Source organism: Semicossyphus pulcher, unplaced genomic scaffold (genome assembly GCF_022749685.1).
Source record: "Semicossyphus pulcher isolate SPU_LCO1_2020_fin unplaced genomic scaffold, fSemPul1.0.p SCAF_5, whole genome shotgun sequence".
Taxonomy (NCBI): domain Eukaryota; kingdom Metazoa; phylum Chordata; class Actinopteri; order Labriformes; family Labridae; genus Semicossyphus; species Semicossyphus pulcher.
This window is the reverse complement of record NW_027211726.1, coordinates 447,575-517,302: the sequence shown is the minus strand read 5'-3', so window position 1 is coordinate 517,302 and position 69,728 is coordinate 447,575. Positions and strand designations below refer to the sequence as shown.

At 47.4% G+C, this 69,728-nt stretch overlaps 7 protein-coding genes and 1 pseudogene across 7 annotated transcripts in view; 4 read left to right on the top strand and 4 right to left on the bottom strand.

Annotated features, from left to right (window-relative positions):
* The first annotated feature begins 6,224 nt into the window (after nucleotides 1–6,224).
* On the top strand, nucleotides 6,225–8,935 carry cart4 (cocaine- and amphetamine-regulated transcript 4). Its single transcript, XM_069681971.1, has 3 exons — nucleotides 6,225–6,368; nucleotides 8,150–8,233; nucleotides 8,828–8,935. The coding sequence occupies exons 1-3, from the start codon at nucleotides 6,228–6,230 to the stop codon at nucleotides 8,933–8,935; spliced, it is 333 nt and encodes a 110-aa protein (XP_069538072.1). The 5' UTR covers nucleotides 6,225–6,227.
* A 6,599-nt stretch (nucleotides 8,936–15,534) lies between these two features.
* Nucleotides 15,535–45,006, bottom strand: LOC138608562 (zinc finger protein Xfin-like). The gene is made up of 12 exons (XM_069681168.1): nucleotides 44,943–45,006; nucleotides 43,486–44,179; nucleotides 42,591–43,284; nucleotides 37,250–37,336; nucleotides 33,177–33,474; nucleotides 31,675–32,519; nucleotides 29,118–29,188; nucleotides 28,554–28,697; nucleotides 23,726–23,937; nucleotides 22,318–23,365; nucleotides 20,356–20,582; nucleotides 15,535–17,351 (listed from the first exon to the last, which is right to left on the bottom strand). Exons 1-12 carry the CDS (start codon nucleotides 45,004–45,006, stop codon nucleotides 15,535–15,537), a joined length of 6,201 nt encoding a protein of 2,066 aa, XP_069537269.1.
* Nucleotides 28,620–30,060, top strand: LOC138609319 (gastrula zinc finger protein XlCGF8.2DB-like). Its single transcript, XM_069681963.1, has one exon. It carries the CDS (start codon nucleotides 28,620–28,622, stop codon nucleotides 29,244–29,246), a length of 627 nt encoding a protein of 208 aa, XP_069538064.1. The 3' UTR covers nucleotides 29,247–30,060.
* On the top strand, nucleotides 37,191–40,712 carry LOC138609289 (zinc finger protein 420-like). The gene is made up of 2 exons (XM_069681925.1): nucleotides 37,191–37,539; nucleotides 37,594–40,712. The coding sequence occupies exons 1-2, from the start codon at nucleotides 37,265–37,267 to the stop codon at nucleotides 40,214–40,216; spliced, it is 2,898 nt and encodes a 965-aa protein (XP_069538026.1). The 5' UTR covers nucleotides 37,191–37,264; the 3' UTR covers nucleotides 40,217–40,712.
* A 5,603-nt stretch (nucleotides 45,007–50,609) lies between the features above and the next one.
* Nucleotides 50,610–58,286, bottom strand: LOC138609328 (zinc finger protein 721-like). The gene is made up of 2 exons (XM_069681973.1): nucleotides 56,866–58,286; nucleotides 50,610–52,273 (listed from the first exon to the last, which is right to left on the bottom strand). Exons 1-2 carry the CDS (start codon nucleotides 58,192–58,194, stop codon nucleotides 51,536–51,538), a joined length of 2,067 nt encoding a protein of 688 aa, XP_069538074.1. The 5' UTR covers nucleotides 58,195–58,286; the 3' UTR covers nucleotides 50,610–51,535.
* A 6,821-nt stretch (nucleotides 58,287–65,107) lies between these two features.
* LOC138609221 (RNA/RNP complex-1-interacting phosphatase pseudogene) lies at nucleotides 65,108–67,001 on the top strand (annotated as a pseudogene).
* Nucleotides 67,002–67,214: 213 nt separating this feature from the next.
* On the bottom strand, nucleotides 67,215–68,686 carry LOC138608777 (zinc finger protein 70-like). The gene is made up of 2 exons (XM_069681340.1): nucleotides 68,494–68,686; nucleotides 67,215–68,274 (listed from the first exon to the last, which is right to left on the bottom strand). Exons 1-2 carry the CDS (start codon nucleotides 68,684–68,686, stop codon nucleotides 67,595–67,597), a joined length of 873 nt encoding a protein of 290 aa, XP_069537441.1. The 3' UTR covers nucleotides 67,215–67,594.
* A 327-nt stretch (nucleotides 68,687–69,013) lies between these two features.
* Nucleotides 69,014–69,728, bottom strand: part of dnai2b (dynein, axonemal, intermediate chain 2b) — an 11,772-nt gene continuing 11,057 nt past the window's right edge. The window contains exons 11-12 of the mRNA XM_069681341.1: nucleotides 69,635–69,728; nucleotides 69,014–69,270 (exon numbers count right to left, since the gene is read on the bottom strand). The exon at nucleotides 69,635–69,728 is cut by the window's right edge and continues 131 nt beyond it. Of these exons, the coding sequence (XP_069537442.1) occupies nucleotides 69,211–69,270; nucleotides 69,635–69,728 (154 nt within the window). The 3' untranslated portion in view covers nucleotides 69,014–69,210. The remainder of the gene's footprint in view (nucleotides 69,271–69,634) is intronic.

Genomic DNA, 69,728 nt, shown 5'->3' with positions numbered 1-69,728 from the left:
TGTTCGAGGTGTGTTTAAGTGCTGCTGGTTGTGCTCGCGGTGTGTTCAAGTGCTGCTCGTTGTGTTCGAGGTGTGTTCAAGTGCTGCTGGTTGTGCTCGCGGTGTGTTCAAGTGCTGCTGGTTGTGTTCGAGGTGTGTTCAAGCGCTGCTGGTTGTGTTCGAGGTGTGTTCAAGCGCTGCTGGTTGTGCTCGCGGTGTGTTCAAGTGCTGCTGGTTGTGCTAGCGGTGTGTTCAAGTGCTGCTGGTTGTGTTTGAGGTGTGTTCAAGAGCTGCTGGTTATGTTTGAGGTGTGTTCAAGAGCTGCTGGTTGTGCTCGCGGTGTGTTCAAGCCCTGCTGGTTGTGTTTGAGGTGTGTTCAAGAGCTGCTGGTTGTGCTCGCGGTGTGTTCAAGCCCTGCTGGTTGTGTTTGAGGTGTGTTCAAGAGCTGCTGGTTGTGTTTGAGGTGTGTTCAAGAGCTGCTGGTTGTGCTCGCGGTGTGTTCAAGCCCTGCTGGTTGTGTTTGAGGTGTGTTCAAGAGCTGCTGGTTGTGCTCGCGGTGTGTTCAAGAGCTGCTGGTTGTGCTAGCGGTGTGTTCAAGTGCTGCTGGTTGTGTTTGAGGTGTGTTCAAGAGCTGCTGGTTATGTTTGAGGTGTGTTCAAGAGCTGCTGGTTGTGCTCGCGATGTGTTCAAGAGCTGCTGGTTGTGTTCGAGGTGTGTTCAAGAGCTGCTGGTTGTGCTCGCGGTGTGTTCAAGCGCTGCTGGTTGTGCTCGCGGTGTGTTCAAGCGCTGCTGGTTGTGCTCGCGATGTGTTCAAGCGCTGCTGGTTGTGCTCGCGGTGTGTTCAAGCGCTGCTGGTTGTGTTCGAGGTGTGTTCAAGAGCTGCTGGTTGTGCTCGCGGTGTGTTCAAGCGCTGCTGGTTGTGTTTGTGCATAAACTCCGGAGGAATGTGTCTTGTACTGATGATCACATGTGATGTGTGAACACATTTATTGTTTATTTTATGATAAAAACTTCGACATGAAAAGAAAATGTTTGAAATATGAGAAAATAAAAACAAAGAAGAAATAAAGACGAAGCACAGAAACGTTCTCAGCTGTTTGAACATGTAAAAAGTTTGACCCCTGTGTGTCTGCAGGAGGCCTCAGGGCTCTGATTGGTTTGATTTCCGGTGTGTGTGTGTGTGTGTGTGTGTTTGTGTGTGTCAGAGTTTTGATGGTAATTGAAGATGTCAGTTAATAAAGATGAATGCCGTCATTGTCACCGACTCACAGCGAGTGATGACTGGACGCCTCAGGCTCCTCGTTTATTTCAGTCCAGGAGGAAACTGCACGACACCGAGCCTGAGACCGGACAACCAGCAACCTGAACACATTCACCAGATTCAGCTCCTCATGGTGTTTATTTCAGCTGGACAGAGACAGGAGCTTCATCGTGTTGACGGCAATGAGGATAAAAAGCATCAGTCTTTAGTCTGACCCTCTCCTCATGATGCTGAGATCCAACATGGCCGCCCTGCAGAGCCTGAACACCACAACAGATCTCTGGACGGACCTAAACTCAACTGTTGAATCAACGACTGAGTTAGAAAACATCTTTGAAGCCTGCGGATATAAAAACTGTAGGACAGAGATGGTAACTCAAACTCCCAAGATGCATTTCACTGACAAACATCCAATCACAGAGCTTCTCATTTGACCATTTGCAATAATAAGAATCAGCACACTGATGTCAAACATATCAAAGCTGTTCAAATCAGTTGACTTCAAAGTTATGGCGCCAAGGGCTCATGGGAAATGTAGTTGGCCAGTTAGAGACAGAGAAGAGCTCCAGTGCAGCCCACAGGACCACTCACCGAAACAGCACCTGTACAGACATTAGGTAGCACGTCCTCACACAGGTGTGAACTGACAACACACTGAACTGTCAGATTTAAGAACCACAAGAACTAAACTGAGGTTTAAAACCATCGTTAGAAAGGTCGTGTTTTACGTTAGAATAAGTAGGATGTTTACGTTATGTAGTTACAGTCAGACGCAGGAAATGTTATGTATGTTCGTTCACACAGGACTCAAACTGTCCTGAGTGAACGTTGATTCATCACCTCCACCTCCATCACACCTGGCTTTATACCAACTCGCCCGATTCCACCTGCAGTCATAACAATGGCCACTAGAGGTCGCCGGCTTGTCACCAACATACAAACCCCGCTGCTCGTCATCAGCTGTCTCACAGACGACCTGTTCAGGTGTGTTTTTCAGTCTTTAGCTTCAGCGATGCGACACAGTTCTAAAGGTTCAGTTCAGTCAAATCCTTGAAGGTTGTTGGATTACTGGGAAAATGGGTGGAGCTTAAGACTGTTCCACCTACAGCTCACCTGTGATGTCAGGATCAGAGAGTAAGAGTTCGTAAGACATCCCATGAAGATGTTTTAACAAACACTGCTAGCTAACCCTGCTAACACAGCATGCTAACATACATGAGCTAACTACAGTTTAGTTTCAGCTAAATGACCAAACTGGAACAAACAGTTCAGGTAAGTTACACCTCACTGACCCCGACACCAACAACTGTCAGAACAGACGGTGTAATCTGTTCTGGCGCCCCCTGCAGGCTGCCCAGCTGATTACAGGCTACTGTGAAGCTCAGAGGATGAAAGGTGTGTTTGATGTGAGAGTTTAAACCTGTTTGAGTTTCATGACTTCAGTCTGTGACCTTCAGTCCAACTCTCTGTGAGCCGCAGATAACACAGAGACACACAGACCTCATACACACCTACACACACCTCTCACACTCACCTGCACACACTCCTTTGAAGGGTTTTCTTCAATATTCAGCAGAAGGAACAGATGAATAAAGGCAGGAGCAGCAGACGTGTTAAAGGGCGTGATGTCGTCCAGAGGAGGAAACACACGTGTTATCAGATCATGTGGTTAAAGCACCACGACATGGAGGTACGTTAGTCACACCTGACACTGACTCAGGGTGACTATACACATGTATCTCACGTGTTGGTGTGGAACCTGAGGTCAGTGTTCATCTTTAAACATGGCCTCCTGTGACTCCGAGCTGACGGACGTTTCCTGGGATCATTTTTCTCCTGAAGGTCACTGAGACGCTTCTTCTTCTGTGGTGTTTCTGAATAAACAGAGTGTGTGTGATGTCAGCTCCAGCCTCGACTGTCCGCTCTCTCTGACCAGACATTAATCTTCCTGCTGTGCACACAGAGCTGAGCCGCAGATCTGCTGATTCAAACATGAGAATAAAACCAGAGAGTGAGAGACTGTCTAAAAACCATACACTGTATAAAAAGATGGCCGACATGACAGCTCCCTCAGAGGGAAGCCAAACCCTCTCTGTCGCCCCCTGCTGCCTGGCTGCAGTATAGGTCATAAAGCCCGCCTCCTCCATGTTAACAGATGGGACATGAGTCAAACTATAAAATCTAAATACACGTCACATACATTTTTCTCAAACATGGTTTCTGTCATTATAGTTAGTTCTTATCCTGCTGATTTATGTCCACGTGTTCATTTTTCTGACAAGTTAATTTTTAATTAGTTATTTGATGCTGTCAAAATGATGATTGACAGCTCTGTTGACCAATCCGGCTCCTGCAGCCGATCAGTTCCGGGTGAGCAGAGCGGGGGACGATCCGCGAGAGGAGACGTAACTAAAACAATCACTACAGTCATTGAAGTTTCCATACCCGTGAACTTTGACCTCAGACCAACACAAGAAGCTGTTCTGCTGTTAAACACGCCAGCGTGTGGGATCCTTGCTGTTCTTTCAGTAAGTTAAGTGTGTGTTTGGGTTAGCGGAAGTGGCTACGGCCGCTTCACCCGCCGATCTCTACTGCGCAGACTCTGGCTCCGTATGACGTCACCATCGCAAGATGGCAGCGCCTATCACAGGGCTGTTTTGGCATCAATGTCGTAAAATAGGAGCAGATGACTCGTCGTCCATCTATATATACAGTCATTGGTTTAAACGTGCAGAAGAAGAAACACGATCAGCTGAAGGCAGAATGATCACACTGTATTCTCTTGTCTGTCCTCGATGAGGATCAGATGATGCAAATAAAAGACGATGAGAGAAGCAGGTCGATTAAACATGAAAGTGTTTCTACGTCGACCTTTTTAAAGACTCTTCTTTATATCAACACCTGAGAGAACTGTCTTCATGCGTCCTGAGCTCACAGACGTGTCCTCTCTGTCTCAGGGACATGTCGTGCTTTCATTCTACCTGACAGACGTGCAGGTGCTGCTGGTCGCTCTGCAGCCGCTCAGTCTGACATTTAGCCGGTAATGAGAGTTGAGATGAAAGCAGCAGAGACTGAACGAGTCGACGTGTCCGAGTCGCAGGTCGCCTCACGATGCAAATCAGACGAAGGAAAGGGCACAAACAGTTTCCTCCTGCGTCACTATCAAACACCTTCCTGATCTGAGGTCAGAGCTCCGCCCAGGGGGATGATGGGAGATTTCTCAACAAACAACAACAAGTGAATCCCTCAGCTCCTGACCTCTGACCTCTGATAGGAGGCAGCTGTAGTTTAATCAGCAGGTGGAGACAGACGCTGTAATGAACAGGTGAGTAATTAGAGCGAGCTCCATGTCATCCACCTGCTCCTCTGTGCAGGCGAACGACTGAGCGTCCACCTGAGCACGTATCAGGGAGCATTCAAAAGTACCTGTTTGATTGACAGGTCGACTCCAGAGAGAAGAAGAGCTGCAGGAGACACATCAACACGGACGTTACCACCGACACACAAAACAACCACAAAGAGACAAACACACACACACACACACACACACACACACACACAGACACAAACACACAGACACACACACACACACACACACACACACACACACACACACACACACACACACACAGAGACACACACACACACACACACACAGACACAAACACACACACACACACAGACACAAACACAGACACACACACACACACACACACAGACACACACACACACACACACACACACAGAGACACACACACACACACACACACAGACACAAACACACAGACACACACACACACACACACACACACACACACACACACACACACACACACACACACACACAGAGACACACACACACACACACACACACAGACACAGACACACACACACACACACACACACGGACACAGAGACACACACACAGACACACACACACACACACACACACACACACGGACACACAGACACACACACACACACACACACACACACACACACACACACACACACACACACACACACACACAGGCACACACACGGACACAGACACACACACAGACACACACACACACACACACAGACACAGACACACACACACACACACACACAGAGACACACACACACACACACACACACACACACACACACACACACAGAGACACACACACACACACACACACACACACACACAGAGACACACACACACACACACACACACACACACACACACACACAGACACAGACACACACACACACACACACACAGAGACACACACACACACACACACACACACACACACACACACACACAGAGACACACACACACACACACACACACACACACACAGAGACACACACACACACACACACACACACACACACACACACAGAGACACACACACACACACACACACACACACACACACACACACACACACACACACAGAGACACACACACACACACACACACACACACACACACACAGAGACACTAAACGAGTGTCCATCATCAGAGATCATTATAGAGAAGACCTGTCGTTCTCTCTGCTCCTCTGAGGTCTGACCTTAAGCTGTGAGTCACTGTGACCTTTGACCTCCGTACAACAACACACAGGTGTGCAGGGAGGTGTCATGTAAGCACCCAGCATCGACCTGTTTAATATTAACACACAGCGGCATCATCAATCAGCTTATCTGTCGCGCTGAATACATGAATACCGTGTGAGAGTCATCAGGAGGAGGAGGAGGCGCGTATAAATACAGGAGGAGAGGAGGAGGACGACGAAGAGGAACACAGCAGGAGAGAGAAGAAGAAGCTGCTGGAGAGACAGAGACACCAAAGAAGAAGAAGAACCTCACATCTGTGTCCTGTTCGCTCTCATCTAATTGTGAGTTTAACAGAACTTCATTCAAATTTCTGCGCGTTTAGTGATGCTTCCAAAATATATCACTTCCTGTTCTCACATTTTTTAGGTTTTTGGCGATGGAGAGCGTGCGAGCCGTGGTCTACCTGTCTGTCTGTCTGTCTGTGATGACATCACTCTGTCAGGGTCAGAGGTCAGCTGACAACCGCCTGCCGTCTGCGCCTGACGAGCCGTTTATGGGACTCACAACCAAGGACCTGGTGAGTCATCTGTCCTCATACAGGATCTCTGTTTTAAATGAATTCACAGGCTTTGTTCTGGTTTGTTTTATCTTGTTACTGGAAGGTTAGGGGTTAAATCATGAGTCATAAAGAGATCAAAACAAACTCATTGTTAAAGGTGAAATATTAAAACGTTCACATCATTGTTCATGTTGGAAGAGAATTCATTGTTGTCACTGTCTAAAGGATTCATCCAGAACTAAAACATAAATGACGTCACCGATAATTAAAGGGACGATTCTTAAGGGTCGGCTGATTTTCACCCTCCTGTCGTGCTTCTGTCTGCTTCTCATGTGGAGCTCGCTGAGCGACACCTCCTCAGTCCAGGACGCCGCCTCTGAAGTCTGCAGTGTTTAGTTGAAAAAAACAAAAACCCTAAAATGTAATCATGTGTTCTGTGAGGCGCCTTGAAACGCCGCTCGTGTTTTCCCTCTCAGACATTCCACATTCACGCCTGAGTCCTGTCTCGTTCAGAATCCTCAGGTGTGAATGTCGACTGCAGACCACCGGAATATTCTCCTCGTATTTCAGACTCTGTCCCGCTCCGAGCCGTCGCCTGCAGCAGTATTTCACTCCAGCGTCTCTCGCTGGGCCGTTCCTTTCAGAGGGAGGGGCGCAATGCATGCTGGGTGTTGTAGGGACGTAGAATGGACGAAACCACGAGCTGTTTGTACGACTTTCTCCACAGCTCTGGTGCCAATTTCAAATATTATTGCTTCTACTGATTACAGAGAACACCAGCTGTGACTGCTCCTTTAATGTTAAGATTTAGAGTTATAATAAAGTTTAAAGCTGCAGCTAGTGAAGCCGATCAGATGTAGTAAAGATTAAACTGTACCTGATACCAGATTAGTTCAAGTTAAACATTAACTGATGAATGAATTAAAGGGGTTTAACTGATAAATCAAAGCTAATGATTAGCTTATTAACAGCTAATTTAGCGTTAACACTCAGACTGTGAGATGGTCGTGTTAGAATACGTTTTCGACTGAGACGTGAAGCGGATCAAACGATAAGATGTTTCAATCAGCTGCCAAAGGTCATTAAAGGTCATTAAAGGTCATTAAAGGTCGCTGCAGTCTCACTGTCATCGAACTCTGAACCACACTGTTTAAAAAGTTCATCAAACAGCACTGTTGTTGCTCCTGTGTCCTGTGAGCTTAAATCAGTGTTTTTCTGAATGGAGTCTGGTGTGTGTGCAGAGAGCGATGTAACGTCTGTGTGTGGTTAAAACAATCATCTTCCTCTGTAACAAAAAGGTCTATCTCTGTAGGGATCCTTTCTGTCATGTTGTCACACACTTAGAAGAACAATCTGAGCCTGTCAGTGGAAACAACAAGAACTTTTAGTGGACGACCTTTGACCCATCAAGGATTATGTTGCAGCCATTACAGCCTGTTTCACTGCTGCGGGATGAACACATCTACTGGAGACATTCACACCTGTTTGTACCTGTGAGTCGTTTAGTGATCAGATATTGAAGGAATCCACAGACATGCAGCAGTAAAGGTAAATCAGTACATTTTGTTGTTCCTGTATGAAGAACTGGTTCTTCCCACTTTAACTCCACAGTAACAAACAGCTCTGACCTGCTCAGAGAGGGTTTGTATGAAGCTGCGGCTCTAACGGACGACCTCTAAAACTGTCTGGAGCTACGTACGAGTCATGAAGAGCCCAGAACAAAGATCAAGTATCATTTTGTTTTGATGCATTAGAAAAGTTGTGTGTGTGTGTGTGTGTGTGTGTGTGTGTGTGTGCAGGCTGAAGCTCTGCAGGGTTTCCTGGATGAAGCTGACAGCAGCGTCGGTCTCTCTGTGGAGAAGAAAGCCAGCGTCATCCCTCGGGTGAGAACATGACTGACAGCTGTCAATCACACACCTCATCTGATGTTATTTTTACCTTTAAGTTGAGCCTCTTGTTTCCTGTGTGAGCATGTGCCGTAGTCCTCTTAACAAGTGTTAAATAACAGGACCATAATGCACAACAGATAAAAACACTGAAGCTCTGCAGCAGCGCGTGAAAGCAGCCTGATCATCCACCTGCACAGGGACAGGTGTGTGATTGGTTCGTCCTCACACCTTTCATACAAACATGCAGCGCACAGCGATCACACAGGAACAAACAGAATGACACCAGAGGACTGTATGATGACATCGATGAAATCAATAAAATGTTAGAAATCAATAAAAGTGAAATAAGACAAAATAACAGGAAGTGCAGATAAAAACAGACACAGGGGATAAACACCGCCTCGGACGTCCTCTCTTCTTCTCCTGTCACAGTTACTGTGGCCACTAGGGGGCGCTGTCTCACCGTGGTCACACACGGTGGCAGCATTTGTTGCACAGACGTGTTCACAGGATTCAGCATGTTGGTTGTGAAGTGACAAAAACTTTCCTGTCTGTCTGCCTGTCTGTCTGTCTGCCTGTCTGCCTCAGTGTGACGTGGGCGAGCGCTGTGCGATGAAACATGGACCACGGATCGGTCGACTGTGCGACTGTCTGCGAGGAACGGCCTGCAACACCTTCTTCCTGCGCTGCTACTAAACACACACACACACACACACACACCTGGGACTTCTACACTTGTGAGGACAACAGCCCCATATCAGCCTGAGCCGAAGCCCTGAGAGGATCTGCCCTCACAAACACAGAAGTGCACCGGAACACACACACCTGTCTCACCTGGCTGTCTCTGCATGTTTCTGTCTTTGTTTTCAGGTTCAGTGTCCGTCTCTCAGATTCATTTATTTTTGTTAAATAAAGATTCTTCATGAAGCTGCTCGACTCCTGACTCACTCTTTGTCCTGAGTTCAGTCAGGCAGTGCTACGCTACAACCCAGAGCCTGCAGTTCCTCTGGTGTCCACTTGAGGCTGTCTCCAGCAGTGAGTCAGTCCCCATAGAGCCCCATGTTAAACTTTACAGCAGAAATAAACATGTTTACAGCCTGGTACAAAAAACAGTTTGGGTCTCTATAGCTCATTTCTCTCTTCATGACAACTGTACGGGGAGAATCTTTATACAGCTCACCTGTTTACATTATATTAAGGCTTACAGTGACGCAGCATTAGGGGCGTGGCCTCTTTGAGTGACAGGTGTACAGGGAGAATCTTTATACAGCTCACCTGTTTACATTATATTAAGGCTTAAAGTGATGCAGCATTAGGGGCGTGGCCTCTTTGAGTGACAGGTGTACAGGGAGAATCTTTATACAGCTCACCTGTTTATACGTGTCGGCCTGCGATGGCAGTCAGGATGTTGTTACTTTGTTCATCTCGTTTGAGGTCGCCATGTTCCAGCAGCTCTCGGAGCTTCTTTACTTCCAATCATAAAACTGAACAGCTCCAGTCAGCGACCATCACATTCCCATCCTGTTGGAAACTTGGTAGCTAATTAGCTCGTTAGCCAGATAATAAATCAGCAACATACATCAGACAGTTGGCTAAGTGCTCTAAAAAACACGATGACATCAGAATTCATCAGAAGTCAGAATTCATTCAAATATTCAGTTTAAACAACAAACCAATGGCAGGGATGTAAAGTATAAAGCACCGGGCGCTCGTAAAGTTCACTGTCGCCTCGGCCCGTTGTCCTGTTCAGTAACTGTTCAGATCGAACTGAGTTTGTACGATCACTTCCTGTCAGAGTTTTCTGTAACACAGGGTCTAAAAATACCTCGCTGAGGAGAGACGGACATAAACACACAGAAACACAAGATCCCCGTCAATCATCCTGCATCGATCACTCCTCCCTGATTAGACCCCCAGAGAGGCTGATCGGCCCCGAGGCCTCGTCACACTCCTCAGCACTAAAACAGAACCCACAGACAGAGCACGCCACGGCTGCTCATCAACCGCAGCTGCAGATGGACGGCTCACCCAGACACACCCACAGACACACTGAGACGTCACATTCACATGTTCATCATCAGTCACTGTCAGGACAGATACATGCAGCTCAGCACGGTGCTTCACACGGAACTGGGGCGAATAGCTGGTCAGTTGGACGGACGGCCGGACGGACTTTATTGATCCCAAACTGTGAAACTGTGGCGTCACAGCAGCAGGTTATCAAAGCAACGACAGCACGGGAGAAAATAAACACACAGTGAAAAAACCCAAACACTAGAAGAAGGAAAAGAGGAGAAACATCCAGGAGGTCTAACATCTCAAATATAAACGACATAAAGAAATGTAAACAAACATTACAGGGAGGTGGAGGTGTTCATGGACCATACGGTCTTTATGTTAATGTGCAGATACACTGATGAAGTGGTACTAAATGTTCCACATGAATCATGTCCAAGTTTAGCAGGAGCAGAACAAAGAGCAGTTTGAGTGAGACACAGACATCAGGGTGAGTTCCCTGCTCCACAGAGCTGAGCTGCAGAGTTATTCCCTTGGGCAGGAGAGACTTCCTGTATCTGTCCTTGTGACAGCGGAGCTGCACCAGTCTGTTGGAGAAGGTGCTCCTCTGTGTGTCCAGCAGGTGGTGCAGAGGGTGCTCAGAGTTCTCCATGATGGTTGACAGTTTGTTCAGTGTCCTCCTCTCTGCCAGCTCAGTGACAGAGTCCAGTTTGCAGCCGATGACGGAGCCGGCCTTCTTAATCAGCTTGTTGAGTCTGTTCACATCTCCGGCTCCGATGCTGCTTCCCCAGCAGACCACAGCAAAGCACAGTGCACTGCCACAACAGACTGATGATCTCCAACATCTCGCTGCACACGTTGAAGGACCTCGGCTTCCTCAGGAGTCTGCTCATCCCCTTCTTGTACACAGCGTCGGTGTTGGCCTTCCAGTTTAGTCTGTTGTCAATGTTGACGCCCAGGTACATGTACACCTCCACTGTGGTCACATCCTGTCCCAGAATACACAGCGGTGGTGAAGCCGTCCTCTTCCTCCTGAAGTCGATCACCATCTCCCTGGTGTTGGTCACGTTCAGAAGCAGGTGATTTCTTCATGTCCACCAGTGCAGCCGGTCCCCTCCAGATGTGAGTGAGCGCGCTGCAGCAGGTAGATGATGGCATCGTCCACCCCCAGGTGTGGCTGGTCAGCAAACTGCAGAAGCTCCAGAGATGATTTCACCTGCGGTCTGAGCTGAGACGAGACCAGCCTCTCCAGCACCTTCATCACATGTGATGTCAGAGCCACTGGTCGATAGTCTTTGAGGTCAGATGGGGTCGTCTTCCCCAGCACAGGTTTCTCTCCTGGTTCAGACTCAGGTTGAACAGGTGTTGCAGGATCGAGGACAGCTGGCTGGCACACGGTCTTCAGAACCCTTGGGCTGATACTGTCAGCACCTGGAGCCGTGCCTGGATGGAGTCTCTCCAGCCGTCCCTGGGGGGGCTGGGGCGTTCAGAAATGTGGGCTCAGGGTCCAAAGACAGCAGGGGGGGTTGAGGGAGGGAGGGTGATGGTGGTGTCTGTGGTGGAGGAGGCAGCTGCTGGCTGTGAACTAAACCGGTTGAAGATCAGGTGTAGCTCCTTGGCCCTCTCCAGGCGGCCTGTAGTTTGTCTGTCTGTCGCCTTGAACCCTGTGGTTCCTCTCAGCCCACATGTCCCCGACGTTGTTCTGCTGGAGTTTGCTTCCTCTTGTAGGAGTCTTTGCTCTCCCTCGGCTTTTCCCTCAGTTGTTTGGAAAACAACGCACAGTCCGGGCCGGTGAGGTGGTGTGTTCACAGGCTGTATGTATTCAACGGGCTGCCACCGAGCACGGTGACGTTGGTGAGTCAGTCGCTAACAAAGTTATCGTTCTTTTTTAAAACCGTAAAAATGGAAACCTATTTTCTTCAGGGTCGCGGTGGCAGCAGGTTAAGCAAGTTAGCCCAGACATCTCTCTCCCCAGCAACGTTTTCCAGCTCCTCATGGGGGATCTCGAGGCGTGTCCAGGGCAGGTGGGACATATAATCCCTCCTGTGAGCTCCGGGTCTGCCCTGGGGTCTCCTCCCTGTTGGACTGAGCCCAGACACCCTGTTAGATCACTACCCAGAACTCAAGACCACAGGGGATGGTTGTGTAGCCCAGGATTGAATTTATGCTGCTTCAATATATTGAGCCTTTAAAACTATTCATCTAAAAGTCACCATAATCTTTAAAAACAATTTGTTTTATTAAAAAGTAAATAAATAATTCCAATTTCAAGTTGATTAGAAGTAAAAACTGATTTAAAAATGCCTTTGAAATAAATAATGTCCATTCAAGTCATTACATGGATATATAAAATCTATTAGAAGTTGTTCTACAAGCAGTAAGAATGAAACTAGCCAGTTTCTGTTGACAAACTCCAAATCCCATGAGCCTTAGCTGTTCAACTTTTAAGTTTCGTTTCCTGTCATTGTTACTCTTTTCCCGGGGGAAAGACGATTGCAGCAGGTGATGCTGTGTGATACAAGGAGAGATAATTTAGCACGCTCAGCCTTAATACCTCCAAGTTACTGCATAAGCATTCATTTGGTTATATGCACTTTATGTGATTTAATTCATTTCATTGTGACATGATTAAAGGTGCACTTCATGTGGTATTTTTTGGGTTTGTAAAATGATGTTTTAGTGGTTACTAATATAGCTACAGTTATTAAGCACTTGGAAATAGTTATTATTGTAACTTTAGTTCCCTGAATACTTGAAGAGTATAATAAAAGAAAGAGCACTTTAAGGTATTTAGTTTCACAACTGAAATTAACCACTTGAACCTGAAGATATATTTTTGTTGTACAACTTAACTCTTTTGAGAACATGATTTAAGCTAATTAGTATAAACTGCAGTGTTATTAATTGGTGATAATTCATGAGAATTTAGAAACTAAACATGATTTATACAGACAGTGTATGAATGTAACATGAGCTATTTGGATCTTATCTGACTTGCTTGTAGGTCAGGTTTTGGTGATACCATTTAAAAAAAGAGAGGGAGAGTTCCACCTACTCCTGGAGTGCTTGATACAGAAGGAGACCCTATGCCCTTCTGCTTCACTGAGGAGCCCAGACTCATATGAGACTCCAAGGTCTTCAACCCTACAGATCTTCGGACGGTCTTCAGATCCCGAGATTCCCAGTGTGTACTGGGTGGCGAGCCGAGTCGAACTACGGATACTGGACACTGACGGTGTAACAGGTTCCTTGATTCCTCCCTCACGGATTGTGTTGTAGGACAAAACATACTCAACACTGACACAGTCAGGAAAAAGGGCCCCAACGCAAGAAAGGTTAACTTTGGGACAGAAAAGGGTTTTATTTTGCCGGCTTTATTATTTTAGTTTGTTATTTTTCATATACTGTATTTTGCACAAATCATTGTTTCCCATGTTATTTACTCATAATAATAAGTGGTCAAACAAAACTCAATTCATTGTTGTCTGACTCATTATTGATATTCAAACACTGGCTCTTAAAAATCTAGTGCCTTCTGATACTGGTCCATGCATTATCCACCTTGTTGACTATTACTACCTGTATACTCTATTTCTATGCCATAGCAGGGTTACAGTTGGAACGTAGATTGAGAGCTTTGACTTCAGTCCGGTACAGCGCCCGCATTTCTGCTGAAGCTGCACCGATCTGTCTGTCAATCCCACGATCCATTTTACCCTCACTGTGAACGAGACCGCCAGATACTTGTAGTCCTTTGGTCGGGGCAGTACCTCTCTCCCAACCCAAAGAGAGCAATCTACCGTTTTCTAGCAGAGAACCACGGCCTCAGACTCAGAGGTGCTGACTCGATCCCAGTAACTTCACACTCTGCAAACCAACTCAGTGCTTTTATTTATTTATGTATTTATTTTATTTAACCTTTATTTAGCCGGGAAGTCCCTTGAGATAAAATCTCTTTTCCGAGGGAGACCTGGCCAAGACGGCATACCAGTTACAGTTCTAGTAAAGGTAAAACAATAACAGGAAATACAATCATCAAATACACAAGGAAAGGACTCAGACCGGCTCTAATGAAGCCGTTACCTTTTTCAGAAACACAGACTTTTAACTTTGAATTGGTCCAAGGAAGATTTTCAAGATGTCGTTTGCTCTGCGGATTGTTCCAAGTCCAGGCGGCAGAGAAGGAGAAAGCTTTTTTCGGCCCAGCATGACACAAAAATGTATCAATGAAAATGTCAGCGTAGATGAAGGGACAGCCAGTCTGATCAGTCTGGCGGTATGCATGTAAACAACGTCGCCGTAGTCCAGAACATTTAAACTTGTATGTTGTTGGCAGCGAGCCTTAGAGAAGATCATACCTGTAGTCTCCCAAGTGAGACCTGGAGCTGTTTGAATGTTTTCTGGAGCTCATTTATAGCTTGGCTCAGAGAGGAGCCTGCTGCAGGTCCCAGCTAACATCATCTGCATAAAGAAGCCATCCTGTTTGATTTCACGTTGAAGGTGAGTTCATTAATTAAAATGTCCTTCTACTGATGTTTACACAGTGAAAACTTCAGGCTCCACAGACCTCATAAACCAATTCATATCTCTTCCTAGTAACCCCCCCAACCCTTTGTATTCATCCGTCTCTGCAGCCAACCTCCGGCTGTTTGCTTTCATCAGCGTGATGCGCCGTGTCCAATCAGAGACGAGCTGCGTCTGATTCAGAGAACCTTTAATGTGACGGACTTTATCGCAGAGAATCACAGAGACGGGGTGACATTTAACTCCCAGCGTCCAGCAGAGAGAGATAACACATGCTAATTACAGCAGCTAACACACACACACACACACACACACACACACACACACACACACACACACACACACACACACAGTATAACCTGCAGGTGTGTGTTCAGTTTACAACCATCTGCTGATTTTTTCATGAATAAAAACACAACTTTAAACGTGTCATTATCTCTTATAATAGTTACACATTTGTTTCGTGAAGATGAGGGAACAGATCGAACTCATTGATCAGGAACAATTAATACGGACAGGATGTAACTTGTACCCTTCAGTCACTGTGATATTTCTAAACATAAAACCTCATCAAGTTCTTTATTAGCGGATGTATCACACTGACTCCTTCAGTGAAGGTGTCCTAACCTGCTCCGTGTTAGCAGACAGGACGAGTGCTCATGCTCCGTCCTCTGTGGTTGTGTGAAGTAAACATAAAATCATTAAAGTCCAGATGTTTCAAAGATCACACAAACTGAATAGAGAGACGAAATCTTTCATTTGGAGGTTGTGGACACGTCCACAGTTTTATCAGCGCTGAAAGTTTCACCTGAACAGGCAGCTTTACTAACGCTGCTGTCTGAAACACACCTATGACCTTTGACCTGTGCCTTCCTGGAGAATCTTTTGCCACAAATGTTGCAGCTCAAAGGTTTCTCTCTCGTGTGCATGGCCATGTGCTCCTTCAAGTTACACTTCTGTATATAACTTTTCCCACACACAGAGCAGCTGAAGGGTTTCTCTCCCGTGTGAATCCTCATGTGGACCGTCAGACTCGACTTGCAGCCCATTCTTTTCCCGCACTCGGAGCAGTCGAAGGATTTCTCTCCTGTGTGCATGGCCATGTGTTCTGTCAGACTGCCCCGCTGTGTAAACCTTCTACAGCAGAGGGAGCAGCTGAAGGGTTTCTCTCCTGTGTGAGTCCTCATGTGGACCCTCAGACTTGTTTTGCAGCCCATTCTTTTCCCACACTCCGAACAGCTGAAGGGTTTCTCTCCCGTGTGTGTTCTCATGTGTGTCACAGCGTGGTCTCTCCGTGTGAAACATTTCTTACAAAAAGAACAGCTGTATGGTTTCTCTCCTGAATGAAATCTCATATGACGAGAAAAGTTTTCCTTGCGTGAAAAGTTTTTACGACAAACTGAGCAGCTGTATGGTTTCTCTCCTGAATGAAACTTCTCGTGACGAACCAAAGTTTCCTTGTGAGAAAATTTTTTACCACAAACTGAGCAGTGGAACGGTTTCTCTCCTGTGTGGCGTCTCATGTGTGTCTTCAGATTTCTCTGGCAGGTAAATGTCTTACTACACTCAGAGCAGCTGAATGTTTTTTTGCCAGTTTTATGTGTTCTGCAATTTGCTGAAACATTACTGTGAGAGTTTAAAGCTGACTGATGTTCTGTTGTCTCTTTCCAATCATCATCACTGTCTTCAGTGTCAGGGTCAGAAGAGTCCTCAATCTTGACCTCAATCTCAGGCTGTGAAACTGTGTGTGGGTGAGAGCTCCTGGCTGGTTCTGCTCCTCCACAGTCCTCTCCTGTTCCTGCCTCTCTGTCCTCCTCAGGTTGGTTCTGATGAAGCTCTGAAGTCTGAACGCCAACGACACACTTGTGTTTTTTTAACTGTGAGCGCCAAGAGAATCTTTGATCACAAACGCTGCAGCTGAAGGGTTTCTCTCCTGTGTGCAGGACCATGTGTTGTGTCAGACTGCACTTCTGTGTAAATCTTTTACCACAAACGGAGCAGCTGAAGGGTTTCTCTCCCGTGTGAGTTCTCATGTGTATCTTCAGATGTCCACTGTAGCCAAATCTTTTACCACAAACCAAACAGACAAATGTTTTTTTACCATGAACATGTGTCCTCTGACTGACCGGGACTTCAACATTGTTGCAAGACTTTAAACCTGACCGGGGTTCTCTGGTGTTCTTACAATCAGTCATTAGTTCAGAGGAGTCCTCAGTCCTGTCCTCACCAGCAGGCTGTAAGAGTGTCTGATGGTGTGAGCTCCTGGCTGCCTCTGCTCCTCCACAGTCCGCTCCATCAGCTCCTGTTTCCACCTGCTCACTTTGTCTCTGGTGGAGCTGTGAGGACTGAGGTTTCTCTTCATCCTCTTCACGCTTCACAGAGACAGGAGTGAAGGGGAACTTGGTGGTATCAGCCTGCTGCAGGCCTTGAAGCTGCTCTCCCTCCTGACTGCTCCACAGCTCCTCCTGCTCCTCTTTAATGTGGGGGGGCTCAGTGTCCTCCTGGTCCACACGGGGGCTCCACTCCTGCTGCTCCGGGGGAAGCTCCTCTTTACTCACCAGCTGCTGGACGTCTGCAGGAACCTCTGAAACACAGAAAGACACATGAAGGAAACTGTGATTTCATGCTGATGTAAGGGTGATCTCTGAGTGGAGAAGGAAACTGGGTTAAGCTTTACACGGGGTAATTAGGTCTACACTTGGAACATGAAGTTGGCAGGCAGAGGGAACTACAAGACGTGTCCCATTCCATGCAGCAACACCTACCGGCGCAGCTCGACTACCAACACGTGAAATTCACCCATTTTGGAGGCTGCTGGGAGACACGGCAGACCATGGTCCTATCATCCCAACATCCTGCTGATGAGGCGGCCAGATGCGTCATTGCCCCAGGTAGCGTACCCAGAGGCAGAATTCCTCAGTGGAACGCAGTGGTGCCATAGCCAACTGCTGGTTGACCAGTTATGGAGGCGTTTCAATAGATTCTATGTGCCCAACGGCCCCTAGCTGCCTCGAGCCTCATGGCCCATTGGACTGATCAGCCATACTGTTCCTGCCCCTGACGGCAGTGTAAGGAGTGAGATCACTCCTACGTACGGCCAGCATCCTGCAGGGTCAGACTGTTAAAGATGAAGTCAGCACTGTTGGATGGATGGACCCTGAGATGTGTAACTGAGCATCACTGTGGTCTCATGGTTCCACCGTGTGATAGTTCTAATTTCAGCCCCATTTAGTGACTCGATGGGTTCAACTACAGACAAATACTGACAAACTCAGAAACCCAATTCTGACAAAGGCATTCGCCCTGTCAGGTACTTACTGAGCCGCTACCTGTGATAGCAAACAGCTAGGGTGGGCTGAACACACACATCCTGTGGAGGCCCTACAGAAGAAGTACAGGCGCCTGAGAGATCTGCCGCTGCAGCCATTGCACCGTGTACATCCAGTTCTTCCGCCTCAGCGCCGTAATAAAACTCTGTCCTCATGCCACCTTTGTCATTTTACATTGGACCACGTAACCCCAGCGTGTGTTTAAATAGCATTCCAGTGTGAGGTGTGAACAAATAACGCAAGCTTCAAATACACACACGGCGCGGTTCCGCCCTGCTGGCTCTGCAGTTCACACCGACACTGTTACGCCTCCGTTACCTCCGACGTCAGCTCAGAGGCGGAGCGACTTCACCCCACCATTCAGCCTCCGTGCGTTCTACATCAAAGACAGAACGTAACAGAGGTGTGATAATCCCGCCTGGAGAGAGAAATAAGGTGTCCAAGTGAGGCAGTCCTACCTCCGCTCGGAGCCGCGGGGAAGGGGCCGGTGCAGGCTTCATCAGGAAGCTGGAACCAGACAGAATATGGAGACACACAGGAAGAAAAGACACCTGAGAAGACCAGCTTCAGCATCCAGGAGGTGAGTCAGTGATCGCTGAGCGGTTCAGCAGGTAACATTAAAGTATTACTAACTAACTAACTAACTAACTAACTGACTGAGTCATCTTTGCTCAAACTGTCACTTTAAACATGCTGCAGTACATGAGTAAAAATCATGTTCCTCTGGCTCCTCCTCCTGCTCCTAACGGCTCCTCCTCCTGCTCCTAACGGCTCCTCCTACTGGCTCCTCCTCCTGCTCCTACTGGCTCCTCCTACTGCTCCTAACGGCTCCTCCTCCTGCCCCTAACGGCTCCTCCTCCTGCTCCCAACGGCTCCTCCTCCTGCTCCTAACGGCTCCTCCTACTGGCTCCTCCTCCTGCTCCTACTGGCTCCTCCTACTGCTCCTAACGGCTCCTCCTCCTGCCCCCAACGGCTCCTCCTCCTGCTCCTAACGGCTCCTCCTTCTGCTCCCAACGGCTCCTCCTCCTGCTCCTAACGGCTCCTCCTCCTGCTCCCAACGGCTCCTCCTCCTGCCCCTAACGGCTCCTCCTCCTGCTCCTAACGGCTCGCCTTTAAGAACGGGGCCTGAGTGACGTCTGGCAGGTTTGACAGGGACGTGTAGACTCCTGTCTTTGTTGCTACAGTGGTGTGTTCACTGACACCCTGGAGCTCCCCGTCATCCATGGGTTAACGCCTGTCTGTGGTCGTGAGGAGGGGAGACAGGAGGTCTCGCTCTGAACAGGGTTGTGTGGACTCTGGGGGTTATGGGAAATGTTGTTTTTGAATTATTGTTGTGTGTGTGCTGCACTTGTTTTAATGTATAACACACTGTGGGAGAGTTTCCTGTGTGTTGTTTCTTGTGGCTTGCTCAAGTTGTTTGGGGAGGGGGGCCGAGGCTCTGTCAGCTCCTTGGAGAGTCGATGGTATTAAAATGAACACTTTAATATTTTGTCAGAGAAACCCTCTGACTGGCACCCCGGCTACCCAACAAACTGTGACTTATCAATATTTACTACACACAGTCATCATTTATGAAGTTGATAGTGTGGCGGTCAGATCGACATCTTTGAGATCATTTGTGATAACCTTTGAAAGGAAGCGTCTCTCTGTGTCTTTATACACGTGACAACAACAGCTCCTCACCTGACAGGTGAGTACATGTGAACTGTGACACTGTGGTGTCAGTGAGTGAGCATCGACGTTGACTTGCTGGTATAGTTTTGTAAGCCGCTCCCTGCTCAGAGGTTTGGGGTCGACCTGAATGTGCCGGGCGCTGAGCTCACAGAGTCAAAGCAGGTTTGGGAGCGGGCGTTGGGATGGTTTGGAGAGGGTTCATCGGGGGACTTCAGAGACACTGAGCCAGGCACGAGCCAGGCACGAGCCAGGCCCTTTAAACACCGATCCTGTTGATTTTACGACACCTGCATGTACCTTTCAGTCTTTCTGCCTGGAGCTACTCTGTGGTTGGACCACGTATTACTTTACAGGAGAATGGTCAGGTGTACTGTGGTATTAAACAGCTCGCTGATCATTAAAGACTCTGTAGGAGTCAGGAAACAGGTGGGTCAATGTGAACTACAAAGAGAAACACAAACATGAAACCGTTTCTGGGCGTTAAGTTACCGTAAAGTTTAGAATACAGCCGCCCTCCTGTTGTCCGGTTAGATGTCGGTATAAACAGAGAGAGCAGAAACAAAGAGGACTGACCTGCTCTGTGTAAGCGGAGCTGAGGGCTGAACACAGCGTCCAGTAGTTTCTGTTGTCGCTCGCTCTCCTCTTTGGATCGACACAGCTCCTCCTCGTACTCTGCTATCGTTCTTTCAAACAGCCCAAATATCTCTTCAGCAGCCGCAGTCAGTCTCTGCTTCACCGACGCTCTCAGCATCTGGACTTTAGACATGTTCACACAGTCACAGCGACTTTTCCTCCGCAGACTCCGTCACAAACACCGCCTGCTCTCCATCACACAATCGGACTCGCGCTGTGCTGCTAACGTTGCTAAATGTTTACTGCCAGAGAAAGGAGACGGCGCACAGACAGTCATTTCCGGTATCTGCCTACGTCATCGCCGCCTCTGCCCCGCCCCTTAAAGAGACAGCAGCAGCTCCTGATTCTGCGCACAGATCTCAGCTCGGTTCATGGAACAGTGAAATCAGAAGCTCCGTGGAGACACACAGGAAGTGAGGACATCAGTGAAGAGCTGATTGGCCCCATTAGCCCGCACAGAGGTCAACAGAAGCGCGAGGAGAGAGGACAACGAGCTGAGGGAACACCATGACCTGTTACATCATTTACACACACAGAGAAACAAAGCTGATGAAGCTTCTGCAGCTTCATCACACGAGGAGGGCCAGATGTCGGCCGTCTCTTTACCTCCTGCTTTAAACTGCTTCAGAGAATGTGTTCTTCTTCTTTCATTGCAGTAGGTGGTCATACGATGTGTGGATGCAGCCTGCCTCTGAAAACCAACCAAGAAGAGGAAGAGCACGGTCAGAGGAGTGTCCATGTTAGCTGTCCAGTCCAGCCTGTCGTCCAGCTGCAGCCCAGACACCTGTGGTCCTGACCTGATAGTGTTGTGATCGGATTTCATACCAGTTGTTGGTTTAGTCAGTGAAACTCTCTGAAGGCACTCCAAACTCACACTGTGTGTCTGTGTGTGTGTGTGTGTGTGTGTGTGTGTGTGTGATATGAACGATGAATGACAAACACACAGTCGACATCACTTCCTGTTTTTACAGATTCATGATAATGTTTTTATTATTTTAAAGATGTTTAACATGTTACACTGAACAGATGAACACCTGCTGCCTGTCTCCACCTGTGTGCGTGTGTGTGTGTGTGTGTGTGTGTGTGTGTGTGTGTGTGTGTCTCTCTCTCAGCTGGGAGTTAAATACCATCCTGTCTCTGAGATCCTCGTCGATAAAGTCCATCTGTCTGATCAACGCTCACGTTAAAGGTTCTCTGAATGAGGCGCAGCTCGTCTCTGATTGGACGATCACACAGCTGGAGGTCGGCAGCAGAGAAGGAAGAATAAGAATCAGTGATCTCTAACTGAAACAATAATAACTTTAGAATACTCCTCAGTGCTGTTCGTCACAACAGTCTGACTGAAGCAGGCGGCCCGCCATCCAACAGTCACATGACCTGTGATATGAGCGCGCTCAGAGTCTGGAAACCCGGGAAACAGCGTCATGTGATCTCTGACAAACAGGAAGTAGATGAAGCACAGCAGGACACGCGTGTGCTCAGCAGCTGGAAACACTTCACACTCGTCTCCGGCTGGATCCTGTACGACGTTCAGAGAGGCATGATGATGAATCACTAACAGTCTGCTCACGCTAACATTACATTCACTGCTCGCTCTGGTGCTGTTAGCTATCGTCAGGTGATAAATGACCTGAAACTTCTCGTCTGCACTGAACCAGCAGCTGATGTCAGCCACGATACCTCCACAGGCCATCTTCCTGTTTGAGCAGCAGGCAGAGCGTCTCCTGTTAGCTCATAATCATTGACGGAATCGGATCGTCGTCGGACCCCCCTCCCTCATGTCAGACTTCAGTCCTTCACAGACACGGCTGTTTACACTCAAACTCAGAAACATGGTTTTCCTCGTGCAGATTTTGCTGTTAATTTCTTCTAAACTAAAAACTTCAGGATGAACAGCGACATCACCAGAAGTGTCCAAAGAAGGAGTGATACGTTGGCCCAGGTGACCTCAGACTGTCTGAGCCCCTGCCTGGTTCTGGTCCATCCACAGAGTCTGTGTCCTCTCGCCGTCTCTGGTGGAGCTGTGAGGACTGAGGTTTCCCTTCATCCTCTTCGCTCTTCACAGAGACAGGATTGAAGGAAGTGACCTCAGCCTGCTGCAGTCCTTGAAGCTGCTCTCCCTCTGGACTGCTCCAGAGTTGGTGAACCTGTGACGATGCTCCTCCACACTTGTGGTTTTTGAACTGATAAAGCCAGGTGAATCTGGTGTCACAGCTGTGGCAGATGAAGGGTTTCTCCCCTGTGTGTGTCCTCATGTGTAACTGCAAATGTTCACAGCGGGAGAAACATTTGTTACACAGAGAGCAGCTGTACGGTTTTTCTCCTGTGTGACATTTCAGATGATTCTGCAGATGGGCCTTCTGAGCAAATCTTTTCGCACACACCGAGCAGCTGAAGGGTTTCTCTCCCGTGTGGATCCTCATGTGAGTCTTCAGATTTGAGTTTTGGTTGAATCGTTTCCCACACTGAGTGCAGCGAAACGGTTTCACATAAGAGTCAGAGTCGTCGTTTGTCAAACAGTTTAAAGCTTCTTTTGTCTGTTTATACACGTCACTGTCATCAGGGTCAGAGGAGTCCTCAGTCCTGTCCTCACCAGCAGGCTGTAAGAGTGTCTGATGGTGTGAGCTCCTGGCTGCCTCTGCTCCTCCACAGTCCGCTCCATCAGCTCCTGTTTCCACCTGCTCACTTTGTCTCTGGTGGAGCTGTGAGGACTGAGGTTTCTCTTCATCCTCTTCACGCTTCACAGAGACAGGAGTGAAGGGGAACTTGGTGGTATCAGCCTGCTGCAGGCCTTGAAGCTGCTCTCCCTCCTGACTGCTCCACAGCTCCTCCTGCTCCTCTTTAATGTGGGGGGGCTCAGTGTCCTCCTGGTCCACACGGGGGCTCCACTCCTGCTGCTCCGGGGGAAGCTCCTCTTTACTCACCAGCTGCTGGACGTCTGCAGGAACCTCTGAAACACAGAAAGACACATGAAGGAAACTGTGATTTCATGCTGATTAAAGACGGAAGAATCAGTGAGTTCAGCCGAGTCGTACAGCTGAGACGCTGTGCAGAGATACAGAGGCTAGTCAGGAAGTGACGTCACCATCTCTGTCCACATTAACACAGTGAAAACACAGATCACATGACCATTTACTGACACTGGGCATCTTTGAGTCTTTATTGACATGAACAGCCTCCTCGTGTGTGTGTGTGTGTGTGTGTGTGTGTGTGTGTAAACGGCGGAGCCGACAGGGCGGGACAGCACCGCGTGTGTGTATTTGAAGCACGCGCTGTTTGTTTACCTCGCGCTAGGCTAGAGAGGACTGACCTGCTCTGTGTAAGCGGAGCTGAGGGCTGAACACAGCGTCCAGTAGTTTCTGTTGTCGCTCGCTCTCCTCTTTGGATCGACACAGCTCCTCCTCGTACTCTGCTATCGTTCTTTCAAACAGCCCAAATATCTCTTCAGCAGCCGCAGTCAGTCTCTGCTTCACCGACGCTCTCAGCATCTGGACTTTAGACATGTTCACACAGTCACAGCGACTTTTCCTCCGCAGACTCCGTCACAAACACTGTTTGGTCCCCGTCACTCTGTCTCCAGCTAGCATGCTAAGCTAACTTGAACAGCTCTGTAGTCTCCCGGGAGAGGAGTCAGAGGTGAAACGTAAGAAATGGCCAACAGCACAAAGTCCATTCAGAGGTTTGTTCAGACATACGGAGGCCCTGAAGGGTCATTACTGCTGCTGCCACACAGTCAGAACAAAGGAGAGACGGTGATGCTTCTGCTGCTTCTTCTTCTTCTCTCAGTTTACTGGCGGATCGGAAACAACTTTGCGGGGCATTCCGCCACCTACTGTACAAGAGTGTGTACCATCATGTTAAACTACTCCCTTCTGTTCTCCCCATTAAACGTGTCACTTAAGAAAGTACAGAGTGCCTTCCTGGCGGCTCTTATCCCCTCTTGTTCTGTTCCCAGTGTTGCCTTCAGACTTCAGTGCTGCTCCGTCTCTCTGTCTTTATCATACAACATTTCTCTTTCCACTTCACACATGGTGCATTGCAGTAATCCATGTTCCACAGTTTGTAAACTTGTCACTGTTTGTTTTCCCAAGCATATACACAGTGCCATTTGATCCTGTGTGATCTAATGTGAGTCTTGTTCTGATGATTTCCTCCCTTCTGTTCCTTTTTTTAAAGATCTTTGTTCTGACTGACTTTTGTATTTTATAATACCTCTTTCCTTTCTGGTCTTCTTCCCACCTTTTCTGCCATATCTCCATTCCTTTCTTCTTAGTCACTGACTTTCCTTCTCCTTTTCCAAGTGGAAGTGGAACTGTTTCTTTTTGCAATGCCCCTTTTGCTAGATTATCTGCACACTCGACGGTGAAGTTTCTTCTTCTTCATCTTAAATGTAGCATTCTTCTTCTCCTTCTTCTTCTCTGGGGTTATGGCAGATTGCAACCAACGTTAAAAGGTGCATACCGCCACCTACTGTACCGGAGTGTGTAACATCAGGCTCTGATGCTGTACTTCAGGTTAAATAAAAAACAGAAAAACAAAGGGATGATATTCCTCTGTCCTCCGGTACAGTCCTGTTTCTGATCAGCGCCTCGCTGCGTCCTATATTTTCACCCATCCCTAAACATCCCTTTGAATCCATCCCCGTCCTAACCTGCGTATCTTGACATGTGACATGTTTCTCTCTGCGCTACGTGTCCTACACGTGATGAAGACATGTTCAGGATCATCACAGACATCGCACTAATCTGAACAACGCTTTGCCATTAAATAAAGAGTTGATGTTAATCCAGTATGTCCAAATCTTAACCTTTGACCTGCCACCTCCTCTTTCCTGTGCTTCCCTGGATAAGACTTCGCTTTAATTGATTTTGTTGTCTTGTCCCACCTCTTCTGCCATGAGTCCCTCACTGCCGTTGTTATTAGTGATTTGGCTTCACCTTTAACAAAAGGAACTTTCAATATTTCACCTTCATCTCATTTCAATGCTCTCTTTGGTTTCCCTCCACCGCAGCCTGAGCAGGAACCCAGCAGAACTGTACATTAGTTCCAACCCTTTGCAGTCTCAGCATTATTGTACATCCTCAGTAAATCTTCTTATTGTTTCTTTAGAGTTGAGGCTGCTGAGTGCTGCAGCAGAATCTGAACAGGTGACTCTCTCTGGCCTCACCTCTTCTACCCACTGTACTCCTAAAATAATAGCAGCTATTTCTGCTGGATGCACAGACAGGCAATCATTCATTCTATCACATATAACTACTGTAAACACTCCTGATCCTACACATCCACTTCCTGGATCTTTAGAGCCATCAGTAAATATTTGCATATAGTCATATTATTTACTTTAATATACTTTTGAACAATGTGTCCAACGGTAACCATCTTTTACTCCAGTCCTTCTTCTGCTCTACAAGTTTCATGTCCACGTTTGGCACTGGAATTATCCATGCAGGAACATGACCGCACACTGTGCTCGGCCCATTCTCTAGTCTATTTAAACCTTCTTCTTCCAAACAGCTCCTTTACCTGTGAGTGGTTGTGAATATTCCCAACAATCACACAGCACCTTTGTTGTAGGTTGTTCCTCTCCAGCTCCCTTTAACTTAAGCCAACATGCCAGCGACAACGTAGCACGTCTGAGATAGCATGGTAGCTCAGCTTCTACCAGCACTGCGTCTGTAGTTGATTTAATTGCACCAAAACTCATTCTAAGAGCTGCTCCATACACCACACATCCACGATCAATACAAGATCATATTGATGCCTTATATATATCCAGTAGTGACTGTCTATGTGCTCCACATTCATAACTGGTCTTTTTACATGTTGTGTCAGCCTGCTGGAACTCGTGACACATTTGTCCTCAGACACAAACCTCTGAACTCCTTCACTCTCCACGTCGTCCGTATAACTCCAGCTGTAAATGCTCTCTTTCTTTTTAGGAAACATCCCTTTTCAGTATCGCCCTCTGAGTGCTGGTACTCACATGTTTAGCCCCATCATCTGCATAAAGTGATGACCCCATCTCTCCACCAATATTCATCAGGGCAGTATCACACCTTCTCTCCACATCTTATTAAACAGGCCTCTGTAACGTCCATGACTTCACCTGGTAGCTGTCTAAACACAGCACAGTTCATCTTGTCCTGGAGCGTTTCATCGAAGTGACTACGAGTGTGAACACTCGCTTACTTCAGTCCCTGATGTGTAACTGCCACTTTCATCTCGTGTTTCCATCACAGACCGGATGTCACCCACCTGAACGGACTTCTCTGTGCCACCGCTCTCTTCCTTTCACAGTCTATCAAATTATCTTGACTCAGACACTTAAACAGCTCTGTTACATTCACCACGGAGCCACGGAGCCATTTTCTCTTCCCCGCTCCCTGTGCTCTTGGGAATGCATGCTGCTGATGCAGCACCGGCACTGAGGGAAGAGCTGGGTGAAATCCTTAAAGCAAGGGTCCTGGCGAAGGGCAACCTGCCTGCCTGACAAGAATTCATCAGATCAGAAATACTGGATTCATCCCCGCGGGGAAATTCGTGTTTTATCAGTATATTGTGTTTGCATGCTACATTCTACATTTAGGCCACATCAGGAGCACTGCTAGTATAGCATGACATTTCAAACACGGCAGTGTCACATCACCATGGTAACAGATCTCTTATTTACATCAGGCAAATGAAAAACGTTACACGTTTAGTGAGGTGATGACGTGATGAGTAATATTAAACATAAATGTTGGACTGGTTCAATGTCCTGTTTGTTCGGTAAATAATATTTGTTGATAGAACGCGATTTAGTAAGAAACACTTCTCGGACACCATCAGATCTTGAGATGAACCGGAAATGCTTGTCGTAACTCTAACACGGAACAACATGGCGTCCAGTCCATTGATGTTAGTGATGAGAGCCTTCAGGGCCTCCGTTTGTCTGAACAAACCTCTGAACGGACTTTGAGCTGTTCGCCCTTTTCTTATGTTTCACCTCTGACTCCTCTCCCGCCGGGAGACTACAAAGCTGTTCAAGTTAGCTTAGAATGCTAGCTGGAGACAGAGTGACGGGGGCGGAAGTTAGCAGCACAACGGCGAGTCCGAGTGTGTGATGGAGAGCAGGCGGTGTTTGTGACGGAGTCTGCGGAGGAAAAGTCGCTGTGACTGTGTGAACATGTCTAAAGTCCAGATGCTGAGAGCGTCGGTGAAGCAGAGACTGACTGCTGTGCGCGGTCCTGACGTCAGTTCAACCGGAGAGCGGCTGTATTCTAAACTTTACGGTAACGCTGCGACGTAGACACGGTTCAAAGTTTCTGCTTGCGTCATTTCGCCTCCTTTCTCTCTTTTAATAAACAGTGTTACTGTAAACAGCCAACCTTACTGATAAATGACGCTTCCGAAGTCTGAGCATCTTCAGTGTTCAGTGTCACAGTGCACATCTGGACCATTTCCGCTTTTCAAAATAAAAGTGTGCAGGGTGAAGGCAGCTGTTTGGCAGTTGGACTGAATGAGTGAACTCCCTAAACAAGTTTGCCGCTTGTAATACCTTACTAAGTTAGAATGATTCCCTTTAAAGTAGTTTCATAGTATCCCATAATGCATCAGACCATAGGAGTAGGCCATTAACCACAGCATCACCAAACATCATCATGCTTTGTGCTGAAAGAAAGATGGCTGCTGATTGATGCGATGACATGTGTAACAGGAGGCGCTCCCTCACAGAATAGGGAGGATGTATACGATGACTTTGGTTTGTTTGTTCTTCTTACAACAAGGAAGAGACAGATCTGTGAACGTACGTGAATAAATGTTTCTAAAAAGCTGCCGTGTAGACGTCACAGGGTCGGTTTACTGTGTCTTTAATACTGTCTTTCTGTGTTTCAGAGGTTCCTGCAGACGTCCAGCAGCTGGTGAGTAAAGAGGAGCTTCCCCCGGAGCAGCAGGAGTGGAGCCCTCGTGTGGACCAGGAGGACGCTGAGCCCCCCCACATTAAAGAGGAGCAGGAGGAGCTGTGGAGCAGTCAGGAGGGAGAGCAGCTTCAAGGACTGGAGGAGGTGAAGGAGGAGGAGAACAGAGACTCTGTGGGAGGAGCAGAACCAGAGACACATTTCCAGCCTGTCAGTGAGGACAGGACTTCAGACTCTGACCCAGAGACTGAGGACAGTGAGGACTGGGCGGAGAGCAGGGAGCCTCCGTCAGGTTTAAACTCTCTGATGACAAATGTTTGTGATTCTGACCGAGAGGTATTTATCTGCTCCGAGTGCAGGAAAACATTTGTCCACAAGACAAACCTGAAACGACACATGAGATGTCACACGGCAGAGAAGCCGTTCAGCTGCTCCTTCTGCAATAAAAGCTTTAACAGGAGGGAACACTTGACGACTCACGTGAGATGTCATTCAGGAGAGAAACCGTTCAGCTGTTCTGTGTGTCACACCAGTTTCAGTCATTATTCGTCGCTGGATAAGCACACGAGAGTCCACACCGGGGAGAAACCATTCAGCTGCTCCTTCTGCACTCAAAGCTTCCGTCAGCGCTCAGACCTGGTTTCACACCTGAGGATTCACACGGGAGAAAAACCTTTCTCCTGCTCGGTCTGTAACACGAGCTTCACTCAGCGCCACACACTGGTGCAGCACATGAGCACACACACCGGGGTCAAACCTTTCAGCTGCTCCGTTTGTGGGAAGAGATTCTCACGAAAGGGTCACATGACGAGACACATGACGGCCCACACCGGGAAGAAACCGTTCAGCTGCAGCGTCTGTGGCCAAAGCTTCACCTGGCAGTCACAGATGAAGAGACATGAGTGTGCTGGTGAGAGCAGCGGCACCACCTGAAGCTGGCTGTCAGAATCAAAGCGTCAGATGTTTAAGAATGACTGAGAGAGATACCTTCATGTCCTGTTTTCTGATCAGAAACAAAATACATCTGAACTCCTCCCGACTCGGTCTTCAGTAAGTGTTGAACAACAAAGAAGCAGCCAGTGTTACATGTGGGAATCCTTTCAGCCAGAAGCGACCATGTTTGTACGAGAGAGGGTTAGCAGTTAGCATCCAGTGACTTCAGGTGCTCAGCGTGAGCCTGCTCCAGCTTTCTGCCTGTTAGAGGAGGTGCTGCTCATGGTGATCCATGTTGTTCTCTAAATAACAGAACACAGTCGCCCTCGACCTGCTCCGTCTGTCAAGTGTCTGAGAGAACTTTGGTGCTGTACGGATAAAATTCGATTGACTGATTGATTGATAGCACTAGATTGTTAGCGGAGTGCATCTGTAATTTACAGTAACTGTGGTACTAATTGGGATGCTAATGTTGGTTAGCCAAAAACACATTAAACTGAATGTAATCCTCACAGGTAGCCCCGCCCTAACCCCTCCCCTCTTCCTGCTCTGTGTGACTCTCAATGGGAGCATCAGTGACTAAACGAACATCATGCTGTGTTGAAGAAGACTTGAAACTAGAGACTGAGACCATAAACTCATTAGGAACATGTTTACTGAGGGAATACATCAGGAGAGGAGGAGGAGCATGTTCTCATAGACTTCTATAGTTATGTTATGTAGTTGTTTTCATTGTGTGGGCTTACAAGGTACTACAAACAAAACAAACGAGCAAAGATAGAACGTTCCACCTGGAAATACATCAAAGTGTGTAATAAAGTGTAAACACATCAAACATGAGCGTCCTGTCGCTTTAAGACTTTAACACAAACTCAGCTGAAAAACGTGTGACGAGGAAGTGAAGAAAACTCAGCGGGACACAGTCACACTTCTCTTCCAGCCAGCAGAGTCGCCCCCTGCTGGACATCAGACAGAAGGTCCAGGTCATTATCTTCACTGTCTGAAAGAACTGGAGGCTGTGTTTACTTCTTATATACAGTTAGTGGGGCTGCAGTCAGGACATGGTTAGCTTAGCTTAGCATTAAAACTGTAAGAGGATTTTAAAGTATTTCCGTCATCATGAAGTTAAAACCCTTTCTGTAGCTCGCTGGATTAAACAGGTGTTTCTGTTTCCACCTGCAGAGACGCTCCGCGCGCCTCGTCTTCATGTGAATGGAGCTGCAGCTCAGTGCACCGGCAGCGTTCGTCATTCAGCCAAACCATCACGTCCGACTTTGTATGTTCACCTTCAAAATAAAAGTCCAAGAAACAGTAGTGACCAAATTATGTTCTGATCGTTGACTTCTGATTTTACAATACTCCCACAATGCATTGCACAGGAGCCAACAAGACAAGTGGAAGGACCGAGTGTCTTAATTTGAACCCTAAATGTTTCTGTCCAAACCAAAACTAAAGGATCTTTATATCAATGTTTCATTGTTCACACTCCAGAATCAAACGGTTACCATGGCGCTGTCACGGTGGCTGACGAGTGCAAACGTGCTGCTGCTCGAACGTTTCCATCAGGAGAAACAGGCTGCAAATCTACGAACACATGCAGACGTCCAAAACAAGAGCAAAGACGGGAACGTGCTACGAAGAGCCGAAACAAAAACGTTCACAGCAAACGTGCAGAATGTCACAGAGAGGGACAGGTCTGCTGTCAGCTGACCGGCATATTTTACAAACTATGATTTTATAAAGATATGAAGTGAATCCAGACTGAGACCAGCTCAGCGGCTGGACGCAGGAAGGACAAACAACACAAATATAACATCACTGCTCCATCAGAGCTCCGTATATTGATTACTCGTGTGTTACAGCAGATTGATACGCTGCTCACGGTTTTCTGTTAATGACAGCTTCAGACTTATTCTCTCAGCTGATTCTGACTCATCAATATGTTTCATAAAATCAGACGTAAACAGGAAGTGTGTCACCGCTGATCTCCAACATCACCTGCTCCGGAGCAGGTCAGGTGTTCAGCATAAGTTACCATGGTGATCTACCCCTGTAAGAAGTGAACCACCTTTATAGTACTTATGAAGTTCAGAGTTAACCCTGAAGTTTCCTGGATAACACCTGATCCTGCTGTGTCCCCTGCAGGTGTGTGAGAGCTCCAACAGCATTTAAAACATTTACATTTATTAGATCTGATCAGAGTTTCAGAACACCTGATGAAATCTGCTCGTTTTTACTGCACGTAGTTTATCTACACATCTGTCAGCTGTGTCTAAAGAGCGACACACACACACACACACACACACACACACACACACACACACACACACACACAGATGTCGGCTGTTTGTGGATCAGCTGCTCTCAGCGACACATTTAGTTTTATTTATTATTTATTTAATTTTAGAGAAAAGCTTTTATCACACACTGGGCAGCTGTATGGTTTCTCTCCTGTGTGCACCATCATGTGTTTCTTCAGACCTCCCTGTTGTGTGAAGCTTTTCCCACAGTACGAGCAGCTGAAGGGTCTCTCCCCCGTGTGAATCCTCGTGTGATTCACCAAAGCGCTGCACACCGCAAAACTTGTGTCACAAAACGAGCAGCTGAAGGGTTTCTCTCCGGAGTGACACCTCATGTGACGGATTAAGTTCGGGCTCTGAGAGAATCTTTTCCCGCAGACGGAGCAGCTGAACGGTTTCTCTCCCGTGTGAATCCTCATGTGTCTCCGCAGACTGTCCTTCAGACCAAACTTCCTCCCACAGTCACAGCAGATAAAGGACTTCTTGACTGCAGTGCATTTGGCCTCAGTCACAGCCTCCTTCATCAGAGAGCTCGAGCCTGACGGAGGCTCCCTGCTCTCCTTACAGCCATCATCACTGTCATCAGGGTCAGAGGAGTCCTCAGTCCTGTCCTCACCAGCAGGCTGTAAGAGTGTCTGATGGTGTGAGCTCCTGGCTGCCTCTGCTCCTCCACAGTCCGCTCCATCAGCTCCTGTTTCCACCTGCTCACTTTGTCTCTGGTGGAGCTGTGAGGACTGAAGTTTCTCTTCATCCTCTTCACTCTTCACAGAGACAGGAGTGAAGGGGAACTTGGTGGTATCAGCCTGCTGCAGGCCTTGAAGCTGCTCTCCCTCCTGACTGCTCCACAGCTCCTCCTGCTCCTCTTTAATGTGGGGGGGCTCAGTGTCCTCCTGGTCCACACGGGGGCTCCACTCCTGCTGCTCCGGGGGAAGCTCCTCTTTACTCACCAGCTGCTGGACGTCTGCAGGAACCTCTGAAACACAGAAAGACACATGAAGCCAGTCAGACACATAGATTAATTCTGGATGTCTCAGCGTCTCGTTTCCACCAAAGACGAGGAGAACTTGTCACTAGAGGGCTTGTGACCTCTGACCTGTGGACGTGGAGTCACAGGGCAGAACGATGAACATATGAAGCAGTCAAAGAGAGAAGCAGGAGACGCTGTGCAGCGGAGTGACACACAGCTGATGCCATGATACAGAATCATTGTCTGACAGTGTTCATGATGTGACACAGCTCTACATGTAAACACTGAGAATCAACATGAATATAAACGCCGTAAATCTGAGCATGGTCACGTGCCTGAAGGACTCGGTGACACTAAAGGTGATCGTTTCATCCTGAGCAGGTACACTCTTACAGCCTGCATCTATACATCGAGTTTTCTGTGTTTGATTAACCTACAGTATATTTATTTACAGAGTATTATCTGAGATATCCTGACATGCTCGTACTGTAGCAGGTGTGTGCAGGTCGCACTGTTTAAACCGTCTCGCCTCGGCCTGCTCATTAGCAGGAGCTAGCTGTGGCTAACAGGCGGTGTACCTAAGCCTCAGCTAACGTTAGCTTAGCACGGACTACCTGTGACATTAGCAGAAAACATGTTTCCACCAGGAAGAAGAAAACAAACCTGCTCGCTGCAACTTCACTTCAGGTGTTAGAAACACACCCAGCAGCTTCCGGTGGCGGCGGTCCATCTCCTGCTCATACTCGGTTATTGTTCTCTCCAACTGCACGAAGATCTCCTCCACGGCCTCCGTCAGCCGCTGCTTCACCTGCCCCGTCACACTCCGCAGCCTGGACATGTTCGAGAGCCACAGAGGAACGTTCGAGTCCTCCAGCCTGCTGCGAGAGACAACTTCTTCTTCTACTACTACGTCTTCCTCCTCCTCCTCCTCTTCTTCTTCTTCTCCATCCTCCTCCTCCTCCTGCTTTATTGGCGGTTAGCAAACCAGCTTTATGGTGCATTACCGCCACCAGCTGGACTGGAGTGTGGATCGGGATTTTTCATGTGAAATAAAAATAAATACAACAAATAACAGGGCTGTACAGTGCGACACGTCGCACGTGCTACATAAGAATCTGTCTGTGCTCTGCCTGGGTGTTCCGCTGTAGCACGCAGTAGCAGTTCTGGGTTTGTGTGCCTGACCGTGTGTGAGGTGAAGCGATGGCACATCTGTTCTGGTACTTCAAAACTGAGGTCATGGTGTTTGGACCCAGTCGAGGTTGTGATGTCCCTCCTATAGACCTGGGCTCCCTGCAGTCATATGTAAAACCCATAGTCACAAACCTCGGTGTCCAAATGGACAGTGATTTTAAACTTGGTAAACAGATAAACTCGGTAGTTAAAACAAGTTTTTATCATCTGAGGCTTTCATCTCAAAGTAAACCTGTTGTATCTTTTAATGATTTTGAGTGCTTGATTCGTGCTTTCATCTCGACCCGTTTGGACCACTGTAATGCACTTTACACTGGCATCAACCAGGCCTCCCTCGCTCGCTTACAGTTAGTCCAAAACGCGGCTGCTCGTCTTTTAACAGGAACGCGCAAGCATGAACACATTCCCCCCGTTCTCGCCTCCCTCCACTGGCTCCCTGTCCATTTTAGAATTCATTTTAAGATTTTATTGTTTGTTTTTAAGTCATTAAATGGTCGGGCGCCTCAGTACATCACAGACCTCATACACACCTACACCCCCTCAAGAGCATTGAGGTCCGCTGATCAGCTGCGTCTTGTCATCCCAAAGAGCAGACATAAGACCAGGGGGGACCGTGCTTTTTCAGTGGTAGCTCCTAAATTGTGGAATGAGCTACCCACCCACGTCAAAATGGCCCCCACTCTAGATAGTTTTAAATCTCGTCTTCAAACGTATTTTTATTCGTTGGCTTTTAATCCAGCATGAGAGTTGTGTGGTCTCTGTTTGTCTTTTATTGTTTCTAAATCATTGGTTGTTGTTTTGTGTTTTATGTATATTTGAGTGTTTTTATATGCTTTTATTTTACTGTGTTTTTTTAATCTTTTACTTTTTATATATTTATTTTAACATTTGAATTTGACTTATTTACTGTTTTTATCTGTTGTGCAGCACTTTGGTAACCTTGCTGTTTTTAAAATGTGCTATATAAATAAAGTGGATTGGACTGGTACTTGTAGTCTATCGTGCGATCACAAACCATGTCCCGGCTGCGGTGAGTCACATCCAACCAGAATGATTGTTATCAAAAATGACTGTTAATAAACCTCTTAATTTATACCCACATGATTATTTGAGTTTATAGTAGTTCCACAAGTGAACACATGTTCAGTAATAAGAAGCCCATCTCAACAAAATCTGATTTAATTAGCGATAAAGCTGCGAGCCTCCAAAAGGGAAGGACGGAAGGAGGAAAGGAGAGAAGGAGAGAAGGAGAGATCAGGAGACGTGTCATGGATCAGTCGCTGCTTTGCCACAAAGATTACAGATGTGACTCTAACTCATTGTGATACCACAGCAGTGTTTTCTATAGTCTTTTATTCTGAAGGCCGGATGATACAGGAAGTAGTGTTTGTTTCCGGGTCTCGTAGGCTCTCTCTTGCGGAGCACAGTTAGCATGTAAGCTAGCGTTCTTCAGGAGTAGAGAACATGTCGGGCTTTCAGGAGATCACTGGCTTGTTCAGACGGCGGCTGCTCGCTGCGGCGCGCGAGGACCTGCTGGGACCAACAACAACATCCGGATACGAAGAGGAGCTCCGCCGCCAGAGGAGCCTGCTGGCGGTGATTCTAACCCCTGAAATAAAGCTGCGGAGAGCAGGTTCGTGCTCGGTCTGCTGCTGGAAACGTGTTTCCTGCCAATGTAGCAGAAAGCTCAGAAAGCTAAGCCTTTAGCTAACATCCGCTCACAGCCTGGTAGCCGCAGCTAGCTCCTGCTAACACAGGACTTAAAGGCTGTTTACTGACGGTTGATGAAATCCCAGTGGATTCGGGAAAACTCGGATCAAATAATGAATCAATGAATTAAGAGAATAATTGTCGTTGGAATGAAACAATAGTTCGTTTGTGTCTTATATCAGACGCAGTGTTACCTGTCTGAAACAGCACACCTGTCACCTGACGGCAGCAGTGTCAGCGGAGCCTGGACACACACACACACACACACGCACACGCACACACACACACACACACCGTCCTTCTTTACACGATTCTGGTTTGTTGTTTATACACACACACAGTCACAACTCCTCATGATTCCGTGGCGCCATCCAGTGGATCTAATCCGTCACAGCAGCGAACTGATGACGTCACTAAAACTCCACCTATGAGAGAAGATCTGATCCAAGTACCACCAAGAGTGATGTCATCCTTTCTCTGAGCCTGATGGTCTTCCTCACTCTGAACCTTGCTAGCGTAGCGTTAGCCCTGTGGCTAGTAGCTGAGCAGACCAGAAGTATCTAATCTCTATTTACTGGAGAAGTGAACAACGTTTCAGTTGCAGTCGAACCTTCTGTATGCTGATGTTTGTCAGGTAATAGAGTGAAAATGCAGGAAAACGTTTTCTCTCCTCAGTCCGTCACCGTGGTAACAGCAGCGCGATGCCCTTCAAGGTGTCCATTATCAGGACTTCATGGTCTCTGACGAAGCAGTCGCATGGTTTATTATGTGACCGTGCATTTTCTAGAAATGGAGGTAAAAAGCGTTTATGGTTCCTCCACAATAATCCTACCTTCAGTCCAAAGCTTCACACCACACTTCACGCAGTCAGAGAACGTCAGCGTTCAACTCTCTGCAGGCCGGCTCACGGCGCTGCAGGCCGGCTCACGGCGCTGCAGGCCGGCTGACGGCGCTGCAGGCCGGCTCACAGAAGTTTTTAATGACGAGAGTGTCAGAGTAGCCGTCAGGATGACGTCACGCTATCGCCCCATCTCTGCTTGTTTCGTGGGGTTGATCCTTTTGGGATCTGGCTTATAAAGTTTCACATGCTGCTGCAGCTTTAAGTCCATGACGCAGCTAACAAAGCTAACAAAGCTAACAAAGCTAACAAAGTGAAAGGTTGTCTGTTTTCACATGAACTCACAGATGATGTGTCTTTCTGTGTTTCAGAGGTTCCTGCAGACGTCCAGCAGCTGGTGAGTAAAGAGGAGCTTCCCCCGGAGCAGCAGGAGTGGAGCCCCCGTGTGGACCAGGAGGACACTGAGCCCCCCCACATTAAAGAGGAGCAGGAGGAGCTGTGGAGCAGTCAGGAGGGAGAGCAGCTTCAAGGCCTGGAGGAGGTGAAGGAGGAGGAGGAGGAGGAGGAGAAACCTCAAACAGGACGAGAAGAGGATAACAGAGACTTAGTGGGAGGAGTAGACCCAGAGAGACTTCTTCAGCCTGTCGGTGAGGACATGACTGAGGACTCCTCTGACCCGGAGTCTGAGGTCGGACATAAAGACGGGAAGGATCCTGACAGGAAGTCTTTCAGCTGCTGTGTGTGTGGAAAACGATTTCAACACAAAGGAAACCTGAACATACACATGAGAACTCACACAGGAGAGAAACCCTACAGATGCTCAATCTGTGCTAAAAGCTTTGGACACAAAGGAGCTCTGACGTACCACATGAACACACACAGAGGGGTGAAACGGCTCAGCTGCTGTGTCGCTAAGACGTCACAGCGACACACGAGTGAAAAGGTGAAGAAGCCACTGAGCTGCTCTGAGTGTGACGCAACGTTTCCCAACAATTACCTGCTGGTGACCCACATGAGGATGCACAAAGGCAAGAAGCTGTTCACCTGCACGGTCTGCGGTCAGAAACGACAGTTTCGCTCCCACCTGGAGATTCACATGAGGACCCACACCGGAGAGAAACCATACAGCTGCTCTGTTTGTGGTAAAAGATTTTCACAAAGAGGAATTATGACGCAGCACATGGCTGTCCACTCAGAGGTGAGACCGTACGGCTGCACTGACTGTGGGAGGAGATTCTTTTGGCAGTTCCAGGTGAAAAAGCATAAATGTGTTGGAAAGTCCTTTCAGCAAAGAAGAGCCGTGTCTAATGAAGAGGCCTACAGAGGATCAACACACGTGAGGAAGTCAGGCGCTCTTCTGAAAGCCGACGCTGATGCAGAGACGTCTGTTCAGACTGACGACAGTGTCGACATTGACTTTTGGAAAGAGACCCGACAGCATCAGTTAGGCTTCACGTATCGGAGGAATAAAAAAGTCTCAGTAAATGATGGACGTCATCCTGTGTGTTCTTACGACATGTCTAAATCTGAAGCTGTGAAAGCTAACACTGCAAACATTGATTTATGCAAACAGGCCAGACAGCTTCGGTCCGGTCTCAACCATCTGAAACACGAGGGAGTCTCTGTCAGCGGCCCGGAGGTTCAGAGATTCAGCTTCTTTTCGTGTCATAGAACATCTGCAGACACTCACAGGAAGTGTGACACGGAGGACAAACCATTTAGTTGCTTATTTTGTGGGAAAGGATTTGCAACAGGAGGTTATCTGACGAGACACATATCTGTCCACACAGGACAGGAAGCACTCGGCTGCATCGTGTGTGAGCAGAGGTTTACCATGGAGTCGGAGATGATCAGCCATGTGTGTGTCGAGTCCTCTGAGCCTCCTCAGATCACAGCCGACACACCCTTCAGCTGCTCTCAGTGTGGGAAAGGATTCAGCCATAAGCACAACCTGCTGCTACACATGGGGACTCACACGGGAGAGAAACCATTCAGCTGCTCGGTCTGCGGTCAAATATTTGCCCAGCGTGAAAGTTTGAGTTTTCACATGACGTGTCACACTGTGGAGAAACCTTTCTGCTGCTCGGTGTGTAACACAGGATTTATCGACAGTGAGTCTCTCATCAAACACATGAGGATCCACACGGGTCAGACTCAGTTCAGCTGCTCCATCTGTGGGAAAGAGTTTGCATGGAGAAGACATCTGACGAAACACATGGAAGTCCACACACCGGAGCAAATCTACAGCTGTCAGCCTCATCATACTGAACAGGAGGAAACAGGAGCTGATGTAGAGGACTGTGAAGGAGCAGAAGCAGCCAGTAGCTCACAACGTCAGGCACTCTTACAGCCAGAGACGGAGGACAAGACATCCCCACCTGAGACTGAAGACAGTGATGAGTGGATGGAGAAGACAGAACGTCAGTCAGGTTTAAACTCTTCTGAAAACAAAGTCAAGAGACGTACCAGAGAGAAGAAATCACACGTGTGCTCAGAGTGCGGTAAGAGATTCAGACGGAAAGATCATCTGACCTCACACATGTTAGTCCACACAGGAGAGAAACCCTTCAGCTGCTCTGAGTGCGGTAAAAGATTTAACCACAAGTGCAGTCTGACGCTTCACACGGCGCTTCACAGAGGAGAGAAACCCTTCAGCTGCAGCGTTTGTGACCAAAGATTCTCTTGGTGTTCTCAGTTAAAGAAACACCTTTGTGTCGTTGGCGTTCAGGCTTCAGAGCTTCATCAGAACCAACCTGAGGAGGGCAGAGAGGCAGTGAGAGTCCAGGCCTGCCTGTTGAGTCCAGAGACACGTTTACAACCAGACACTCTGTTCAAGCCTGGAGACTCTTCTGGACCTGAGGCTGAAGACAGAGATGATGCTTTCAGGGACATCAGAGAACATCAGTCAGCTTTAAACTGCGTGAGAAAAGATGGAATCTCCCAGACTGCAGCTGCATGTGACTCTGACAGGAAGCGAGTCTGCCGCTCTGACTCTGATGAAACGTTTTCCACCAGTCACCTGAAGAGCCACAGGATCATCCACACAGGAGAGAAACGTCTCAGTGGCTCAGCTGAGGAGGACCCACAGCCCCCACTGATCAAGGCGGAACAGGAGGAGGTCTGGATCAGTCAGCCTGATACCACGATCTTCACTCCTGTCTCTGTGAAGAGTGAGGAGCATGAAGAGAAACCTCAGTCCTCACAGCTCCACCTGACACAAAGTGAGCAGGTGGAAACAGGAGCTGATGGAGAGGATCCACAGACACTCGTACAGCCTGTTAGTGAGGATTGTAGTCTTACAATCTCTTTAAAGACTGACGAAAGTGCTGACAGTGACTTTTGGACAGAAACCAGAGAACGTCCGGCAGGTTTGAAACAGGAGGAAACCTCTGACAGTGTGTCAGGATGTGATGGTAAGACAGGGCTCAGCTGCTCTGATGATAAAGCTTCTCTGGATCCTGAGAGCGGTGACAGCGTGGACAGCGACTTTTGGAAAGAAGGGAGCAGGAAACCTCACGTAGAGTCCAACGCTCTAAAAGATGACGTTTCTGATGAAATGAGTCACACTCGCAGGAAACCACACAGCTGCTCACAGTGCGGGAAAAGCTTTCACCAAATCTGCAACCTGAAGAACCACATGAGGTTCCATCGAGGAGAGAGAGCCTTCCTCTGCTCTGTGTGTGGGCTCAAATGTCTCTACAAGTCCCATCTGAAGATTCACATGAGGACTCACACAGGAGAGAAACCGTTCATCTGCCCGGTCTGCGGGAAGAAATACGCTCACAAGGCCAGTATGCAAACTCACATGGCCGTGCACACTGTGGACAAACAACACACCTGCAGCGTCTGTAAGGACAGCTTCACCTGGTACACGGAGCTGAAATACCATCAGTGTGTCGGTGAGTCCTCACAGGAAACGGCCGACTGGAGGGAGAAGACAGCGCTTCACACGGGGGACCAATGATTCCTGGTGTGTGTGTGTGTGTGTGTGTGTGTGTGTGTGTGGTATTTTAAATAATTCATTCTGACCCAACCCAAAAAATATTAACACACAATAATTCTAACACACTAACTGATAGAGGCAGCAGAGCAGCAGCTCCTGTCCTGTGAGCTTAAATCAGTGTTTTTCTGAATGGAGTCTGGTGTGTGTGCAGAGAGCGATGTAACGTCTGTGTGTGGTTAAAACAATCATCTTCCTCTGTAACAAAAAGGTCTATCTCTGTAGGGATCCTTTCTGTCATGTTGTCACACACTTAGAATAACAATCTGAGCCTGTCAGTGGAAACAACAAGAACTTTTAGCGGACGACCTTTGACCCATCAAGGATTATGTTGCAGCCATTACAGTCTGTTTCACTGCTGCAGGATGAACACATCTACTGGAGACATTCACACCTGTTTGTACCTGTTAAACATTTAGACCTAAAATATATGAAAATAGATTTTAAAGTCAAATAAGAGTTTTGTTTCCTGTAAAAAAAAGAATTCTGCAGCAACAAGAGAAACTCTTATGAGCATGCTCAGTCTGACTTTTGATTCATGTGTTCATCACTCTCAGCTGCTCATGCCAACATGGTGGCGCTCAGTGACTACAGAGAAACGTGAACGAGCTAACAATAAAACTTTAACCTGACACGTCCTGTCCGTCTGTTTCCGTCCGTCTCCTTTACAGAAGAAGCACTTGATGTGTAATTATTAGGGCTGAACGCAGATTAATCCGTTATATCCGCTGACCTCATACATCACTGATCATATGACCGTATACAGCAGCTTTGAAACATGATGGAAACACCTGACATGATGTGACCTTTATTTTATCCATCTGCCCCTCCTGTAGCCTACCTGTCGTGAGGAGGGTCTACACCAGGGGTCTCAGAGGTCTGAATGGGGTCAACAGAGAGGCTAACGGCGACACGCAGGGAGGCTAATGGCGACACGCAGGGAGGCTAACAGGGACACGCAGGGAGGCTAACAGGGACACGCAGGGAGGCTAACGGCGACACGCAGGGAGGCTAACAGGGACACGCAGGGAGGCTAACGGCGACACGCAGGGAGGCTAACAGGGACACGCAGGGAGGCTAACAGGGACACGCAGGGAGGCTAACGGCGACACGCAGGGAGGCTAACAGGGACACGCAGGGAGGCTAACGGCGACACGCAGGGAGGCTAACGGCGACACGCAGGGAGGCTAACAGGGACACGCAGGGAGGCTAACGGCGACCCGCAGGGAGGCTAACGCCGACACGCAGGGAGGCTAACGCCGACACGCAGAGAGTCTAAGTTCTATAAACTATGAGTTAATGTTTGATGTTTTTGTCTTTTCTAAATACGCTTTCAGCCTGCTTGTAAGAATGATCTTTGTCAATAAAAATGATCTTTGTCAATAAAGAACTTTGCTGGTGCGTTCAGGGCCGCTCAGACTGATCAGACCCTCCGTCCCTCAAACTTTTCTTTTGAACCTTTTTAAAGGACCTGATCTGACATGCTAATGCTAATGCTAAAATAAATACATCTGTTTGTTGTGACTGATCATTGTGAGACGCAGGAGGTCTGAAGTACAGCGAACAGTGAACATGACGTGTGGAGCTCTGTTGGAATATTCTAAACACACGCTCCAATCTGTTAAATTAATGGACGAGATTGTTTGACAGCCGCGCCGCGTGCACGAGGCTCAGCTGCGTCACACTGACTGTGTTTATTGTCAGTTTGTTACTTCACACTGGTTTAAGGTTACATCATGAATCTGTTGTATGTTGGATGTATCCCAGGATGCAGCAGGAGAGCGCCGCGTCCCTGACTCAAGCTGACCAAACACACTTTTATTTCAGTAAAATCTTCCAGATCAAAACTTTGGGTGAACGTTTATCTGGTGATGTTTGAATCCTTAAACATTCATGTTGAGACTTCGATGATGTCACACTGATGCACAAACACAACAGAATGCCGACTCAGGTGTCTCAGCAGTTTGACCTGAACGTACTGCTGTGATTGATGGTTGTCATCCTCCTCAGCTTTTATTTGAAGCCTTGAGAACAAAATGTTGGATAATAATCAACATGAAAGTGTCTGATTATATTTCACCATAAAAGACAGAACGCTGTTTAACATGTATCTGAGAGAAACACTGCAGAGCTACAAATTCATTGTTATCTTAAGTTCCACAATGTTTAACCCTGCGTTAGCTCCCATCCAGCTCCATGTTTAAGTAACACGATCAGTGGTGGTAATGTAGGGTCTGTTTACGGGTCTATGATGCAGACAGTCAGCGCTCTGTCTTTGATAACCTGTGAATCCAGGCTGTGAGGAGCTCTCGGCTTAAACGCACGAATGGTTTTTGACGAGTAGCTTCTTATTGAATCCTTTTCCACACGCACCACATTTAAACAGTTTCTCCCCCGTGTGAATGGTCATGTGCTCCGTCAGATGCACGTTTTGCTTAAAACTTTTGCTGCAGACGGAGCAGCTGAATGGCTTCTCCCCTGTGTGAATCCTCATGTGTGTCTTCAGATTGCCCTTCAGGCTAAATGTTTTACTGCACTCAGAGCAGCTGAAGGATTCCTTAGGGGGAACTTTTTTCTCCATCTGGCGACGCTGTGACGACTCCCCAACACACCTGTGGGTTTTGAGCTGCGTGTACCAGGTGAACCTTTTGTCACAAGCACTGCAGCTGAAGCGTTTCTCCTCTGTGTGAACCGACATGTGCAGCGTCATACGTCTTTTATGAGCAAATCTTTTATCACAAAACGGACAACTAAACGGTTTCTCTCCCGTGTGAATCCTGGTGTGCAGCTGCAGAGTTCCCTTCTGGCTGAAACTTTTGCCACAAAACGAGCATTCGAACGGTTTCTCTCCCGTGTGAATCCTCATGTGTGCCAAAATGTTTCCACTGCAGCTGAAACGTTTGTGACAGACGGAGCAGCTGAACGGTTTCTCTCCTGTGTGTGTCCTCATGTGGCTCAGCAGATGATCCCTGCGACAAAACGTCCTCCCGCACTCAGAGCAGCTGAACGACTCTTTGTCAGGGTGACACCTCTCATCATCATCATCATCATCATCATCTACTAATCCATCTCTGCTCTCTTTCACACCTCCATCACTGACTCCAGTCTCAGGTTCAGAAGGTTTCCCATCAGGCTCTGGTAGCATAGATCGGTCTGAGTGTAAGCTCGGGGCCGGCTCTGGTTCTGTGACACTGATGTTGCGTTTGGGTTTTTTCTTTCCGGTGTGGATTCTCATGTGTCTGCTGACATCCCCACTGTATCTGAAAGTCTTGTTACACACGGAGCAGCTGAACGGTTTCTCTCCTGTATGAAGTCTCATGTGACTGATGGAATTTCCCTTCTGAGAAAATCTCTTGCCACAAAAGGAGCAGCTGAACGGTTTCTCTCCTGTGTGAATCCTCATGTGAGCGTTCAGATGAGGCTTGCGGCCAAACCTCTGACCACACTCAGAGCAGCTGTACGATCGCTCGACTGTTTTACGGTCGATGTCTCCAACAGAGAGAGAGTTTAAACCTGACGGAGGCTCCCCGCTCTCCGCCCAGTCTCCATCACTGACTTCAGTCTCAGAGGAGTCCTCACTAACAGGCTGTAAGAGTGTCTGATGGTGTGAGCTCCTGGCTGCCTCTGCTCCTCCACAGTCCGCTCCATCAGCTCCTGTTTCCACCTGCTCACTTTGTCTCTGGTGGAGCTGTGAGGACTGAGGTTTCTCTTCATCCTCTTCACTCTTCACAGAGACAGGAGTGAAGGGGAACTTGGTGGCATCAGCCTGCTGCAGGCCTTGAAGCTGCTCTCCCTCCTGACTGCTCCACAGCTCCTCCTGCTCCTCTTTAATGTGGGGGGGCTCAGTGTCCTCCTGGTCCACACGGGGGCTCCACTCCTGCTGCTCCTCCTCACCAACAATCACCTTCCGGACGTCTGAAGGTAAAGCTGAAACACAGAGACGTCTTTTAACGTGAAGCTTGAACTTTTGTTTGCTGAGCCTGAAAGATGCTACGTGCTAAAGTTCCCCTTCATCGCTCATCGTTCCTGAGGGTCTAATTACCGTCTGCTCGTTACCTTCTCCTCGTCTCTGCTTGATGTTAAAAACCAGCGTCTATCTGAAACTCTGATTTATGTGCAACGTTCTTTCTCCATTCTGACTGTCAAACTGGATAATAAATAAAGGCATTGTGTGTGTGTGTGTGTGTGTATGTGTGCGTATTCGTGTGCAATTGTGTGTGTGAGATTGTAACACAGTTTAGTCACGTGTCAAAAGAACTCGCGGAAACAGACAGAGCGGACTCTCCTCTGATTGGCCCTCACTGTCAGCATGTTGCAGAGACGCCAGTCAGACCGGAAGTCTAGCCTCTTTATGACGCTAATGCTAACACAGCTAGCTGCCTCAGTGTTGTTAGAAGGCTAACTATGATGTTTTTAACATCACTGGAGTGACAGCAGACCTCACGTAAGCTGCGTGTCGCTCTCGAGCTTCAGACGGTGTCTCGTCTCTTATGTTCGGACCTTTGATCCGGATTCATTCGAACATTTCACAGTGAACTCTTCTCACCGGATCCTCTCGTTAAACCCTCTTTATGGGTTTTCATCTTCAGAGGAGGCTAGCTGCGGCTAACAGGCTGTGTACGAACGGTTTAGCTGGTGTTAGCTTAGCATCATTAGCAGAGCATTAAGCAGCAGTAGACATGAAACGAACCTTCCCCTCTCGGCTTGGTTTCAGGTGTCAGGTCTGCGTGCAGCAGGTTCCGGTGTCGGTCCATCTCTGCTCCGAGCTCAAACATCAAACAGCGACAGATGTTCTCCGGATTGACCCGCTGTGCGCTGCCCAGACAGGGACGATCACTTCCGGGGTACAGTTTCAAAATAAAACCCTCTTTGAAGTTCGCTGTACGTTTCCTCTTTGTGAAGAGCGTTAATACAGTCAGTCATCATCATATCACACCATCACTGTCTCCGTCACAGCTTCTTTAATCATTTAGATTCACACTGAAAACATGTGTTAGTATTCTGGGTTTAAAGATTCTGTAGGAATGTTAAAGGACAGAGAGCCGGCAGGCGGAACGATCCAACACTTTGTTTCCAAACCTCGCCTTCTGCTCACAGTTTGATTTGACCTCCACACTTACACGATCGTTTCAGTTGTTGCTGTTTGTTTAATATGTTAATGACATGTAAACAGACTGTGACTGATCACAACCTGAAGGTGTACACAGAACCATACAGTGACATTAATGGTGGTTTATTATAAAGTGAACACATGAAACAGCCGACACAAGAACACAGAGAATCATCGACCTGCTCTTCAAACCATCAAAGCACAGTGAGTCTCTGCAGCAATAACACCTGAAGTCACATGACCTCATCAGCACTCGCATGATGTCATTAACACTCAGAGCTGATACATCATGGAGGGGTCCTTCTCAAAGCGGGCGCTCCCCGCTCCGTCACTCTCACAGCTGAACCCTTCGTTTAGGTGAAGGGCTTAAAGACAGGCAGAGCTTTGAGACGAACTCCCCTCACTCCAGCAGAGACAGGAAGTGTGTGTAACCATGGTTACATGTTAGACACAGAATAACAGCTGTGTAAACACCAGTGAGGCAGAGTCATGAAAATCAGGAGGAACATAAACTTGGAGTTTCCTTTCTGATTTTTGAGTTTTTACAGCCTATTTATTAGAAACACTTTAAAGCAGAAGTATTTTGAAACCTCGGCCCTGTTTGTGTCGCGACGACTCGTAGTCGACACAAAATTGTGAAATTGCCTGAATGCCGACAGGCTCAGGTTGTTACTCCAGGTGTCCGACAACATTAGGGAAATGATCCCTACAAAGACACAGTGTTTGCAGACAGGAGACACATGACACAAAACGCTGCTCAGGACGACAGAACAACTTCATGTGAGAGACTCTGTGTGGGTGAACATTATTCTCATGTTGAGCTTGATCCAATCTGACCAGTGGTGTTCCGTTCCCCGGTAAACATTTAAAGCCTTTTCTTCTCTGGTTCTGATGAGCTGAGGGAGGACGGCTGATTGGACCATGGAAACATCAGGTAACTCTGAAAGCTGTGAGAGGCCAGAGCAGCTGGTGTAGGAGCACTCGTTTCTCTAAACGTCTGAGAGCGCACGATTACACCAGGTTAACAGAGAAGAATGTTCCTTTAAGAAGCGGCTCATGGACCAGAACCGTTCAGGTTAGTGGTGAGTATTTGCTGAAGCACACTGACATGGAGCTCAGGGTGTCTGTCAGGTGAGCTGCTGTGATAAACTCCTGTAGCCTTGTGCTTCTGTGTGATATTTCATGTGATTGTTGAAGCTTTGTCTCCAGGTGAAACTTTTCCCACAGACTGAGCAGCTGAACGGTTTCTCTCCAGTGTGAGTTCTCATGTGCACCTTCAGATGTCCGCTCTCTGTGAATCGGTTCCCACACTCAGAGCAGCTGAAGGGTTTCTCTCCTGTGTGGATTCTCATGTGTTTCCGTAAGGAGCCGCTGCATGAAAAGTACCTCATGCACACTGAACAACCGTACGGTTTCTCTCCTGTGTGAATCCTCGTGTGTTCTTGGAGATTTTTCTTCCGACGAAATCTTTTCCCACACTGAGAGCAGCTGAACGGTTTCTCCTCGGGGCCACTTTCAAGGACCGGCTTGTTTCTTTTGCTGGTGTCCCGACAGACGTCTGCTTCAGTCTGATGTTTGGAGGAGTGTGGAGTCCCTTGAGGTTCTGCTTCTCTGTTGGGCTCAGTCTGACCCGAGTGAAGCGGTGTGTCCTCTCTGTCACACGTGTGCTTCTTCAGATTATAACGCCACGCAAACCTTTTCCCACAAACACAGTAGCGGAATCTCTTCTCCTCCGAGTGGGCCGACAGACGGTCGTGTTGAGTGAAACCTTTCTCACAGAAGGAGCATCTGAACGGTTTCTCTCCTACGTGAGTTTTCATGTGTGTTTTCAGGTTCTCCTCACCGCAGAACGTTTTTCCACACTCAGAGCAGACGAAGGACTTCGTGTCAGTGCTGCTCCTCACATCACTTCCTGTCAGAGCGTTCCGACCTGACGGAGCCTCTCTGGCCTCGTCTGTGACTCTGGTCTCCAGCTCAGAGGAGTCTGAGGTACGATCAGAATCAGAGTCCTCTCCGTCAGCTCCTCCTCCCGCCTCTCTGCTCTCCTCGCTGGGATCAGCCTGAGATGATTCACTATTACACGTGTGGCTCTTGAGCTCATGACGCCAAGCAAACTTCTTGTCACAGAGACAGCAGCGGAATCGAACCTTCTCTGTGTGGCGAGCCATGTGCTGGATCAGGTACCCCCTCTGAGTGAACCTCCTGCCACAGACTGAGCAGCTGAACAGACTCTCTGCATGCGACCCTGTGTCTTTGTTCAGATGATGACTGTAGCAGAGTCTTTTATCACACTCGGAGGAGCTCACAGGATTTCTGTCTGCGTTACATCTCGAAGCAGCAGAAGAAGAAGGGACAGGATGAAGCTGTGAGACTCCGCCCACACACTTATGACACTCGACTCCTGAACGCCACACGAATCTCTTGTTACAGATGCTGCAGCTGTGTGGTCTCTCCCCTCCGTGGACGCCCATGTGTTGCATCAAATATCCCTTTTTTGTGTATTTTTTCCCACAGACAGAGCAGCTGAACACTTTCTCCCCTGTGTGGGTCCTCACGTGCGTCTCCAGAAACCTGTTTTTTGTAAATGTCTTACCACACTGAGAGCAGCTGAATGCTTTGTCAGGAGAAGAACACCTCGTACTCTCACAGGTTGAAGCTGACGGAGGCTCTTCGAGCTCCTCCCAATCGTCACAGCTCACTTCAATCTCAGCCACAGAAAACGTGGACGGCGTCTCCTCACTGACAGGCTGTAAAAGTCTGTCTGGTCCCACTGAGTCTCTGTTCTCCTCTTCTTGTCCTGTTTGAGGTTTGTCCTCCTCCTTCACCTCCTCCAGGCCTTGAAGCTGCTTTCCCTCCTGACTACTCCACAGTTCCTCCTGCTCCTCTTTAATGTGGGGGGGCTCAGTGTCCTCCTGGATGGCGCTCCACTCCTGCTGCTCTGGGGGAAGCTCCTCTTTACTCACCAGCTGCTGGACGTCTGCAGGAGCCTCTGAAACACAGAAAGACACATCAGCTGTGAGTTCATACTGACGTTTCTTCCCTTCAATGAACTGCAGATAAACAGACGTGTTATGAACATGAGCAGAGAGGAGAGACTCAGCAGGTTGGAGCAGGAGGTGGCTGGAGGGTTTCCATGATGCAGACAGTGAAACAGCTTGAAGAATCAAACAAAAGACAGACACAGATTATAAGGTGTAATCAGCCTCTGTGTGCCTGTCTGCAGGAGTTCAGCGCAGACTAACAGGACATCTCTCCGGGCTCAGACTGCAGACTCACAGCTCACAGCAGAGGACGACGGATGTTAGCTCAGATGACCTGTGAATGTGAGGACTTCACAGACTGCACCGGACCGTCCTCATCATGTCAAAGAATTTTAAATCTGGATGATTTTTTCGGTGCTGTCAGAGCGGGACAACAGCAGCCAATGAGAGAGGAGATGGATGACCTGATGATGTTGCACCAGTAAACGTTTTAGCCCTGAGAATAACGTTAGCTTGCATGCTACTGTTCAGGCTGTGATGACACAGTAACATCCAGTAAAGATGCTTCTGAGCCGCTGACAGTCTCAGATTGTTGTTTCACAGAGGTTAGCGGTGTCCACACAGAAATACCAGGCAGAAGTTAACCAGCAGCTGCCGTGTCCTATGAGCTAAATAAGATCCGCTTTATAGATCCCCCAACGGGGAAATGTCCTCGTTACAGCAGCTCACAAAACAGACAAATTGTATAAAGTTCTCCAGTAATAAAAAAGACAAAAAGTAGGTGGCAATAAAAAGATTAAAAACTATGACAATATGAACAATATCATTTAAAACTATTCACGCTGTATTAGGGGTCATTTTCACTGTTTTTCTGAATGGAGTCTGGTGTGTGTGCAGAGAGCGATGTAACGTCTGTGTGTGGTTAAAACAATCATCTTCCTCTGTAACTAAAAGGTCTATCTCTGTAGGGATCCTTTCTGTCATGTTGTCACACACTTAGAATAACAATCTGAGCCTGTCAGTGGAAACAACAAGAACTTTTAGTGGACGACCTTTGACCCATCAAGGATTATGTTGCAGCAATTACAGCCTTTCTTTAAACAGGTAATATCATGCAGAGCCACAGCAGTGTTACATTGACTGAAGATGCTCATGTAAAATAAACTTTAACAACTTCATGGATGTTATTCACGCTTTGTCCAGCAGGCTGCGCTAGCTAATATGTAGCAACAGCTAGTTCCGTTAGCTTAGCTAGCAAACAGCTTCCAGCCTCCCGTCCAGCCGCTAACAGCAGCGATACACCTCCCTCTAATGCAGGGGTGGGCAACCCTGCTCCTGGAGGGCCACCTTCCTGCATGTTTTAGGTGTCTCCGCACTCTAACACACCTGATTCGAATGTTTCGCTCGTTATCCCCGGAGACGCTTCAGTTGGTTGATAACGAGCAGATCATTCACAGGAGCAGGGTCGCCCACCCCTGCTCTAATGTAACGACAGGACATGAACCTCCTGCTTTCATCGGTACAAACTGAAGCAAGTCGACTTATGACGTAAACTTCACCAAGTTAGCGCGAGCAGCGTCTCTGTGCTGCTGCTGCGGGTCCTCCGGGGGCAGGGCGCAGGGACTGACCTGCTCTGTGCAGCTTGACTTCGGGCTTCAGCACAGCATCGAGCAGCCTCCTCTGGCGGCAGATCTCCCGCTCTGACCGCTCCACTCGGTCTTCGTACTCCGCCACGGTTTCCTCAAACAGAGCGACGATCTCCTCCGCGGCCGCCGTTAGCCGCTCGGTGAGCAGCGCTCTCAGCGGCGGGACTTCAGCCTCTTCTTCTCCTTTTTCCACCTGCAGCAGGAAGTCTTCAGCGGCGGCGCTCATCCGCTCATGGACCGACACCCGCAGCAGCTGCACGGCGCACATTTTCCTCCTTTCTGCGCACTTTGACGCGTCCAGCGGGCAGAAGGAACAGCTGGTAAACAGACTGCTGTCTGCTGTCACCAGGCCCGCGGACACCGGAGCGGAGAGCGGCCCCTGCTGGACCGGAGGAGGAACGACAAAAACACTGTGGGGGAAGAAGTACTCCGAGCTTTACAGTGAAAGTAACTTTCCTTCATAAAACACCTTGTAGGCGGTCACTCATAAGTTTCTTTAAGTCCCAGGGATCCTGAAGGACACTTTATTTTTCCCATAATGCAGTGCTCAACAGAAGCAAAACGGTAGAATTAGTAATACCAGAAAAAGATTTTTAAATAGTTTATTTCATATTCAGTTTGTTACTTTCACGCCCGCTGAACCTCTTGGCCTGCCGTACTTCTCTTGACCCCCCCCCAATATCACGTTACATGTTAACATCATGTGTTATACTGACAGGTGGGAGGAACTCTGATCACTGATGAACCTCTGACTGACTCAGCCAGGACCCGGGACTCACCTGGACCCACCTGTGCTGAATTTGACACACATGTATTGAGACATATTTAATGTGTTTCTGGAGAACACACAGTTTGAGAGTAGTGATACATTCTTTATAAAACCACCTCCATCACTTGTCCTGTGAACAATCAGGTTCAAACTGTCTGCCATCATCAGAGTTTCTACATGCCGCTCTTCAAACATGGCCGGTCAGAGCAGCTGTAAACGGAGAGCTTTTATCTTTACTTGACTAATTAAAACTGCAACCATCTCCGTTAACAACCCGCTCCACGCCGTCCTGAACCGATGCTTGGCTCCGTTAGGTTTTTGTTGAGGAAGCAGTCGTGTGGTCGTGTCGGGGGGGCAGGAAGCGAGCTGTGTGCTCGCTGAAGGACGCTTTGCAGGTTCTGGTTTATAACTTGTTACTTCAATAATCTGGTTCTAGAGAAACAGCGGGCCGTCCGCTTACTGAGCCGATTATCTTCTTCTCCAATAAGTGCAGCAGCAGCAGGATGACAGGATGAACCGTCTTTATTTCACCAGCAGGTGTCACCACAGGAAGAAGCGATGAAGCCCACCTCTTCTTCATGTGGCCCCCGACCGCTCTCCAGCTGATCCAGCACAAGGCTCACACTCCACATTCTACATTCATGTATTTCTGATCAATGACTCACTGAAGGAAGTGAATCAACAACAGGTGAGTGGTGAACATGAGCGCAGATGTTGCTGCCCCTCTAACCTCCTCACTGACTCGAGGGTTCGTCTCCTCTGCTGGTCAGCTGACCATCACGATGTGTCCACTTCCTGTTGGCCTTTGGCAGTATCTGCAGGCTCCGCCTCCTGGCTGCCTGCTGACGTGTGCAGCTTCATGTGTCTCTTCAGATGTCCTGTGACAGTGAAACGTTTCCCGCAGACAGAGCAGCTGAATGGTTTCTCTCCTGTGTGGACTCTCATGTGAATCTTCAGACTCCCCTTCTGGGCACAACTTTTCCCGCAGATGTTGCAGCTGAAGGGTTTCTCTCCTGTGTGGACCCTCATGTGTTTGGTCAGGTCTCCTTTTTCAGAGCAGCACTTCCCGCAGAACGGACAGCTGTACGGTTTCTCTCCCGTGTGAACCCTCATGTGTTTCTTCAGGTCTGTTTTCTGGGCACATCCTTTACCACAGACAGAGCAGCTGAATGGTTTCTCCCCTGTGTGGTACTTCATGTGTCTGTTGAGGTGTTCTTTGACGTGAAAGCTCTTGTTGCACACAGTGCAGGTGAAGGGTTTCTCTCCGGTGTGGATCCTCATGTGCCTCGTCATGTTGCCCCGCCCACTGAAGTTCTTCCCGCAGAATAAGCAGCTGTACGGCTGCTCTCCGGTGTGACACCTCATGTGAGCCGTCAAAGAGCCGCTGTCTTTGAAGGATTTATCACAGCCTGTGCAGGGAAATGGCCTCTCGCCTGTGTGGTCTCTGATGTGTCGGTTCAGATTCCCCTTCAGGCTGAATCTTTTACCACAATAAGAGCACGGGAAAGGTCGTTCCTTTGTCGAAGATCCAACGTGGCTCCCAGGGGCTTCACTGTTTTTCGGACCCTCTGAAACCGAATGGAACTCGTTTGTTTGAGTCCAATTAAAATCACTGTCATCAGTTTCAGTGGAGTCCAAAGAATTGTCCTCACTAACAGGCTGTAAGAGTGTCTGATGGTGTGAGCTCCTGGCTGCCTCTGCTCCTCCACAGTCCGCTCCATCAGCTCCTGTTTCCACCTGCTCACTTTGTCTCTGGTGGAGCTGTGAGGACTGAGGTTTCTCTTCATCCTCTTCACGCTTCACAGAGACAGGAGTGAAGGGGAACTTGGTGGTATCAGCCTGCTGCAGGCCTTGAAGCTGCTCTCCCTCCTGACTGCTCCACAGCTCCTCCTGCTCCTCTTTAATGTGGGGGGGCTCAGTGTCCTCCTGGTCCACACGGGGGCTCCACTCCTGCTGCTCCGGGGGAAGCTCCTCTTTACTCACCAGCTGCTGGACGTCTGCAGGAACCTCTGAAACACAGAAAGACACATGAAGAAGTCTTGTGTGGTGTGAGTTCATTCAGAGTAACACGTATGTTCGACCCGCTGCTGCCTGAGACACTACAGACTCATTCATGTTCGAGTCTATTTTAAGGACCTGACAGTCGGTTTGTGCTAAAAACACTTGGATCAGTCACATGACGCACAGAGGAACTGAAGACTCGCTCATGATCAGAAGAGTTGATATAATGTCAGTAATGTTGGCGTTCATACATCTGACCTCTGCTTGTGCTTGTGCTGTCAGTCCGGCTCCTCTCAGCTCGTCAGTGAACAGACGTCGTTCACATGTTTGTTTAAACTTGGATTTCAAAGTTTATTTGAGGTCAAAATGAGCTGAAAGGCAACACAGCCATTTCTTATGACATTTAAAACTACAGCTCCCACAAGGCTTTGCGTGTGTGAGACTTATGGGAGTTGTTGTTGTTTCCTGCTAACAGACTATGTGTTGTTTCTCTCGGTGTAAATACAGGTTATTTAATGCTTCAGTATCCAGCCGTGTGACGGGCGTCAGTGTGTGTCTGACAGCGGACAGAAAACTGCAGGAACATGTTTCCCTTTAGTGCAAACTGTGATGTTAGCCGGGCCGGTGCTAGCTAGCATTACCCTGTGCTGCTGCTGCTGCGGGTCCTCCGGGGGCAGGGCGCGGGGACTGACCTGCTCTGTGCAGCTTGACTTCGGGCTTCAGCACAGCATCGAGCAGCCTCCTCTGGCGGCAGATCTCCCGCTCTGACCGCTCCACTCGGTCTTCGTACTCCGCCACGGTTTCCTCAAACAGAGCGACGATCTCCTCCGCGGCCGCCGTTAGCCGCTCGGTGAGCAGCGCTCTCAGCGGCGGGACTTCAGTCTCTTCTTCTCCTTTTTCCACCTGCAGCAGGAAGTCTTCAGCGGCGGCGCTCATCCGCTCATGGACCGACACCCGCAGCAGCTGCACGGCGCACATTTTCCTCCTTTCTGCGAACAAAGAGAGCCAGCAGCGGGGACGTAAACACACACGGAGTTCCGCGTCGACGACTGTTCGCCCGGAGCGGAGCGAAGCGCAGAGAAGAACAGCGAACCCTGCTGGACTGGAGGTAGAACAGGCAGATTCCTGGCAGCTGATCAGATCAAACGTTGGTCCTCAGAGACATGAAGGTGTTTCAATGGTTCAGACGAACAGAGGACATATAAAGTGTGTGATGGATGTGAGAAAGTAGGCGAGGTGAACACCCAGAGCCCAGCACGGTAACGCCTCAGTGACCGTGGAGAGACGCACACTTATCATCAAGAATAATGTAATGAGAAATATTATCCCTGTTTGTCCTTTAATGTAAACGACTTCTGTCCGTTTGATTGGCTCTTCAGTGAGTGAATACGAGTAAAGAGGGCGCCGGTGTAGCTCAGCGGTTACATCAGCGACCGCACACAGAGGCCCCAGACCTGAAGTGACAGCGAGATCGCATGTCTGTCCCCTCAGTGATCTGACACTCGTCTCCAAGGTGAAAGCGCATATTAAGTGTACAGCGGTCTGCTGTACGACACTCACATGTGTAAATATTTACTTTTGTGTTTACTGAAAACGAAAGTGCAACATGTAAATAAAGGAATGTATACGTTTCTCTCATTCGTCTTTCGTGTGTATTGATGAGTTTATTACGACCATCGTGAAGACAGAAAAGTAATTTCATAGCATTTTTTACCAGCATAATTTATGACTGGCATAGACGTTGGGCTGCGTGTATTGATTACACCTGATACAGCCTTGTTTTACTGTAAGATCTGACATGACCGACATGCAGCTCCCGATCCAGATCTTACAGTAAAACTACATCAGGGGTCCGTTTCACAAAGAAGGTTCCACAAACTCTGAGTCTAACCCTCAACTCTGAGTCGATCTACTCTGAGATAGGAAACTCTGAGTTTTCGGTTCCAGAACAGCTGATCAGAGTTAGTTCAGTCAACTCTGAGTAGGTTCAGCCGGAGTTAAGTGCGTGCACGCTGACTGTAAAAAGCCAGCATTAATGGAGCCCCGACACCACGATTCACCATGGCAACGGTACACAAAAAGAGGTCCTCCTACGTCACACCAGCGGAGCTCGAAATCCTCACGCGGACGTTCAGCGAATACGAGCATGTTTTTAGAAACATAAAGTAACACGGCTGCAGCTGCAAAAGAGAGAGAAGCGGCTCGAGTGAACGCGTCAGTTTGAACTGGTCTGTTTATTTAATACTTAATCACGACCGGAAGCTAAAATTTATATTAATTTAGGAGCAATCCAGCGTGAGGAAAAAACATACATGGAAGCAGTTCAATCATATTTTAAATATGAAACAGATTAAATATCATTCAGTGGCTGTTTTAATGAGCATCAGCTTTATCCCTAACATGATGCTGACTTCACATACATTATAATTCATGTTGATTAAACTGAATGTGTTAGTTTAAATAAATACAAAATCCAATAACTTACGGCGTCTCATCTGAGCGCTCTCGGCAGTGGTGGTGGAAAATCTACAAATGATGACTTTGACACAGATTTGTCTTTTGATTTTTTTATCATAATTATAAAAGACGTTTGCAAAGCGGTCAGAGCAGCACAGAGACGCAACGTTTCTTCTTTTAATTCGGTAACCGCTCAAACACACGCGTGAGACGGGCTGAATGAATGAGGAAGTGAATGAGGGTTTTATATTCTAGACGGAGGAGACAGAGCGAAACTCAGTGTCCTGAAGAAAACCTGCTCACGACCAGGTGAGGTTCATAGAGTCTGTTACTACGGTAACTGACCGAGAGCTTAAGTTACCTCTCTCTGTGAAACAGGCTAGAGTTACCCCTCTTTCTCTGGTTTGAGTTACCTCCCTTTGTGAAACGGAAAACTCAGAGTTTCCCTCATTTCAGGGTCAACAGACTCAGAGTTTTCAATAAACCTGCTTTGTGAAACGGACCCCAGGTGTAATCAATACATGCAGCCTAACAACCCATCATAATTATGCCGGTCAACAAAAAGCTAATACTACGCTGAAGCAACAGGTCAGTCAGGATTCTATGATGTAATGGGATCGCGTTCTTCTGCTATCGATTACTCTGACTGTTACTATTACTATTACTCTGTCAATAAAAACATAAAAGGCCAAAAAGTAATCTTAAAAAATAAATAAATAAATATGAGAAAATTGTATCGTGAGTAAATCGTTTGGTGAGCCCAGTATCAGGTTGAGTGTTGAGTGTATCGTTACATCCCTACATACAAACAAACAAACATGAAGACATCAAACCGACTGACTTATGGATCAATAACATCATGATTTGTCACACTGCAGACATGTGAACCTGGTCCACCACAGGAACCAGAACCAGAACCTGCTCATGGTGATGCAGATGATAAGATAAGTCTGTTCTATGGGTGTGAATGAACCCGACACTGAAGCAGTGTGTGACAGACTGAGCGTGTCACAGTGTGGACACCTGAACTCACAGGTACGTTAAAGACCACATGTTCTTAAAGTGACACGGCTCCTTCAGAGGACCTCACAGTCCAGCCTCCTCCGGACCCTCCTGACCTCTGCAGAGAATGACTCTGCGCCTTCTAGTGGACAGAAAATAATTGTTTACATAATTTAAGCTCCAGAAAAGTTTTATTTGCAATTTAACCCGAAACAATTTTATAAACGTCGACGTTTGTATCAACGAAACGTTTCAATATATTGATGGATGGATGGATGACATTTGAGCTTAAACATGGCCGCTGTGTGATCCTGGTGATCGTCACTTGTGTAAATGCAGTGCCGTTATGTTCGGGGGTTCTGACAGAACACCTTCACATGTCTGATGGTTGGAGTTACGCTGGCTAGCTAACTGGTTCTGATAAGCTACTCTGTGGATGACGGGGTCTTTATTTCTTCTGATGGGGTGACTTAGATAAAAAAGTTCCCTCTGAAGGTGAAAAGTTCTTCAGTGAGTCAACATGTCTCTGGGACTACTGGCTCTGAAAGTGTGTCTCAGAGAAAAGATAAAAACTAGAGCTGGATGAAGTCGCTGTGAGTTCCTTCCTGTTGTTTCAGGTTTGGAGTCACGGCTGGATCTTTGGTGGCACGCTCTCCGGTGTGAACCTTCATGTGAGAGTCCACAGAGCGTTTCTCCTGGTAGCTCTTCCCGCAGACACGGCAGCTGTATGGTTTCTCCCCAGTGTGTGTCAGCATGTGTCTCTTCAGGTCGATCTTCTGGACGAAGCCTTTGCTGCAGAGCTGGCAGCTGAATGGTTTCTCCTTCTTGTGGAACCTCTCGTGCGTCTCCAGCGAGATTTTCTGGCGGAACCTCTTCCCACAGAGGCTGCAGATGAAGGGCTTCTCGCCCGTGTGGATCCTCATGTGGGAGTCCAAGTTGCCGATTTGGCGGAAGTTTTTCCCACAGACCCTGCAGGTGTATGGTTTCTCCCCGGTGTGGATCCTCTTGTGCACGTCCAGATGTTGGCTCATGGTGAACTTCTTGCCGCAGATGTCGCAGGAGTAGATCCGGGGCTTCCCCCCCGTGTGGCTCTTGATGTGTCTCTTCAGGACGGTGTTTTCAATGAATGTCTTCCCGCAGAACTCGCAGATGTACGGCCGCTCGCCGGCGTGCAGCTTCATATGTCTCTCCAGAGAGCCCTTCCTGGGGAAGTCCTTGCCGCAGTCTTTGCACCTGAAGGGTTTCTGGCCGGTGTGCGTCCTCATGTGGATCTCCATGTCCCTGAAGCTGATGCCACAGATGTCACAGACCCGGCTGGTCTCCCTGTGGCTCTGGATGTGGAGCTGCAGACTCTCTGAAGACTCTGACTGCTCTCCGCAGACGCCACAGCGACTCTCTGGATCATTTAAATGAGTCTCTGCATGCCGCACAAAGTTCCCTTTGTTGTGAAAGGCGTTTCCGCAGACGGTGCAGTGGTGAGAAGGAGTCAGACTCGGTTTTCTGCGTCTGCTCCTGACGGCCAGTGACTCGCCTAACTCGTGGCTGCGGATGTGTCGCTTCAGCTCCGTGCTCTTGCTGAAGCCTTTGCCGCAGACTTTGCAGCTGAGCGGCATCAGTCCATCATGGGCCTTCATGTGTCGCTCCAGAGAGCCGGCGTGGCTGAAATCTTTCTGACAGACGGTGCAGCTGAAGGGCTTCTCTGCTGAGTGGATCCTCATGTGCGTCACCATGTTGCCTTTCTGGTTGAATCCTTTGCCGCAGACATGGCAGCTGAAGGGTTTCTCTCCTGTGTGCAGCCTCAGGTGCGTCTCCTGTGCTCGGATGGACGGGAACTTCTTGCCGCAGACGTCACAGGTGCGGCTGCTGTCTCGGTGGGTCTGAAGGTGCAGCCTCAATCCGTCGCTGGAGTCCAGACGCTCGCCGCACAGACCGCACTGACACTCTGCCTCCTTCAGGTGTTTCTCCACATGCTTCATCAGGAAACCTTTCCTGTCGAAGGACTTTCCGCACACTCTGCAGCTGTGAGCCGTTGCCTCTTCATCATTCTCCTCCTCCTCTTCGCCTGCAGGATCCTCCGGAGAGGCTGGTCGGTGGTCCGGTTCAGAAACGACCTCAGGTGTGGAGGAGGTGCCGGGCAAAGGGTCCTTCCGTCTGTCGTCCACAGGGAAGTTCTGCTTCAGATGTTTTTCATCAGAGGGACTCCTGACGTTGACGGAGAGACACAACTCTGCAGAGACAAACATAAGTCAGGTTTACTGAACAGAGACAGTTTATACAGGTCTCCTAAACTATCAGTCAAAGTTCATAGGGGATCAGAGCAGCTTTCCATTTCCAACAGAAAGTGTTCCTCTTGTGGATCTGTCCACAAAAACATCACCTGACAATAATCTACTTCTGTGGAATGAGACAATCATTAAACACACCGTATGGTCGTCAGCAGCGGTCTCTCAATCAAAACAAGAAGAAAACATGTAGTTTGATGATGAAAGGGCTTGGGATGATGGGCGTTTTTGTGTTCATTGTTAAACAGCCCATATTCAGTCAGAGATGGATGTCATCTTAAACTATCAGGACTCTATTAATCTCTACTGGGCTCTGTTAAACTCCACTGGATTCTATCTGGACTCTGTTAAACTCTATTTGGACTCTATTAAACTCCACTGGATTCTATCTGAACTCTATTAAACTCTATTTGGACTCTATTAAACTCCACTGGATTCTATCTGGACTCTATTAAACTCTATTTGGACTCTATTAAACTCCACTGGATTCTATCTGGACTCTATTAAACTCCACTGGACTCTATGTGGACTCTATTAAACTCTATTTGGACTCTATTAAACTCCACTGGATTCTATCTGGACTCTATTAAACTCTATTTGGACTCTATTAAACTCCACTGGATTCTATCTGGACTCTATTAAACTCTATTTGGACTCTATTAAACTCCACTGGACTCTATCTGGACTCTATTAAACTCTATCTGGACACTATTAAACTCCACTGGATTCTATCTGGACTCTATTAAACTCCACTGGACTCTATGTGGACTCTATTAAACTCTATTTGGACTCTATTAAACTCCACTGGATTCTATCTGGACTCTATTAAACTCTATTTGGACACTATTAAACTCCACTGGATTCTATCTGGACTCTATTAAACTCCACTGGACTCTATGTGGACTCTATTAAACTCTATTTGGACTCTATTAAACTCCACTGGATTCTATCTGGACTCTATTAAACTCTATTTGGACTCTATTAAACTCCACTGGATTCTATCTGGACTCTATTAAACTCCACTGGACTCTATGTGGACTCTATTAAACTCTATTTGGACTCTATTAAACTCCACTGGATTCTATCTGGACTCTATTAAACTCTATTTGGACACTATTAAACTCCACTGGATTCTATCTGGACTCTATTAAACTCCACTGGATTCTATCTGGACTCTATTAAACTCTATTTGGACTCTATTAAACTCCACTGGACTCTATCTGGACTCTATTAAACTCTATTTGGACACTATTAAACTCCACTGGATTCTATCTGGACTCTATTAAACTCCACTGGATTCTATCTGGACTCTATTAAACTCTATTTGGACTCTATTAAACTCTATTTGGACTCTATTAAACTCCACTGGACTCTATCTGGACTCTATTAAACTCTATCTGGACACTATTAAACTCCACTGGATTCTATCTGGACTCTATTAAACTCCACTGGACTCTATGTGGACTCTATTAAACTCTATTTGGACTCTATTAAACTCCACTGGATTCTATCTGGACTCTATTAAACTCTATTTGGACACTATTAAACTCCACTGGATTCTATCTGGACTCTATTAAACTCCACTGGACTCTATGTGGACTCTATTAAACTCTATTTGGACTCTATTAAACTCCACTGGATTCTATCTGGACTCTATTAAACTCTATTTGGACTCTATTAAACTCCACTGGATTCTATCTGGACTCTATTAAACTCCACTGGACTCTATGTGGACTCTATTAAACTCTATTTGGACTCTATTAAACTCCACTGGATTCTATCTGGACTCTATTAAACTCTATTTGGACACTATTAAACTCCACTGGATTCTATCTGGACTCTATTAAACTCCACTGGATTCTATCTGGACTCTATTAAACTCTATTTGGACTCTATTAAACTCCACTGGACTCTATCTGGACTCTATTAAACTCTATTTGGACACTATTAAACTCCACTGGATTCTATCTGGACTCTATTAAACTCCACTGGATTCTATCTGGACTCTATTAAACTCTATTTGGACTCTATTAAACTCCACTGGACTCTATCTGGACTCTATTAAACTCTATCTGGACTCTATTAAACTCCACTGGATTCTATCTGAACTCTATTAAACTCTACTGAACTCTATTAAACTCCACTGGACTCTATCTGGACCCTATTTGGACTCTATCTGGACTCTATTAAACTCTATTTGGACTCTATTAAACTCCACTGGACTCTATCTGGACTCTATTAAACTCTATTAAACTCCACTGGATTCTATCTGAACTCTATTAAACTCTACTGAACTCTATTAAACTCTATTTGGACTCTACTAAACTCCACAGGACTCTATTAAACTCCACTGGATTCTATCTGAACTCTATTACACTCTACTGACCTCTATTAAACTCTATTTGGACTCTATTAACTCCACAGGACTCTATTAAACTCTATTTGGACTCTATTAAACTCCACTGGACTCTATTAAACTCTATTTGGACTCTATTAAACTCCACTGGATTCTATCTGGACTCTGTTAAACTCCACTGGACTCTATTAAACTCTATCTGGACTCTATTAAACTCCACTGGATTCTATCTGGACTATGTTAAACTCCACTGGACTCTATTAAACTCTATTTGGACTCTATTAAACTCCACTGGATTCTATCTGGACTATGTTAAACTCCACTGGACTCTATTAAACTGTATCTGGACTCTATTAAACTCCACTGGACTCTATTAAACTCTATTAAACTCCACTGGATTCTATCTGGACTCTATTAAACTCTATCTGGACTCTATTAAACTCCACTGGGCTCTATTAAACTCCACTGGATTCTATCTGGACTCTGTTAAACTCTACTGAACTCTATTAAACTCTATTTTGACACTATTAAACTCCACTGGACTCTATCTGAACTCTATTAAACTCCACTGGACTCTATTAAACTCCACTGGACTATAACTGGACTCTATTAAACTCTATCTGGACTCTATTAAACTCCACTGGGCTCTATTAAACTCCACTGGACTCTATCTGGACTCTATTAAACTCTACTGAACTCTATTAAACTCCACTGGATTCTATCTGGACTCTGTTAAACTCTCCTGAACTCTATTAAACTCTATTTGGACACTATTAAACTCCACTGGACTCTATCTGGACTCTATTAAACTCTATCTGGACTCTATTAAACTCTATTTGGACTCTATTAAACTCCACTGGATTCTATCTGGACTATGTTAAACTCTACTGAACTCTATTAAACTCTATTTGGACTCTATTAAACTCCACTGGACTCTTTTAAACTCTATCTGGACTCTATTAAACTCTACTGGATTCTATCTGGACTCTATTAAACTCTATCTGGACTCTATTAAACTCCACTGGGCTCTATTAAACTCCACTGGATTCTATCTGGACTCTGTTAAACTCTACTGAACTCTATTAAACTCTATTTTGACACTATTAAACTCCACTGGACTCTATCTGAACTCTATTAAACTCCACTGGACTCTATTAAACTCCACTGGACTATAACTGGACTCTATTAAACTCTACTGGACTCTATTAAACTCCACTGGATTCTATCTGGACTCTGTTAAACTCTACTGAACTCTATTAAACTCTATTTGGACACTATTAAACTCCACTGGACTCTATCTGGACTCTATTAAACTCTACTGAACTCTATTAAACTGTACTGGGCTCTATTAGACTCCATTGGACTCTATTCAACTCCACTGGATTCTATCTGGACTCTGTTAAACTCTACTGAACTCTCTTAAACTCTATTTGGACACTATTAAACTCCACTGGACTCTACCTGGACTCTATTAAACTCTACTGAACTCTATTAAACTCCTTTGGACTCTATTAAACTCTACTGAACTCTATTAAACTGTACTAGGCTCTATTAGACTCCATTGGACTCTATTAAACTCCATTGGACTCTATTAAACTCTATTGGACCTTTTTAAACTCGACTGGACTTTATTAAACTCCACTGGACTCAATCTGGACTCTATTGAACTCTACTGAACTCTATTAAACTCCATTGGACTGTATTAAATTCTACTGAACTCTATCTGGACACTATGAAACTCCACTGGACTCTATCTATATTCTATTAAACTCCACTGGATTCTATGAAACTCCACTGGACTCTATCTAGATTCTATGAAACTCCACTGGACTCTATCTAGATTCTATTAAACTCCATTGGACTCTATTAAACTCTACTGGACCTTTTTAAACTCGACTGGACTTTATTTAACTCCACTGGACTCAATCTGGACTCTATTGAACTCTACTGAACTCTATTAAACTCCATTGGACTCTATTAAATTCTACTGAACTCTATCTGGACACTATGAAACTCCACTGGACTCTATCTATATTCTATTAAACTCCACTGGACTCTATCTAGATTCTATGAAACTCCACTGGACTCTATGAAACTCCACTGGACTCTATCTAGATTCTATTAAACTCCACTGCACTCTCGCCCCTCCTGTGTGCTCCAGGTTCGGCTCGCAGACACTAACCGGGCTCCTCTGGTCCTCCCTCGGGCGCTCTGCCTGCTCTGAACGCGGTGAAGATGTGTTCCACGGCCGCGGTGATCAGCTCGGTGACCCGCTCCCTCAGCTCTTCCATGGCCGCCTGCCCGCGCTCCCTCAGCAGTCGGAAGATGTCCTCCGCGGCCGCCGTCAGCTGCTCGTCGATCAGCGCGCGCAGGCTCCGGCTCTCCAAGCTCTTGGATCTTTTTTTGGACATTTTGTCGGAATTTCCCCCGGACAAAGAGCAGAATGTAAACAATGCGAGGACGCTTCCGGGATCCCCAACCCAGCGTTTTTGCGTAAGACCTCGACGCTGAGGCGTTACGTCATTTCCTGCGACAGCAGGAACGTGACTCCAGCATTGCTAGCGTGCTAACTGCTGCGCTTTCTGCCCGTGAAAAGCCTCAGTTAAAAGATTTTTTTCGGGGTGTTACGAAGATTTAAGGCTCATGTGGAAGTTTTTCCTTTTCTTTGTTTGTTGTTAAAACGCAGCTGCAAGTGCTAACTTACACCTCCAGGCTGGGTACGAAACTCCATTTAAATATCTGTCAGTTTAATGTTTTCTTTCTGATCTGTTGATACATAACTTTAGAAACACAGATCAACTTCCACCGCAGACCACACGTTCATTGAGTATCATTTCGGCATGTTATTAAAGCATCCACGACAAGTTAATAAAAGTGGACTTTTGAAGCTTTAATGCTTTATTACACCGATACTGGTGATCACAACGTACGTGGCTGTGATATTCCATTGAGTCATATTCATGTTAATACAGGTGGTGAACTGTGACTGTATGACCTGTTATGTTTGCAGTAGTCAACATGTTCATGGTAATATAAATAATACTATTAATAATAATAATATACTGTGGGAGAAGTTAAAGAAAAATAATTCTCTGCAGCAGTGGCGTGCACAGACTTTTTGAAGGGCAGGGGCGAAAAAGAAAAAAAAGGGCACCTACAGCGCGTTCTCGCCACTGAAGAGGGCACTAAGACATGTTGGTATGTTATACAAATGGCACATTATATAGCCTTAAAACAGACTAACTAGACAGACTACTGAAGTTAGTTTGTAGTTAGGATCAGCATCCACGAGAACTGTGTAGATTCAACGTTGGACTGTGAAGAACACACAGACATAAATAAACAAATCCCTAGGGGGTCCGGGGGTCCGGGGTCTTCCCCCACAACATTTTCAATTAAGTAGATGCCATTTCCAGTGTTCTAGTGCATTTTAACACCATTTTAGCACCAGATAATCCAAACTGGTTCTGTGAGATATAGTTCTGGTTCAATATAGATCAAAAAGGGCCCAACATAAGAGTCATTGCAACCGTAATGTTTCATAGTATTTCTTGGTCCTAATAGTCTTCTGGAGTTTAGTGTGTTTTAACCAGCCGAGGGGGCAGTTTATCATGATTTAACCAGCCGAGGGGGCAGTTTATCATGTTTTAACCAGCCGAGGGGGCAGTTTATCATGATTTAACCAGCCGAGGGGGCAGTTTATCATGTTTTAACCAGCCGAGGGGGGCAGTTTATCATGTTTTAACCAGCCGAGGGGGGCAGTTTATCATGTTTTAACCAGCCGAGGGGGGCAGTTTATCATGTTTTAACCAGCCGAGGGGGCAGTTTATCATGATTTAACCAGCCGAGGGGGCAGTTTAGCGCACGTTTTTCAACAATTGGGCCACGAGGGGGTTTGAGTGAAATAATTTACCAGCATCTCAGAAAGCGTGATAACATTAATATTTGTTATTACTGACACATTATGGTGCGAGCAGGATTTTAACCATTTGGTCGTTCAATCAGAAAAATGATTTGTAGTGTGCGTGTGAGTTCTGGATCTGTACAGCGAGCAGAAACACATCAGAAGGTTTTTGTTTGGTCTCTGGTGAATTTGGACACAGATCAGGATTCATCTCACAAAGTGTTGGTTGATCTAATATGACAGAAGTCAGGCATCCTTTAAGTGTTGTTTTTTGACTGGAGTTTGGTGTGACTGTGAGGCACACTTGTGACTGTTTGTTTCTGTTTGTGTCAGGTTGCAGCTGAAAAGATTCTGAGACCGGCGGCTGAGATGCCTGATGATGACAGGAAGAAGAAGAAGAAGAAGAACGGCGTTCCAGATGGATGGCTGGATTACCGTCCTGTAGGTCGAAGGATACCCGGGACTCGATTCATTGCCTTCAAAGTGCCTTTAAAAGCAGCTGTGAACTGTCGGGTCCCTGAGGCGAGCTCGTTCGGTCTGTGGGACCTGCTGGACTCTGTGGAGAGACAGAACCAGGAACTGGGTCTGATCATCGACCTGACCTTCACCAGCAGGTACTACAGGCTTAGTGACGTCCCGCAGTCCTGCTCCTACATCAAGATCCGCACCGAGGGTCACCGGGTTCCCTCCGACGCCGCGATCCTGAGCTTCAAACGGGCCGTCACACACTTCCTGAAGGAGAACTTGGACAATGACAAGTTGATCGGAGTCCACTGCACCCACGGCCTGAACCGCACTGGGTACCTGGTCTGCAGGTACCTCGTAGACGTGGACGGTCTGGATCCTGCAGCGGCGGTGGAGCTCTTTAACTCCTGCAGAGGTCACTGCATCGAGAGGAAGAACTACCTGAACGACCTACAGCAAGGAGCCAAGAGAAGCAACGACGGCATCGAGCTGCCAGAGGAGGAGGCAGTCAGAGGGCTCACCATGGAGCGCTCCATGGAGGCCGCTGTTGGACGTGGAGAGAGACCAGCAGGCCACGCCGCTGCAGAGGCGACTCAACCAGCCGACGCAAAACCTACTGGTCGACGCCGCCACGGAGCTCGACATCGCCGGGGCCACAGGGGGGGTGATGGACCTCCACAGAGTGGCATCCTCCCCACACCCACCCCTCTCCATCAGCCCTCTGCCCCGCCCCCTCCTGCCCCCCTCCCTTGGTACAGCTGGAGTGACGAGCTGAGCGTTGAAAAGCAGAATGAAAACATGAAAAACAAAACACAGACAGACACAAACTGTGAAACACAGAAGTCAGATGGAGGCAGCGTCAGAGCAGCAGCTCCTGTGTCCTGTGAGCTTAAATCAGTGTTTTTCTGAATGGAGTCTGGTGTGTGTGCAGAGAGCGATGTAACGTCTGTGTGTGGTTAAAACAATCATCTTCCTCTGTAACAAAAAGGTCTATCTCTGTAGGGATCCTTTCTGTCATGTTGTCACACACTTAGAATAACAATCTGAGCCTGTCAGTGGAAACAACAAGAACGTTTAGTGGACGACCTTTGACCCATCAAGGATTATGTTGCAGCCATTACAGCCTGTTTCACTGCTGCAGGATGAACACATCGGTTTGTAGCTGTTTGTCACTTAGAGACAATATTCTTTCAAAATAAGACCCTGGCCCCGCTCCTGCAGCTGAGTGCACCAGCTGGGCGTACGCCTGGGCGTAAGGTTACGTCCGACTTAAAGCTGAAAGTTACGACAGACTTTAAATTACGCCCTGTGCACCAGTTAGACAGAAGCCCTGTTTGTGTTGCACCGGGGCGTATCTTTACGCCTAGGCTGGAGCAGGCAACGGTAAAAGTAACGTCACAAAACTTCAAAGAAAAACACAGTGGCAGCTCGTCCTGTTTACGGGGCGATTAATGAAAGAACATTAAAACTAGAGAATGCGTGATCGGACAGCGAGCTATTTATTGCAGCATTGATCAATTTCCTTGTCGATAGCCTATCTTTGATTTTCCGTGTGTGTGTTCAGTTTTGCTGAGAGAACATTTTTATGTTCTTAATAAAAGTCAGTTTCTTTATTTGCTTTCCGTAAAATGTATTCTTCTTTAGTTTTGTGTTATCCGTACCTCGATGAGTCGATGGGAGAAGTTAGCGAGTGGAGACGTGTGTTGCTTTGCAGGCTTCACGTGGACGCGCAGCCGCGACCGGCGTCTGTGAGGCTCGGTGCACTCGGCTGCAGAATGAGCCTTTAATGTTCAACAGAAAATAAAACATTTAATTTGAACAGAAATGTTTGTTTCACTTTTATAATCGGTTGTTTCATGTTCTGTGATCACATGACAGCTTCCTCCTCACAGCTGCTCAGAGCTCTGCAGTCTGACTTCCTGTTTGTTCATCAGGACAGTCTGAAGCTGAAACGTGACTTCAGGTTCATTCAAGAAAAACCTTTTTATTTGGATTCAAAGTGACGGCTGCTCACAGGAACACGAGAGCGGACCTGAGAGCAGCAGCACGAACACACAGCGTGGACAGGAAGTGACGCCTCAGCTCGACACTTTATTCACAAGAAACGTTTCTGCTTCCAACAAACTTCTGGATTCTGACAACAAAGTTCTTAAAGAGTCAAAGATTCTGTTTCTCTCTAAATATTCAGTTAGAACGTTTTGAAACTTCTGTCCTGAAACATAAACTCGATCTCTCTTGAACACTCTGATCTTCAGCTCTCATCCTGTCCTCCCTTCGACCTCTCAGATAAAAATATAAAAACTAATTAACGATTATTTCCACGCTGACAAGCAGCTGGTAGGATGGATGATCAGAACCAGCAGGACCCTTCAGGTCTTCCTCCCAGTCTGACACCTGTGCCTCCTCTTCTTCCACACCTGTCTGAAAGTCTTCCCACAGTCCCGGCAGGTGTGTGTGTTCTCGCTCAGTTGGACTCGGTTGGCGTTTGTGTCAGGCGGCTGAAAGTGTCTCTCTGAGCTCCGGGTCTGGGTCTGCAGCCCCCTCCTCCTCTGGTGAGTCTGGATGTGAAGCTTCAGGGTCTCTGCAGCCTCAAACGGTTCCCCGCACAGACCACAGACAGGCTCCGCCTCCTGCAGGTGGGCTATCAGGTGTCGGATTAAGTACCTGCGGTCCTTAAAGGTCCGGCTGCAGACGAGGCAGCGGGCCGGTCCTCCTGGTCTAAGCTGCTTTGGTTCCTGTGAAGCAGACCTGGTGTCGGCCGAGTCTCTGCTGTAGTCCTCGCTGTCCTCGGTCTCAGACGACACCAGCTGGACCTCCTGATCCGGACCTGCTGGTTCTGGTTCTGTCTGAGTGGTCACAGCAGCTGGCAGACTGCCATCCTGACCCGGTCTGGCTGCACACCTGGCGTTATAGGTAAACTGGATGATTTCAGCCTCGTCCAGGTGAAGCGGACCACCCTCCTGCTCGTCTCTGACATGTGGGTCCTCCTGGTCCTGGTGCTCAGGGAGACCCGCCTCATTACTCACCAACAGCTGCTGCATGAAGACGTCTGCAGGGAACAAACACAAACTCAGAATCTGTTTCAGCAGCGGTCCAGTCTGCAGAACCAGAACCAGAGAGACCGACAGGAGGACATCACAGTAAATACACCTCTAACCAGATGATGGAGTGAAAGCAACAGAGCAAGTGAGCGTCTGACATCACACAGCCGAGTCACCTCCAGGTGACTCGGCTCACCTGAACCTCGGACCTTTAACCTTACACTGACCTGCGGACGGGACGTCCATGAGCGGCTTGTTGAGCGCGCAGAGCAGCGCGTGCTGGCGGGAGATCACCTCCTGACTCAGAGTCGCTTCCTGTTCGTATTTAAGGAGCGTTTTTTCACAAGCGCTTAAAATGTCTTCGACCGCCGCGCTGAGCCGCTGAGACACGAACTCCAGGAGCTTCTGGACCCGGGACATGTTCACACCGAGAGACGGGACAGCAGCACCGCCAACTTGCTAACTGTGCTAACGGTACTAAGACTTCCGGGTCTGGTAGCGACAACACGAGGACTTCCGGGAGCCTTCAGAGTAAAAGCACCACATTTTTTGCTAGAAGAGTCTTTTGTTTTGTGAATGTAGTTTGAATTTTGGTTTTCTGTTTTGAAGGTCTCAAGAAATGTGTGATTGTGAAAAACTGTAAAATTAAAATGATACACAAACAGATGAGAGGTCCACGAGGAGTAAAAACAAGCAAACAGTGGAAAACATTGTAACACACTCGTTATCTTATTCTGATATCAAAGATATTATAGATGTTTATTGTGACAAAGCTACAGACAAAAACACGTCTTCTGAACATTTCTTTCTGTCTTTCAAAAGTTCTGTAAAATATTAAAGTTCCTTCAAAGTGTAACAGGAAGTGTGACTACTGAATAAACCAGAGTTCAGCTGAGGTGTGACAGAACATTTGTCAAACACACTTCAAATCAAACAGCTGTTTTTTATTCTCGCGAAGTTTCTGTTTCCTCTTTCACTTCTTTCTCTTCACAGACGTCTTTCTCCTGAAAGAAACAACAGTGAGACGTTCAGTCCGACTCTTCAGCATCATGTTTCTGTTGATTCACTTCAAGTTTAATCAAGTTATAATTTCTGCACTTCTAAGGATGACAGTATTCATTTGATGTGTTTCATAATGTTAAATCTTTGATTTCTCATAATAAACACTTCACTGTAAACACAAAGATTTGATCTATTTTTCATTTAAAACTATTTTACGCTCATGATGACTTTAAAAGATCTTTTTTTGTTCTCAAACTGTTTTTTGAAAACTGGTTGCTAAACGTGACCCTGAGTGTGTGAAACTGTTTCTGATCAGCTGAAGAGGAAGATGAAGGAGGATCAGTGAGCTGTGTGTTTGGTTCTGACCCGGTCACTCTGCTCGTCCCGCTCCGTCCTCCTCCTCTGCTCTGCCTCCACCACGCTGAAGAAGTCCCTCTCTGCTCGGGCGATCAGCTGATCA

Excerpts from the sequence above, each read along its gene's own strand:
- LOC138608777 (XM_069681340.1), bottom strand. The coding sequence starts at position 68,686 with ATGTCCCGGGTCCAGAAGCTCCTGGAGTTCGTGTCTCAGCGGCTCAGC. Across the intron at positions 68,275-68,493 it reads CATGGACGTCCCGTCCGCAG|ACGTCTTCATGCAGCAGCTG; the intron begins GTCAGTGTAAGG and ends TGTTCCCTGCAG.
- LOC138609289 (XM_069681925.1), top strand. The coding sequence starts at position 37,265 with ATGAGGATGCACAAAGGCAAGAAGCTGTTCACCTGCACGGTCTGCGGT. Across the intron at positions 37,540-37,593 it reads TGTGTTGGAAAGTCCTTTCA|GAAGTCAGGCGCTCTTCTGA; the intron begins GCAAAGAAGAGC and ends AACACACGTGAG.
- LOC138609319 (XM_069681963.1), top strand. The coding sequence starts at position 28,620 with ATGACAAATGTTTGTGATTCTGACCGAGAGGTATTTATCTGCTCCGAG.
- cart4 (XM_069681971.1), top strand. The coding sequence starts at position 6,228 with ATGGAGAGCGTGCGAGCCGTGGTCTACCTGTCTGTCTGTCTGTCTGTG. Across the intron at positions 6,369-8,149 it reads GACTCACAACCAAGGACCTG|GCTGAAGCTCTGCAGGGTTT; the intron begins GTGAGTCATCTG and ends GTGTGTGTGCAG. Across the intron at positions 8,234-8,827 it reads AAGCCAGCGTCATCCCTCGG|TGTGACGTGGGCGAGCGCTG; the intron begins GTGAGAACATGA and ends TGTCTGCCTCAG.
- LOC138608562 (XM_069681168.1), bottom strand. The coding sequence starts at position 45,006 with ATGGACCGACACCGGAACCTGCTGCACGCAGACCTGACACCTGAAACC. Across the intron at positions 43,285-43,485 it reads GGGGATGTCAGCAGACACAT|GAGGTGTCACCCTGACAAAG; the intron begins GAGAATCCACAC and ends TGATGATGATGA. Across the intron at positions 37,337-42,590 it reads GATTCAATAAGAAGCTACTC|GTGGGAGCGAAACTGTCGTT; the intron begins GTCAAAAACCAT and ends GTGAATCTCCAG.
- LOC138609328 (XM_069681973.1), bottom strand. The coding sequence starts at position 58,194 with ATGAAGCATGTGGAGAAACACCTGAAGGAGGCAGAGTGTCAGTGCGGT. Across the intron at positions 52,274-56,865 it reads AGGTTCACACCGGAGAGCGT|GAACGACCTTTCCCGTGCTC; the intron begins GCCACCAAAGAT and ends TCTTCGACAAAG.